General features: G+C 43.9%; 1 protein-coding gene and 1 long non-coding RNA gene across 2 annotated transcripts; one reads left to right on the top strand and one right to left on the bottom strand.

The window, feature by feature from the left end:
- Positions 1 to 4,020: 4,020 nt before the first annotated feature.
- Positions 4,021 to 50,273, bottom strand: LOC109283885 (uncharacterized). The gene is made up of 4 exons (XR_002091195.1): positions 50,176 to 50,273; positions 49,900 to 50,043; positions 5,441 to 5,511; positions 4,021 to 4,632 (listed from the first exon to the last, which is right to left on the bottom strand). It is a non-coding gene; the product is annotated as an uncharacterized LOC109283885 (long non-coding RNA).
- Positions 7,089 to 24,396, top strand: DIPK1C (divergent protein kinase domain 1C). Its single transcript, XM_006266826.4, has 4 exons — positions 7,089 to 7,487; positions 14,436 to 15,113; positions 17,507 to 17,671; positions 19,639 to 24,396. The coding sequence occupies exons 1-4, from the start codon at positions 7,317 to 7,319 to the stop codon at positions 19,858 to 19,860; spliced, it is 1,236 nt and encodes a 411-aa protein (XP_006266888.1). The 5' UTR covers positions 7,089 to 7,316; the 3' UTR covers positions 19,861 to 24,396.
- Positions 50,274 to 51,699: the final 1,426 nt, after the last annotated feature.

Here is a 51,699-nt window from a genome sequence, read left to right as displayed (position 1 = left end):
TATGTAAAGGCTTTAAGCAGATTCACTGATGTCAGTTCTCAAGGTCCGCATAAGAAATGATGTAGAGATATATAAAATTGTCTATAAAACCTGACAGGCAAAGCTTTATTCTAGATTTTTTGAGGCAATCCTGAATTCTGGGGTTGTGTCCTAGTGTTTGTTCCCAAGGACTCCCTAAAATCAGACTTTTGTCCCAAATTGTAGAAATTTGTCATGAATTGGCACCACACAGTAGTCTACTGTATCTGCTGATAGGACATGTTAGGACACTGCCCAGTGCCATATGAACACAGCTGTGCTGCTTCTGGTTTGGGAAATACATGAGGCCTACATTCCAGCCCAAAAGTAGTACAGTATATCCATATTCACATGGCCCTTTTCCTACAGCAGTTAGTTCTGCCTCTCAGCAGAGCTAATTTGCCAGTGCACAGCGATTCAGAAATGTACCTGGGTGGGTATAACAGTACTAATTAGCTTTTCTGGGAGACTGTACTAATTAGTCTAATTACTGCACTGAACTAAAGTAGTTGCACTAACTTGAACAGGGAGTGGCGTAGACTATTTCTTGTTCTGCAAGTCCGAGGAACCTCCAGAACTGTGTCCTGCAGTTTGTTCCACAAAATGAGGTCACTTCACTGTCTTTAAGAACTTAAAATGCTCTCCTTACCAGCATAAGTGGAGATTTAGGGCCTCCTACACTACTTCCCTATAATCTGGGGGTCCATAACTACACAAGGCCCTCTGGGGAAGCTTCTATGGAGCATGGGAAGAAGAAAGAAGTGTGTGACACTGAAGTTGCAGGGTTCCTTCCCATACACTTCAGCCTGGAACCACCCCTGCAGGCTCTCTCCACCAGAGGAAACAGTGGCGAATGCAAGGACCGTAACACTAATGGACATTTAACTTATATAGCATTATAAATATGCAAGCAGTGGAATTGGCTACCAAGCCCTAAACAAATGTAATACAATATTAGATTACCACAATACATTATCCTGAAGAAACCTAATTAATTGTAAAGCTTAATCTAAAATCGAAACTCACTCAAATCACTATGCATTTTTCCCTCTGACCAGTTATTCATAATTCATATGGAGACTACAAAGAACAGCTTCAAGGAAGTAACTAAAATGATTTAGTTGCAAGGAACTGATATTAAAAGTGATTCACAATCCTGGTTACCCCTAGCAATACTCTGCTAATGTTCTGCTCTTGGTACGCAACTATACAATTGGTCCAATACAAGATATCATCCAAAAAATCCCTTTCACTTTTCCTATGCATTAGAATTGGGCTTGTAGGAAAGTAAATAACCCAAGAAATGGATGTGTGTTCTTGTAGAATTAATTGGTCACACACTATGAATACTTTGAAGGAGTGGAATACCAGAATACACAGCCCTTGAAAGAGTCTCATAATTTAAATTTTGATTCATTCATAAGTGAAGAATACAGCAGGTTCTTCCCAAAAAGTGCATCTCCAGTTTATGGTCTCTCCTAGTGTGTAATATTGAAAACATCCACTTGATGGTGTCGTGTGCCTCCAACAAAAGTGCCTTTTTTCCATATTCAAAGTGTAATATTTGTTTTCCATTTCTCTCATAGTAACCGAAAACATCCAGAACTCTGGAAGCACCTGCACTGGATTCTTTGCATTTTCAACATTATGATATGATGAGATGCAAGTTTTAAGCCTTGTCAATGTTATGCATCTGTATAATGATATGGGTCTAAAACCAGTCTGTTTACCCTGGTGATAATGTCTAATATAAATACACACAAACTGGTCTGCACCCTTGGACAGAGACCAATTATAACTTAAGATCACTACTGCAACTTTTCAAACAGAACCTAAGCCTTAGAATCTTCCTCTTTATATACACATTGGTCATACATTGGTAAGGAAAAAGTGAAGTTTACCTTGTTTTCTTATTTGATGTATTGCACATCTAAAAGTTTGCTGCTGCCTGCAGATATCTACATATCTATAAAAAAAACCCCTGACTATTTCGATGGGGCATAACAACATAAAGGTAAGAGGGTATAGATAATCAGACTAGGATTTTTTAATATGTTATGATACAGTGTCGTGTGTAATCTGTGTGCATTAAACATTTATATGATATTTTAGTATTGTTTATTTAACTATTTCAGAACTTCTCATGAAAGAGATCACAAAGGAACAGATGTAGTATGAGTGTGAAATGGTTGTATGAACAGGCTGAATTTTACCTATAAAACAAAAAATTGTTCAGACAAAGTATAGGAAGGAGTTGCAGAATTTTACTTTGTGAGGTATGCCTTTCACTCCTCAGGGACAGGAATATGTGCCACACCCACAACTGCATTATATAATTCTGTTAATAAACTGACGAATCTTCATCTTAATGTTAGACTTTTTTTCTCCATGCCCCAAGGCTTTTTGTCTTTTAAATGATAGGGAACGTGAGCTGACAGAGAATACCAAAGAGATTATGTGCTCTTTTGGCAATATTATGATGCAAGACATTTTAGAGCAGTGGAATAACATTTCAGAATCTTGGGAAGTCCTGGTTATTCTGTCTAATCCAATTTAATGCGTCCAAGCATTCATACCGTAGACAGTGCCAGGATTTCTTATCTTTTGATGATGATGTTCTCAGGTGAGAGGGAAAATTTGGTACAGGGGCAAATAAGACATCGACTCCAGGTTTATAGCTAAAAAGTCGAGCAAACCAAAGTGTACTTAAAATTAGGCAGGAAAAATTTCACAAAGAAGTAAAAGTAAAGAGGAAAATAAAATATGTTTGGCCGAAACAGGCAGATGTCCATAAGGAACATCTGCAGCAGTGAAAAACAAGTGGAATAGGCCAAGAAAGAGTAAAAATTCCACCATCCTTCTATAAAAGTATAACGAAGACTTTCCATTCATACACTTCGTCTTGTTCAAAAGAATGAATTAATTCAGGCTTCCCACCAGACCTCCATATATATATATACTTTCTGAAGTGAATGCTTTATATCACCCAGTCTATCTCGCATTAGTCTGCAGCATGAACCAAACAGCAGTGTTCACCACAATACTGTAATATTTTTGCTGACAGTCCACAACATTTTTCTTTTGATTAATGGCACGAAGGAGAAAGTACACTCTGATTTCACTGGTAGACTTGGCTCTCAGCAGGAACGTTTCAGGGCCTGAATGATACATTCACATGCATGTGAAACCTTGTGATGTTTCCAAATTACTCAACTTTACCCCAGGAAATCAGAAAGAAATATTTATATGTTAAAATGTATTTTTAAAGTCCATTCCAGTGGGCTTTGAATGTTTCCTGAGCTTCCAGCAGAAACAGGAAATTCATTTGTGCAAGTGAAAGATAACAGGAATATATCACATTTTCAAAGACAAAGTCCTAAAACCTCAAGCTAATGACATTTAGAAATAAAGCAGATGATGAGATCAATCAGCTTTCATTCCTAATGAACTTTGCATTCCATTAATGTGGGAGTGATGGTGAATCTGCTAGATTTATTTATTTTCCATTTATAATTAGCTCAGCATTGACAGGGCTAAATGGGAAGAAGTCAATGGGGAAGAGTACCAATATGGAGTTCTTGTAATGGTCCTGACACAAGCTGGACAGTGTGGATAGGCACCATGCCATACTACTACACACAATTCAGCCAAGGTGCCTAACTTATAAGGCTCAAAATCCCTGGCTATTCCAGTGCTGTACTGTGCCAAGTGGTGTGATAGTTTTATGATGTTCCCACAGAGGTATGTAAATGAGACCAAGCACACTCTCCTAAGCAGTAATTCAACCTGTCAACAATGTTTCTGGATATTAATTAATAGAATTATTCCAGGTTAATTTATCCTCCTCTGTATATCTTATACCTTCACTTGACTCCTACTATTTACATCATGTTTATATCCCAATAAACATGAAATAGAAAATATTGCTGCTTCTAGGAATATATTCCAGGCAAGGTTTGCAATATGAAATAATCATATTTTAATATATACTGTAAACAAAAGTGCTCTGCTGCAGAGAGATGCTTCAAGAAAATTGCGATGGGACATGGATACAAATTGATTTGCATCACTCTTCAAAGAATTGCTTGAATCAAATATTGCCAGTTTGAAAAGCCTAGCAATTTGGGAAAGTCTGAATCTACATCTGACATTTGCAGTTGGATTCTGACCCCTTTCATCCAAACACCCATGAATTTAGGAATGTTTCAATCCATGCTTGAACCAAAACTTTTTGGTTCAGATCCCATTCCCAACAAAAATGCACTTTTTAACTACAATATAATATAACTACTTTTATTCTTTTTCTGCGCTTTCCTCAGTTCTCAAGTCTTGCTGTATTTTGATGCACATAACTCCCACTAGCATTACTGGGATTTTTATTTCTGAAAGGACTGCAAAATCTGGGCAAAATCCTCCCCATTGCCTGATTGATGCATAGAAATGATCTGGAAGGGATCCTCATAGACTTGTGTTCTCTGTCTCCTGTGGGATTATCCAGAAGAGGAAGAGGGCAGTCTGGTACCAACTGTGTAATATATAACTTGAATTAAGTATGGTCTCCTTGAGATTTTTGGCAGGACTACTACTCTTGAAGATGCTTCCAGCCCTATGGTTCTGTGAAAATGTTAAAAAAAATAGAAAATTGACATTAAGTTTAGCAGAATATTAGGTGCACACATTTTCTGCAGTTCATTTGTTTGTTTTGAAACTTTCCTCCTGCTTTAAAAGAGGAGTGCATTAGGAATGCCTGGGTGCATCTACATGGGGTGCACCTACATGAGATGCTTCAAGCGCAGTAGACTAATTCTATTGCACGTTAGCATGGCAGGCAAAACCCGTGCTAATGCACAGTAGAATTAGTTTACTGTGCATTGGCTTCACCAAAGAAGTGTGCGCTGGTGCTAATACGCAGCAGCGCCAATTATGGCACATTAAAGTACTACCTGTAATTACAGGTATTAAACTTAATGTGCTGACGAGCCCTCTAATACTTTTTTCCAAGTCACAGATACCATGACAGGAGTAACTAATATGTGGTTCTCACAACCATAGCTCATTGGAAATGATGTTTGTACAAGGTTTTTCAGGCATCAAATAATTATGTTCCTCAGATGTATTATATGTTACTACCTTCATTTTACAAATGGGAATACTGACCTTCAAAGAGATTAAGTTTCAATATAAAAAAGTAGCCTCTAATTTTTTGGGGAGCTTAAATTCTGAACTCCCAATTTGAGACAGCTGGCAATATGGAGGTGGCCATACAAAAACCTGGCACTCAGAGGCAGCTTCCAAAAATATGTCTCTCAATGACAGCAAGGATCAACAGTCAAAAGTTACTGGCTTCCAGTCCTTTGCTCAGATCACCGACTAATTTTCTTACAATCATACTGTGCTACCAGTATTTAAAATGAAGGCTTACCTTGAGGTATGATGACAAGAGATATGACAATATTGTGGTGTGGTGCAGGGTCAGCACATAGATGTAAAGGACTGGGAGGAACAGAGAGAAAAAACGGTCAGTAAGGCACACTAAAAATAGAAACCGTGGCTAGTGGTAATGTTTTAACCTCTGGCTCCAGTGAGGCAAAATAGAGCTTTTGTTTTCTTTCTTATTTTTCCCTTTCCCCTGCCAGTCTAAAGAAGCCTTGAGGGCTAGCTAGGTAACTTTTTTATCTTATGTCTGTCACACATTTAAAAAAAATTACTTCAAGCCCTGTTCCATCATGAAGGTGGGACTCTGCTGAGCATGCAAACGCTGTGGGGGTTTTATCCCTGCAGCATGGGAATTCCAGTGCTGTTTTGAGAGGTAAAATCCAATTGTGTCAGTAGTCACATCTTTCTTTTTAATGACTTGGACAAAAAGAAATCTCTCCTAATAAGGCTGGGCATGATGCTGCTGTACATATATATCTGTAGCCAGCTATCCAACACTGACCTCCGCCTGATTAAATTAAATTCACTTATCAAGGCAGCTCACTCCCAGGGCAACTTACATAGTGTATAATTAGAATGAGCTTATGGCATGATTTTTCATGGGTCACCCTCGTCCTCTGTTACTACTTCTGCATCCAGGGCCCAGCTCCTGTTAGCCTCACGAATGCTGAGAGCACTTATTCTGTAGGTGGGACTCCAGGGTGTTTTACTGTGGTGGGACTGTTGTGGTACTGAGGTGCTTGTCCACATGAGTGAAGGGGGAAGAACTTGGCTTTTTTATTATTATTATTGATGTATCTTGCAGGAGGCACTGCAAGAGTGCACTCATGGGCACCTCACGCCACGAGTGAGGCATTGAATAGATGGGCCTGTTCCCAGCTTACCACAATTCTTGTGGGGGGGGAAAGGGAAGGACAGTGTTCTGAGGGACAGACTCCTAGCTACCACCTGCAGAAGACACAGGGCTTCGGTGACTTGTGCCTCCTGAGACTGGAGGGGGGCACAGTTTGTGGGTGGCAGCATCGGTGGTAGGATGATGAGTGGTGACTGCACGCAGAAGTTGGCAGCAGCCAATCTCAGGGGGGTCATGTGCCCCCCCCTGCACCTCCCTACCAGTCACCTATGGCACAGGGAGATGCTGCAAAGATCCAACCGTGCCCAAGAGCAATCACTATGAGTCCTCGCTGCCTTTGAGTGACATGAGCTTCTCCATAGCACAAGGCTCATGGTACACAGGGATCCTCCTTGCCTGTCCAAGTGGCTTGCTGGAGGATCCTCCAGAGATCCTCCACATTGAGGATGCATCTGGGAGGGGCTGGGTGTTTAAGGACCTAGCTGGGGTTTAGGCTCCTTGGGGCAGGGGCCTGCCTGGTTGGATCATCATGGGCCAGCAGCGGGCACTCAGCAACCTATTGCTGTGGAGAGTAAAGCAGCCTCAGGCATCCCAGAATAATCAACTTTTGCCTCTGGCGGAGGCAGAGCAGCTGGGCACAGAGGGGGCCACCCTCTTCTGGGCTCTCTCTTCAGCCGGCCACCTCCAGTACCCCCAGCCCCCTTTCATCCTCCTGTGTGAAAACTTGGAGGGCGGGCGGGCGGGCGGGGGGAGCGGGGCACACGCCGCCCGGGATCTCAGGGAGGAGGCTGCTTGACACAGGAGACAGCAGACAAAAGAAGGCGGAACTACGTGGCTTCCATTCAAAAAAAACAACAACCCCGAAACCCGGGGGGAGCCGCGTCCCTCCAGCACCAGGAGCTGCGCGGGGGCCCGCGGGGCAGCACGCACCGGGCGGCGCGCGGCTGCGGGCCATGGAGCTGCCCTGCCGCCCGCTCGGGCTGAGGAAGCGCGGAGCCGCCGCCCGGCCATGAGGGGCACGGCCGGCTGGGCGCGGGGGTGGCGGAGGCGCAGCCTCCTGCTGCTCGCCTCCTGGGCCGCCGGCTGGCTGCTGCTCGGCACGCTGCTCTTCCTCGGCCACCCCAGCGTCTTCTCCGAGCGCTGCACGGACGAGCGGAGCCGGCGGATCCTGGCCAGGCTGGTACGTGGGGCGAGGGGATGCCCGAGGGCTGGGAAGTGCCCGGAGAGGCGGGCGGCGTGGGGATGCAGGTGGCGAGGAGCGCGGGGGGCTCCAATGGCCCGTCCTCGTGGGCTGCGAGCCGCGCTTGGGGTGGGGAGCCTGCCCGGGAACGGAGGGCGCGGGCAGCGGGGCGGAGAGCGAGCTAGGGAGTGCGGACGGGGGGGGGACAGTGCGCGGGCCGTGGAACGTAGAACGCGCGCACTACAACGCAGAACGCGGGCAGTGGAATATAGAACGCGGGCAGTGGAACGCAGAACGCGGGCAGTGGAATATAGAACGCGGGCAGTGGAACGCAGAACGCGGGCAGTGGAATATAGAACGCGGGCAGTGGAACGCAGAACGCGGGCAGTGGAACGCAGAACGCGGGCAGTGGAATATAGAACGCGGGCAGTGGAACGCAGAACGCGGGCAGTGGAATATAGAACGCGGGCAGTGGAACGCAGAACGCGGGCAGTGGAATATAGAACGCGGGCAGTGGAACGCAGAACTCGGGCAGTGGAATATAGAACGCGGGCAGTGGAACGCAGAACGCTGGCAGTGGAATATAGAACGCGGGCAGTGGAACGCGGAGCGCGCGCAGCGGAACGCAGTGCGCGGGCAATGGGACATAAAGCGCGGCTGCGGTAGCATGAGGTCTGCGCGCGCGGGCGTCCCTGGGACAGGGGCCGGAGCGGTGTCCGCGGATGGATGCGGGGTCTACGGGAACCGCACTGCAAGGGGAGCTGCCTCCCGCTCGGCGGGGCTGCGCAGCGCGGGCTGCATCTGATCCCCGCGGCAACCGCAGCTCAGGTCTGTCGCACGCGCCAGCCGGGGCTTCAGTGCGGGGGACTCGTACAGCCTCGGCTGGTTTTTCAAGAGAGGGGCGAAAAGGTTGGGCGAGCGCAAGCCTCTGCAGTGCTGGGCTGCAGCACGCTCAACAGTGGCATCCGTCCCCTGAGCGAGAGGGTTTGATTGCGGGAGTCGGGGCAGGCGGGATGCTATTGTTTGAGACCCCGACAAAAGATCGCGCTGCCCTGGGCACAGGCGCTGCTGACATGTTTTGTTTGCAGAGGACTGGCTGAACATCCCAGGTCCTTCCTCCCACAACTTTTAGTCCAGAGGAACTAAAAAATTCTCTCTAAGATCCAGCCCCCAGCACATTTATGCCTCCTCGGGGAGGGGGGAGGCAAGTGACCTGTCAAATGTCTCTTAAAATAAAAGAAGGCACTTGGGAATGTTGAGTGCAAACTTCCCGTGCCGTTCTTTGAAATTCCCTAGAAAGAATCAATCAGTGTTTTACAGAGGGGGAACAGGGTGGGCTGCAATTAAATCTGGGCTCATTTTTTTTAATAACTTTTGTCAAGCAGAGGGGGAAAAAAGATCTTACTGGCAATTAAATAATCTGTTGCAGTGGGGAAATTTATCATCATTGGTGGCTTGCTAAGTTCTGTTTAATAAAAGAAGACCAATGCTGCAGCAGCCTGGACAACTTACTTCAGTGACAGAAGGACTGAATTCCTTTCCCTTAACTGGCAGCCAGGGAGCAGGATGCAGCAGCCACGCTGAATCATAGGATCATAGAAAATTGGGGTTGGAAGGGACCTCAGGAAGTCATCTAGTTCAACTCTCTGCTCAAAACAGGACCAGCCCCAATGATCTCATCCCAGCCAAGGCTTTGTCTACCCTGGTCTTAAAAACCTCCAAAGATGGAGAGTCCACAACTACTCTGGGTAACCTGTTCCAGTGCTTTTCTCCTCCTAGTGAGAAAGTTTTTCCTAAACTTCCCTTGCTGCAACTTGAGACCATTGCTCCTCGTTCTGTCATCTGCCACCACTTAGATAACAGAACAAAGAGCAATAGTCTCAAGTTTCTCCGGCTGGGTAGCCGTTTCCTCTTTTCTAAGATTTGGGTGGTGTAAGATCAGTGGTTCTCAACCTTTTTTGTACCAGGACCCATTTGTAAACATCAATGGTAGTCCCAACCCAGTGCCCCTCACTCCTGACCCACTGCCCCCCCCCCCAGGCCCTCAGTGTGTGGGGCAGGAGCTGGGTATGTGGGATGGGGGGCCCCAAGCAGCCCCTCACAAGCTGGAACTCTGCCAGCCTGCAAGTGAAAAGCTACCATTTCTCATGTTTTTCTTCTTTAAAGGAGAATCCATTTTTTAAGTTTGTTTGCAACCTTTCATATATTCTTGCAATCCACTTTTGGGTCACAAACCACGGGTGGAGAGATGTTGGGTTAGACAACTTCAAAAGAGAGAGGTAGTTAGTCACAGTAGTCGGAGAAGGCAGGTGGTGTTGCACCTCTAGGCTAAGTGAATAAGGATGTGAGCTGCTGCTACAAGAGCTTGTGCACTTGAGAAGGTACAATGCTACCCTGCCTTCTACATAACTTGAAAAGTTATATTGCAATTTTACCCCCATTAGCCTGAGCCCTGAATGAGATTTCGGGGATGAGTCATTTGGATACATCTGTGGCAATGTATGGCCAGACACCAAAGTGGACTTTAATGACTACCCAACAAAGGGGCATCCCCACTCCAGTGGCCAAATGTACGTGTGTATCTGCAGTTGAAACATTTAGTAATTACATAATTGTTCACAAGCAATAGTTCTACCAAACAAGTTGAAAAGAAGCATCCTCCTAGTGGAGCTAAGAAGAACTGAGCTCAGCTTCTCTTAGCAGAAAGTTTCTCTCCCAAAGACAGGACTTCTGTATTATGTCTTCTATAAATTTGATCACTATTGCATTTCCACCAAAGCAGCATATAAGGAAGACAGTAGCTATGCGCAGGTCTATTGTATACACAATGTAGCATGGTATTACTGAAGGTGTGACTTTACGGTAGTCTATTTAAACTGGCCAAAGCTGTCTACTGACATTCATATTAATTTAAATCTGGCTTGCTGGTCTGTCTTGCATTGGTAAATTAACTAGTGCTAGTTAAACTGATATAACCAACCTTAAACAGATAGAAACCATAAAGTGAGTCCAGTCCACACGTAGATATCAAATTCACCCAAGGAACCTTGTCTGCCTATGTCCTTAGACCAACATGGCTACAACCTACAGCCCTCCAGTCCACATGGGCATTTACACTTCTTTATAGTATATTATATTTATCTCAGGTATTTAAACTTTGTAGTAGATCTTCATTTAAAAACAAACAAACACCCCCCCCCCCCAAAAAAAACCCCAAACAAAACAACTTGTGCTATACAGAATTAACAGGGTTCCCATTAGATAAACTAAAACCGGCTCACTGACATCAGTGAGCAGGGGCATTTCTACCAGAATCCTCTTGGGAGTGAACGTTCTTTTTATCTACCATCTACATGACAGTATCAAGTTTTTGCTAGTAAAATTTTCAGATGACACAAAGATTAGTGGAGTAATAAATAAAGAGGAAGCTAGAATTTAGAGAATAGACTGAATCACCTCATTAGGTGGTCACAATTCAACAGAATGTATTTTAATATTGTAAATGGAAGATATGGTAATATATCTGGGAACAAAAAATGGAAACTGCACTTAAAGAATGGGAGACTTTGTCTTGGAAAGCAGTGACTCAAAGGACTTTGGGATCATTGTAGTTAATTGCCTCAATATGAACTGTCAGTAATGCTGAAGCTGAAACGGCTATTACTATCCTTTAAAATAGTTTAATTCTTCTTTAAGGAATGTTTTCAGTGCTTTATAGTTTTTTAAAATCTAACTGCAGTCCTTGGATCATCAGTGGACTGAGGAGCTACTAATGACACTGTAGTGAAATACAGGTCATGCTTCAAGCAGCAACCCTTCATACTACACTAGACATAGTCCAAGAGCTGCTTAGGATTTCTAAAAACTGTCCCATCCTGAGTGGTGCCGAGTCAGGGGTCAATCTCAGGTTGGGTATGTGCCCCCCCCATGCCCCCCCACCTCCCATTTCCTCCTACCAGTTGTCTGGGGCTGCCGCTGCAGTTGCATCCCCATGGCAGTCCATTTGAACGGGGTACAGGTTAGGTATCACAGCTCTTTGATCAATCTTAGTTCTCCTCATGGATTCAACAATTTATGGATTTAAGAAGATTCCACACTGCTGTTGTAACCTGAAGTCCTAAACTGGCAACATTAGTAGTCTACCGCTATTCCTTGGGCCTTTTGTTAATTGGGGTTTGCAAATGCAAGAAAAATAAAATATCAATTTGGGTCATTGTTACAAAAAAGCTTTTTTATATTTTAACTTTCCACATTATTTAGCATTGGAGCATGTCCCCTGGTAATAGACTATTTTAACAAAATAACATTACTTGAATTTTATGATTGTGTTTCTTACACATAAAGCAGTTAGTCACAAATTAGGCTGGAGTGAGAGAGCCTTTACAAGCCTTACATGTACAACGGGAGCTGCCAACTTGCTTAAGTAAGAGTACATATGCCAGAAAGCAATGGAGGATGCTGACATTGTCAAGCTACCTCCCAGCTGTTTGGAACTGTTTAGCTCTCTACATCACCATGGACTATTCCCCCTCCACCACACATCTCTGATCAGCTCTTCCACTCATCTGCCCATAACAGTCTCTGCAGCTGCACTTCTGGAAGGTCTGAATATACACAGAAGTATATATACACTTATAGAAGTGAGAGAATGGAAATAATTATAAGCAGAAGAAAGGACTGACGGGGGGAATCCTTTTAATTCTTTGAGGCATTTGCAATGGCCACCCACCTGTCAAATAGCAATTTACATAGTTCTTTAATCAAGGGTTGAAGTTATGCCATCTGCATTAAAATTACCTACGCTCATCTGCTATGTACAAATGTCCACACACACACACACACACACACACACACATGCTAACTGTGTTAATATTTGCACCTGGTACTCATTAACTTCTCTAAAGAAACAATGTATGCATTTATATATTTTATAAACCCTGAATACTCTGGATTCAGTAGATTGGAAACTGAAGCTGTTACAATATCATGGAATTATGGTGAGGACAGATTGCAAAAACTTTATTCAGGGCCAGCTGGTTGTGGGACCACCATGCACAGTGTAGAGAGTCTTTGGGCAATGCTACCACCTGCAGGAAGCTGACAGTGGACTGCTGTAACTTAAACAGGGATGGCTAACTTATGTGCATTGTCCCCCCAGACCTATCCAGAACCATGAGTATCCAGAGGTGACTTAGTATACAGAGTATCCACACTCTGCTTGGGCTGCGAGATCTCTTCTATGCTTTTTAGTGATGCAGCCCTTGTGAAAGCACCTTGCCCTATGTGAAAAAATGTATCTGAAATTAGAGATGACCAATGCCTACTGTTGGAAGTCACCTGGGTGACAGTAATGTCATAAAATCACTCTATGAAAGTGATCACTCATGGTGCTCTGGCCTGGTGCCAGAGGACTGGAAAAGGGCCAATGTGGTTCCCATTTTCAAAAAAGGGAGGGAGGACCCAGGAAACTATAGGCCAGTCAGTCTTACCTTGATCCTGGGTAAGCTTTTTGAGAGAATTATCCTAGCGCATGTCTGTGAGGGGATATTATGCTTAGGGGCAACCAACACAGGTTCATTAGAGGCAAGTCCTGTCAGACCAACCTGGTGGCCTTCTATGACCAGGTCACAAAATCCTTAGACACAGGGGTAGCAGTGGACGTAGTCTTTCTGGAGTTTAGGAAGGCCTTCGCCACTGTCTCTCACCCCATTCTCATTAAAAACTAGGAGACTGTGGCATCGACACCTACACAGTCAGATGGGTCACTAGTTGCCTGGAGGGCTGCACCCAGAGAGTGGTGGTGGACGGGTCTTATTCGATCTGGAGGGATGTGGGCAGTGGGGTTCTGCAGGGCTCGGTCCTCGGGCCTGCACTGTTCAACATCTTCATCAGCGACTTGGACGAGGGGGTAAAAAGCGCCCTGTTCAAATTTGCAGACAACACTAAGATGTGGGGAGAAGTGGGCACACTAGAAGAGAGGAATAGGCTGCAATCGGACCTGGACAGGTTACAGGGGTGGGCAGATGAGAACAGGATGGGTTTCAACACTGACAAGTGCAAGGTGCTGCACCTGGGGAGGAAGAACCAGCAGGCTGGAGAACTCCCTTCTCGTCAGTGCAGAGGCAGAAAAGGATCTTGGAGTCATTATTGATGCCAAAACAAACATGGGCCATCAGTGTGGGGATGCGGTCAGGAAGGCCAACCGCACCTTGTCATGCATCCACAGATGCATCTCGAGCAGGTCCAAGGAGGTGATCCTCCCCCTCTATGCAGAATTGGTCAGGCCGCAGTAGGAGTACTGCATCCAGTTCTGGGAGCCGCACTTCAGGAGGGATGTGGACAACATGGAGAGGGTCCAGAGGAGGGCCACTCGCATGATCAGGGGTCAGTAGGACAGGCCCTATGAGGAGAGGCTAAGGGACCTGAACCTGTTCAGCCTCCACAAGAGAAGGCTGAGGGGGGATCTAGTGGCCATTTACAAACTAGTCAGGGGGGAACAGCAGGCATTGGGGGAGTCCCTGTTCCCCTGAGCACTAGCAAGAGTGACTAGAAATAATGGTCACAAGCTGGCAGAGGGTAGATTTAGACTAGACATCAGGAGGCGCTACTTCACTGTCAGGGTGGCTAGGATCTGGAACCAACTTCCAAGAGAAGTGGTGCTGGCTCCTACCCTGGGGGTCTTTAAGAGGAGGCTGGATGAACACCTTGCCGGGGTCATTTGACCCCAGTACTCTTTCCTGCCATGGCAGGGGGTCAGACTTGATGATCTGCTCAGGTCCCTTCCAACCCTACTAACTATGAAACTATGAATTTCTGAGAAGTCAGAGCATTATGAGAGTTGTTGTGCAATAGCTGAGATGACCCTTGAGCAGTACTATTGTACCTTCTCCCCCTGAAATACTTAGCTTATATTCTTCTGCTATGAACTGATTTGTTCCTTTGCCCTAGTGTCTTGACTACAGCAAAGGAGCCTTGACTGGTGACCTGTGTGAAGACTTGTGTATAGCACAGAAGCTGGTGTACAAACACTGTCTTTATTATGACAGAGGTAAGAAAGTGATCCAAGCTGAGTGGAGAGGCCAGCCAGTCATCCTAAAATCCAAAAAGGAAATTTTTTCCAGTTATCAGCGCCTCAGTTTGCTAGAGGAAATGGAAGCACAGGATGTCCCTGAAGCAGAGCTTTTGCTCGTGGTTGCCTTGGAGGTCAAAAGTGTCTTGGGTCTGGAATTTTCCAACAGCAGCATAGGACCTTTGTGGACTAGAAGGAGAGGGCTTCATTGGAAAGCACAAGTGGCCAGCATGTGGTCCTTGCTTCAGCAGGAAGAATATATCTATTTCAGTCTACTACAAGACTTCAGCAAACATGTCCTACGGGTCCTTGGCTCCTGTGGCCATTTCTATGCAGTGGAGTATCTCACTGCTGGACATGCCTGGCACAAAACACTTTTCCCTCTGGAGGATGCAGTTGGCCCCTCCTTCAGTGGCACTAAAAGCAAAGTGAAAGCAATCATTGACATTGCACTCAGTTTCCTGGATATGGTTCATCATTTTGATAATGACTTTTCTCACCGGCTTCACCTGTGTGATATCAAACCAGAAAACTTTGCTATCAGAAACGATCTCACGGTAAGTGTGTGCTTCGGTAGTGTTGTCACAATTTAAGGCTAGGTTCTACTCTGAAAAGGAAATGTGTTAAAATGACACCTTCTCGTTGGAATTTCTCCTTTAGCGACAAAAGTATCATTTTACTGTTTTCTCATTTTGTAATATTTGAAGACACAAAGCATCAAAGAAAGAGAGAGGAGGAATTGGAGTGTCCTCTTTCTTTTGCATTATGAGCAGAATTCTGTACTTGGTTCCAATTTAGTTACACCCAGGCACATGCATAAAGACACTTGAAATGTCAGGAGCACTCAATCAATAAGTTTGCAGAGCTATAGGAAGGTCATAATTTGATTCCAAAAAATTATTTCTAGTGGTGACTCTCAAGAAGGAAAGAACTCAATTTAAATGTCAAAGCTCATGCTGAGTTTGCAGGACTGATATTAAACACAAAACAAACAACTCCCTCCCCCCTGCCACACACACACACACACACACACATTTTTATTTCAGGCACATCACAATACTAAGAGTTCAGCTATTTTATCAGAAAGCTAAGGCAGTCATTTTTTTGCCAACCCTTTGGTGTGAAAAACATATTGTAGGGGTAGGAAGAGGCATGGCTGGAGTCTGCTCTATTCCAGTGATGCCTAGTACCGCATTGGCACCTAGAGACAACTACAAGTTGCCGTAACTTACAGCAACAATGAGGCAGTTTTATTTATGTTAGGATCCAAAGTGGCTCCTGGCTGCCTTCAAGATTTATCACTACCTTCATCATCACCACCACAGCTAATCTCAGAAGGACATAGCCTCTCTGCAGATGAAATGCCACCCAGATTGGTCTCTAGCTGCCCCCTGAAACAGTCTAAATGAATGTTCAGTCTAGGTCTGTCATTAATGGCAACGTTGTGGTACCACCCAAGCTTATGGCACCCTCATTCTTAGCAACCATGCCCACCATGTATGAGAACAATTGACCAGATCATTGCAGATGGTTGACTTCATTTGAAATGACATGTAATGTGAATGTACCAACTGCAGAAGACTGTCTTCATGACTAGGAAAGGGCAAAGCCACCTTTGCCTTCTCATTGTCATGAGTCCTGCATCAGCCACAGTTTGACCAGATGTGAGGATCTGGCCCAATCTCATTTTCTCCAAAGTTATCCATGTAACTACTGAAGGCACAAAGCACTAAAGAATCTAAAAGACTACACATATTTCCGATACCTGCTTGCATGAACTTGTGAAATTCCCCAGGGTACGTCACACTTATCAAGCTTCCCAAGGAGCTTAAAAATATTTGGAATTATAATCTCTGTCTACTTTCTTCCAGGTTTGAGCTCTTTTCACCAGAAAAAAAAATTAAAAAATTAGAATCTGTCCTTTACTTTAGTTTGGAGGTTCCCTCCAGTCTTTGGCCAAGTGCCTACACCCAAAATTGCTGGGGGCAAGCCAGCTGCCACTCAATCACACAGTTCAGCTTTTTTTAACCTTCAGCAGGGCAGTGGCATTTTGTCCACTTTGCTCCCTTTTGTCCATTTTCAAAACCTTTCTGGCCAAGCACATTTACTTCAGATATAATCTCTGAGTGAAGGCTCAGGTTGTTAAATATTGAGTTTGAAAGTCAGTTGCTGTATTCAGGGCACAGAGGTGAGATTTGTTTCCCCTCACTTCCTACATAGTACATGCCATCCCAAGAAGCTGTCATCACATAGCTCTTTCCTTCTCTCACTGTTTATTTTTGCAGTTTTTAAGTGAAAGCAATGCATGTGAGATGTGTTATATTGACAGCCAGAGAGTTTATAGTGCTTTCACAGAAGTTATGAATGAAATATCTGCACCAGCAGTGCAGACCTAGTTCTACTTCTCATTGAACATTTCTTTAGCCTGAACTGAAGGGAGACATCGAGAAAGGGTAAAAGACAATTCAGGCTCCATGTTCATTCAGTCCTTGATATATCTGCTGAAACTGACTGGACATGATGCTGGCAAAGCAAAAAAAGAGGTACGAACACTACTTCAGAAAACAAAGCCACTGTGAACTGAAAAGGGAAAAATCCACACTCCAAGTTCACAGCCTTAGGGGTTATTATCTGAAGCTGACTGAATATGGTCCCACTGGATAGGAGGAGCAGGATTTGAAGGGTCAATGGAAGGTGCATACAGCCCTGCACATATACAATTGGTTATTATTATTAAATTTAAAACAATTGTATTTGCAATAATCTTGCTACCCACCGAGGCAGCAGAATATCCTCCCATTATACCCTCTTCTAGCTTCCTCCTTTAAGGACATTGGAATCAATTGGTCAACACCTACAGCATCTTAAGAGAATCATGGCAGCAAAAGGACACTTGCCTGATGACTTTGCATAGGTTGTGTGTAAATCTGATGTTTTGCTTTAATCACAGGTAGTTGCAATTGATGTGGATATGGCCTTTTTTGAACCTAAAATGAGGGACATCCTTGAACAGAACTGCACAGGAGATGAAGACTGTAATTTTTTTGATTGCTTTTCAAAGTGTGACTTGAAAATCAGAAAGTGTGGAGCACAGAGGGCCAACAACAACCTGCAGGTGAGTAGATTCAGTTGTATTGCACATGGGTTTCATTTAAATTACCTGGCACCGGCTGGTAAATATTACATGTATGGCAGCCCTAGTACCACGTCAGATGAAGAAATTTGTGTTTATTGGCAATGTGTAGGGGGTGAATATGGGTGAATGTACACCCCCTGAGATTGGCTGTGCACCCCCTGGAAATGCCAGCCGCGAAACCGGAAATGCTGGTAGAAGTGCATTTCTGGTTTCGCTGCTGGTGATTTCGGGCTTGGTGATGAGCTGCTAGGGGACTCCCACCCTGGTCAGTGTTCGGTCACTGGGGGACCTCCCCTTGCCCCCGGTCAGTGATCTGGTGCACTCCCAGACTCAGGAGGCACCAGTCGCCCATGCTTGTGTTTGAAGTTCATTCATCAAACCTGGCTTTCAAAAGTGACCACCCAAGTGAGGGGCAAAAACCTATCTTGTTATACACAAAGATGACCCTTATTTTCACTGCTACCTATTTTTTGTGCTTCCATTCCTACATGCATGCACATAATGTGGAGTTCATGGCCCCAATTCTTTGCTGCGTCTCAAATGTGCACAAACATAGATGGGACACAACAGCACACCGATTCCATGATAAAGGGGGACCTGTTCTGATTTACTTTCCCAGTAATAATGGCCTAAGGTCCCTTATGCAGTAGCATAGCTGAGTGTGTGTGCTACACTTCTCCAGGCTAGGTACTGACATTCGAAGAGCAAGAGGCAGAATTGATCAAATCTACACAGGTTTCTCTAAGCTGCACAGATTGGATCAGGAGCAAACAGAAAACATGTTCATCCTGTAGTGGGGAAGGTTGGGCATCCAGATGCCTGCACTGGCTGAAGCCAGGAGGCAATGGGTGCACCTGCACACCTTCTAGCACAGCCTCTCTCCCCAGCCCCTCCCCTTGAAGTCCGCCATCAGTGGCAGTGGTTCCCCCACCCCAGGTGTGCTTGCTCAGGTCTGGGATGGCTGGGACTGGGCCCACACAGTGGGGGTCCTCTCCTCCCAAGACCCAAGCTCTCCCACCCCTGCCTCAGCACTTCCTGGCTTGGCTGACAGCCCTGCACAGCTCTCAGCCCTGGCTCTTGCCATCTCTGTGATAGCCGAGCTGGGCAGAGGTAGGGGAGGGAGCAGAGGACCACTGCTGTGTGCCCCCTACCCAACTGTGCTTGCTTAGGTCTGGGGGGACTGGGCCCACAGGGAAAGGGCTGTGGCATCTGCTCTCCCTCACCTACCTCCACTGCTACTTGGCTTGCCTGACACGGCAATGTGTAATGTCTGTATCTAGCCGCAGCTTGCTTCTCCTTTGCTATAGCAGAAGTGTCAGAGTGGATGGTGAAACTCTGTTGGGAATCTCTGGCTAGTTTAGAGACACCTTACTCTCTCCTTTACTCTCAGTCTTGATCTCCACCTAAGACAACTGTTTTGGAAAACAAAGCCAATGGTCAGCTGTCAAAAATGTCTGAATACACAGTTTATTTTTAAAGAGAAGGTGAGTGGGGATGGGCTCTTAAAATGATTTTCTTAAGGCTCACTCTTCTTTTACGCATGTCATTTTGTCATCATTAATTATGAGGCTCTGATGTTATACAAGATACAGAGATGCTCACTCGTCCACAGCTTTTAGCAGGGTAAGTTCAATCTGTTGATAGGTCATAAATAAATCTGGCATCCTCCATGTATTTCTTAGCAGGCACATGTCTGTGTGTCATCACAAGACTGCCAGACAACTCAGCTCAACTAGAGGCCTTTTCTGGGCTGCCCAATGCTGGCAAAAGATCTGTGCAATGCCTGAGGAGTGCAGCACAGTCTACAGTAGATTGTTGATTGTCTTGTGCTCATCAATGCAAGAGGCATTTTGTACTTGGTTAGAACATATATTTTATATCCCTAATGAAGTAGCAGTTAATACTAGCAGCTCCTGACAGATATTGTGCTCCTTTTTATTTCACAGGTCATTTGTGACAAAATATTCCGTCACTGGTTTTCTTCAAATCTCAGGGGACCCGCAGTTCCCTTCCCCTTCCAGTCGCGGTTGCAGAAGGCTGTGCACAGGTGTGCTGAACCAGGGTCTAAGGATTTTACTTCATACCAGAGAACTTCTCTGAACTCCCTCTCTGAGTTGTACCAACTACTCCGAGCCAGTCAAAAAGAACTGCAAATGGCGGATGGGTAGCCCCACCACAAGCATAGTAAACAGAGTCTGTATGAAAAATGGCCTGCATTTTCTCTCTCTCCCCCACCTTCTCTAACCCTTTGTATTAATTTTTACAGAATATAGATTGGTCTTCTGCTATGCAAATGAAAGTCACAATTGAAGATGCAGCAAATACTATGAATACCCTTTGGAGTGTGAAATTGTTTTACGTTACATGGCAATGTACAGTATAGATGGACTCTATTCTCATTTGTTTTTCTGAGTGCATACTGGTTCAGCCCATTGACATTCTGCGCTGTTGTTTGCACAAGGAATTGTAACTCCTGCTCAAATAACATCTGTCTGAATGCTGGGCCAAGAGTGATAATACATTTAGACACAGATGCTGCTTTGAAGGTGAGAAGTGTAATTGCTTAGCAGAACTAAAATTAATAAGTTAAAATAGGTGCACAAGGTTTCTCTTTTTTTTCACCCCAGAACCAGGTTCTGAAAAACAGTTTAGTGCAGAGTACTCCCTACCAACAGGCAGCCTCTACCAGGAGGAAAATGGATTGGCACAGCAGCAAAGGGCTGCTTTGATACAAATTTTTTATTCTGATTCTGATATTCTCTAAAACATAGTTTCTTTGTATCTGATGAGTTGACAGTCCAGGAAGATATTATAGCATGATAAGCAGCATAATTGTAATTGCATACCGCTGCTAGAATTATATATGGGATAAACCCCCTACTGGGCAAACACTTATTCTGCAATGTGGTCTTACAATGGCATAGCTATATTTGTATAATTATGTTGGTGAACTTCACATATAGACAAGCCCTTGGATACCTCTGTAAGAAGGTACTTTACTGGGAGACTGTAGCTTACCATCACCTGGAATATGAGGCCAATCACTCTCAGTCCCTTCCCCATAAGCGGGAAGGATCAGGGAGTACTGCTGGCACCTTCACTCTACATCATTAGTGCTCAACCTTTTGGCCCCACAGGTCAGGTGAATGGTGCAAAGCCCAGCTGCAGGCTGGATTGGGCTGTCTGTAGGGGCTGGACTGGCAGGCTGGATTGGTCCCAGGGGCTGGCACCTCCCTTCCCTCCCCCTTGTGTGTTGGGATTGGGGGCAAAATTGAGGCCTGGGGCTCTCCACAGGTCTGGACATTTTGCAGCAGGGGAGCAGCGCCACCACTTTCTCACTGCCAAATTTTAGGACCATGGGGAGTTTTGCAGGCTGGATGACACAGTGCTACAGGCTAGATCTGGCCCATGGACTGGAGACTGAGCACCCCCACTCTACACAAAACCCTGCCATAGCCCAGGTTTTGATTTTTGGTGATTTTAGCCTGTTTTGTTTTGTTTTTTTAATGAATTTTGCATGAAAATTTGTCATCTGCATTCAGTAAGACCAGTGACATGAATAAGGATTGCTGGATCAGGGCATCTTCAACTCTCTAACTGTGGCTAACAGGTGAAAACAGATGGGTGAAAACAGTTACAGTTTTGTTTGGATCTTTGTTCATATTGTGCCTGTTTGCCACTGCTGCCAAGTTCAGGTACTGGGAAAACAAAGCACGGACCTTTGGCAACACAGCGTTTATCAGATATAAGTTCTTCAGATGGGCAATGCTGGGTTGGGAGGAGGGAGGGCATAATACAGCACCTAGTCTTCATTTGTTGTCTTCAATTTGCCTTTCAAGCATTAGGCTATGCAACAACATTAAGGCATCCAAGCAGTGCTTTTACCTGTGGGCTTTATCTAAACTAAGATAAGAATGTATGATTTTAAAACACATGATTTTAAACCACTGCTAAGCATGTAAAAATGTGCTAGCTAGTTGGGAGTATTCTAGGAACAACCAAGACTAGGTAAACATTAGGCTAAGTGGTATTCTTTTTCCTAGACAAGAAAAGCACAAAGAAAGAATGAAATCAAATTACTTGTCGAGGGTCATACAGGAAACCAAGTGCCCAAGCTAGGATTAGAACTACAAGAGATGCTTTACTGCAAAATAGCATAGTTTACTAAACAGTAAGCACATGTACGTGCTTACTGCACAGCAAACCTCGCTAATCATGAATAAATTTGCTACCTGCAAATGCAAGTAGCAAATTTTCTCATGATTAGTAACAGCTCAGTAGTGCTCATGTAGATGCTTGACCAGGAGCAAATCTGCTCCTGGCCATCCATCCACTGGGGGGTGGGAGATGGCTCCCTGCCCCCAAGAGCTGCCTGCTGCTGGGGCGGGCTGCACCATCAGAGCCCAAGCGGGTACTATGTCCCCCTGCCCCAGCAGCAGGGAGCTCCAAGCCTTGCACTCCAAGATCGCAATCGGGTTGTGGGGTCTGAGAGATCATTATCTTCCAGCCCCCACCTTGCCATCATAACCAGGGGACAGGAGGCTGGGAGATCCTTATCTCCCAGCCTAAGCTCTGCATAAGGATCTCCCAGTGCCAGCCCCGCTGTCTCCTGTGACTGCAGAGCTGGCTCTGGGAGCTCCCTGCTGGCAGGGCCTGGAGAGCCTGCTCTCTGCCCAGCTCCATGCTCACTGAGCTAAGCAGAAACAGGCCCCCCAGCCTCTGTCTCACAGTCATGCAGCAGGGGCTGGGAACTGTCCTGGTCAGAAGCAGGTCCCAGCCCCATGCCCCAATCAGGTGGTTGAGGCACAGGGCTTGGAAAGAACTGCAGGGGTGGGATAGGTCCCAGCTCCCTGCTCCAATGTGTTGGTGGGGCAGCTAGCAGCGAGATATCTGCTAGCTGCCCCACCGGTGGATCAGGGAAGGCAGCTGGGACCTATCCCTCCCCTGCAACTCTTTCCAATTCCCCTGCCCCTGATCAGGAAGCCAGGGCCAGGAGCTCTTGGCTGCTGGGTCAGGGAGACATTGTCCTCACTCTGGTAGCAAGCAGCCCCTGGGGGCAGGATGTAATGTCCCAGCCCCATCCAGGAAACAGCTGTCTCCTGGCCCTGTGCTCCCTGCCAGCCCCTGGGCTAGCAGCCAAGGGGAGCCTAGAGCTCCTCCTGCTGGCAGCAGGGGCCATTGCAGGGCCCCAGGAAGTGGAAGCTGTTTGCTGCCATTATCATCAAATCTGCTCCCACTTCCCTGCATGTGCAGATGCCTGCCTGTGAGCACTTGCTCATGAGTAGTTTACTCACAAGTAAACTGATCCTGGATCAAATAAATGTGTAGAAGGGCCCCAGGAGTACCTAGTGGTTGGTAAAGTGCCCTATTTATTAGATAAGATGCACAGACTGGACACAGACAACAGTGTATTATGATCTTCTTCTAAAGTAGAAAACAAACCCCCAAAATCCAAACCTCATTACCAAGGTGTCACTTAAAAAGTTAGTGAAACTCATGGAAGAGAGACACTGTAGAGTTAGTCTGCAGTCACTGAACTGAATCAAAAGCCTACAAGATTACATGAAAAGTTTTATGCAAAAGGGGACCTGAGCCATGTCCCCACATGCAGGTGTGTGGTTTGTGGTGCCACAAGCCTCTTTGTGGTGCCACAAACTGCACGTGTGGAATGTTAAAACAGCGTGGGGGCAAAATTTGCAATGAGGATTTCCCAGTAGCAAAAGCAAAAACTCCAGAAAAAAAAAGCAGCGTGGCATACGCTACAATAGCGTGCACCAGAACCAGTGGAGGCTAGGTCCTTCAGGAGGGTGCTGCTCTGGCTGCCGGCTAGAATGTCTCCACTCCTCCATTTGTGCCGCAGCTGCTTCAGTGCTCTGGGAGCTGGGTGGAGCTGGGCAAGGGCAGTTTGCCCAAAGCGGGACACAGTGTTCTATAACAAAGTACCTGTGCAGGGGCATGCAATGCAGCACAAAGTAGTGGCACAGATGTGTGCCACTGCAGGTGCATGCCTCTGCACATCTGGATGTGGCCATACAGTACCATAAATGGATACAAGGGGCAAAAGAAAAGGGAAAAAATAGGCAAAATGGGCTCAACTACTGAACAGCTCTGGGTATTGCCCTTGAATAACCTAGTCAAGGTAAGATAAAAACTTTCCTTCTTGACTCACCTATAGCTCAGATCAAATGGTAAAAGTCTGTGGGATTTCCTGAAGCAAGAAGATGCAGAGCTCTGTTAACCAGGCTGAACATATATGTGCATAGACTGAGTTATAGGTGTTAAGTTAGATGTAGCTTTTTAAAAAGAAAACACTAACAAGTGTGTGTGTTCAATAAAGAGAAGTAATGACAGATTTAGAAAGGTCATTAGTAGCTCTCTGTGCATACCCTACATACATATACTACAGGAGAACCCAAGTATAGCTTAGATCATCTGGCAGCCAGTCTGTGGGGCCATCACCATTTGTTTCTTCCTTTTGGGGCCCAGAAAACACCACAGGGAATCAACAGCAACTCTTTAAATATACTCTTCATACTTTGTGCTAATATTGCACTGCACCATTTTCCTAGCCTTTGGTTTGCATTTTGTGCACTTGAGTGAAACATCTGTTGACATGGTTGTTTAAATCTTAAACTACAAGGGGATAAAAAGTCATCATAAAACAAAACATGGTAACAAGATCTTGAATAAACTGTCGTACCTTCCCCAGGAGAACATCTCTCCTTGACAGCGTTTAATAAGTGAAATCGCCTATGACAAATTTCTGCAGCTCCCTAGAGACTATAGGCTACCTTCACTTGACCTAGAGCTCAGTTCCACTGACCACATTCTTTCCCAGCTCATTAAGTTTCATTTCATCTTTTCCGATTACAAAGACCAGTCTTCATGAGCAATGCCTCAGATTGGTAGCAAATCAAATAGATTATTTGTACTTGGTTGGATTGTAAAATTTCATATAACTTCAGCTGCAGGCTCCTGCCAGTCACGGTGCACCTTTGCGAGTGACTGGAAAAGGAAGGAACATCTAATGCTCGATGGACACAAAGGATGCTTTTACATGTGCTCCGAGAGCCGCTCTTATTAAAGTGCCGGGAGCGTCTTGTGCATCAGTGTCCCAGTGTTTCAAAATAGCAAAAGGTGCACTTTAGCTAAAGTTCATCAAACAAGCTTTAGTTAAAGTGCCCCACGAGCATTTTGAAGCATGGGGATGCTGATACAGGAGACGCGGAGGCTGGCTGGAGCGCAGCAGTTACCACACGTAATTATAGCATGTCAGAGCAGCTTCCTGGTTTGAGTATAGGCACCCAAAGGACTTGATTCTCCACTGCCTTTCACTTTGAAGTCCTTGAAATCTTGACCCAGGGACAGAAAAAAACAAGTCAGGATGTTGAAATGGCTGTAAGATTAGCCATCAGCCTCTCTTATTTCTAAGCATTTTTATGTACCTACGCCATTGGCATCTAAGTTTGGTATTCACTATACTGCAACACCGTGGAAGTACAGAATGCACAAGTACCTACCCTGCAGTCTTTGTTCATTTATTTCAAATATATATCCACTGATAACTCACTGACTACATGGATTTGTTGCATCAGAAGCAGCCATTTGGCCCAACACACTTGTTTCTGCTAAACTGATCTTAACTCTACTTTGCTTTGTTGCCATATTCCTTAAGTCTCGGCTTCCTATAAAAATGGTCCTACCTCTTGATTTCTACCATTTGCTATCTCAGTGCCTTACTCAGCAGCTTCTTTCATATATGCATTACTCTCTGTGAAAAAGGAGTACAAGTCACTGTTTATTCCTTGTCCACAACATCCCCATTATATTGTACAGAGTTAAAGTGCATATACTATTGAAACAGATAATTGGCTCCTATGTTCTATAAAACACATAAGTAAAACAATGCTCCTCCCCCCCCCAAAAAAAACCCCAAAACAAAAAGAACAAGTCAAAAGCTCCAACTGTGTTTAATGACTTACTAAGGGCCAGCATGGTTAAAGCACATCTATTTTTATTCCAGCAGTACATGAGGGATCAATGCGTGTATCATTGTGTCTTGCCACCTCTCACTCCCAGCTTGAATGACCCATTTGCAGCTTACTTGAATGGGTGCAGCCATAGCATCCTGTTGCGTTTTTTGGCTCAGTAGATCTTGTGACCTTTTTTTGGTCCCAGTCTTGGGTGGCAGTATTGGCCATGGGTGTTTTTACCAACTGGTTATACATCTTGACAATCACAATGAAGAAAACCAGGGGTTAGATTACATTAATGTCCTCGCTGTGGGTGGTGTCTGTGGATCCACTTGTGGTAGAGCAAAAATAGCAGATTTTTCAAAATCCTGAAATCCCTAATGATGAAAGAAGCCCAAGGGATGGTTTATAAAGAATGTGAGACACTGGATAAGCAAGAAGTGGCTATAAGCCCTTTTCTCTGGGGGCCTCAACCAAAATCCACTAATATCTATGGAAAAGAGTTAGCAGAAGAGATGAACAATAAGGAAAATGACTTGGAATGCAGAGGAGAGCTTTTAGGAGAACCTCTACTCAGAAGCCAGGGGAAAAGGAGGATGGATTTGCTTGGAAAGAGTAAACATTCCTGCCATTTATACCTTCCTCAAAGAAGAGACATCAATATTCATTCGCATTGTAGATTTTAATTGTACCAAGAAAGGCACCCAGGTACTCCAGTGATGTGTGCAGCCTAAGGACACAGATAGGACAACATAACAAACATTTTAGAGCACTTTCTTAATAGGATGACTAGAGCTGCCGCAGTCAAGTGAAAATCTGTGTTTTAGGAAGAGGAATCAGAAAGGGCTAAATGTTTTTATGTTTTTTACATAAAAAACATTGTTTTTGTGTAGCATGAAAATTTGTTAAAATGTCTGGAAGCCATATGATACACAATCTTGTATGTTTTAAGCTTTGATGCATTGTAATCTTATCCAGGCTCAGACCCCTGAACAGCAGAGTGCTTGCTCAGCTCCTTTTAATCTCAGAAGTTATTTTCTTCTTCAAGCTTCTTGTTCTGTAATTTGAAAAGATTTTTTTTGTCTTTAAAGAGCAAATGTGCCTAAGTGGTGAAGGCAGCCAGAATGATGTGCATATGATCCACTGTATAATCACTTCCACAAGCATTTGCTGCTAGTGCTTTCAAGATGCATGTAATCCAAGCTGGAACCTACTGGGAATACCTCTCATTTTCCTCTGCTGCTTTCTTATGACATAGAAACTACCCACTTCCCAGTGCTGCTCGAATAGGTCATGATATTTCCATGGAGAATTCTACAGCAAGAAAGGACTAGGCTACATGTACATATATATGAAAGAAGATCTGTATCTCTATGTCTCAAGGAGCTTACACTGTAAGTAAAACATCGGTGGAACATTTCAGCCAGACTGCCAAGTGTCATGATTTAACTGGAGAAACACGGACTCTCTCTCTCTAGCTCTCTTATTTCCCCTTAAACTCACTTTGCTATGCCCCTCACATAAATGAAAACAGCTTCTTTGTATAACACATATCAGTAGCGTCTACGTTACAAAAAAGAGAGAGGTTTTCTTTTTTTTCAGGGGGTATCTTGGCTGGATTCAGATGGCTGAAAAGAGTCCTTGTCAGGCATTCCACATACACTCTTATCTATTTTCCATTTTTGTTGCATATATTTTAAAAGCAGCGCTGTGCAGCTTCCCTGTTCAAAGAGGGAAAAGCTGTTCACTGCCCCAAGACTGAATGTACAAGTCACTTGCGTTACCATTTCTAAGTAGATTTTATTTTGGGGCATTTTAGCTGGTGCTGTGGAAAAAATGGCAGGCTGTGCTGAATTCTACACTCCACTTTTTTATCAGTCACTTTGTTGCAGAAACTGGTTTTGAAATCTTTTCACTGCCTACTAATTTTGGAAAAATTCGGCTATATGTATGTGTGTGTGTGTGTAAGCAGACATTTTCCACAATGCCAACCAAATGCATGTGAATGCATACATGTACACCCTAGAGTATCTGCTTGAAAATGTAGGGTAGAGGTTATTCTATAAGGTTACAATACTTTTATTTTCCTTATTACATTCAATGGCCACTTAGAAAAATAAGATTTATAATTGCCATATATGAATGAATACAAACTAATGGGAAGTGAATACTAATGAAATCAACTTAACTACATTCTGCTTTTTCACCTAATAATTTTCACAGGTATTAAAGCGTTAAAATTTGTTGGATCATATTCCATTCTCCAACCATTTCTAAAATATCAAATGAACTCTATTTAATTAGCTTAAGTAATATTGCTGAAGAAGCATTATGTGATGCAACTAAATTGTGTGTACTTTTAGTGCCCGTTAAGTAGATCTCCCTCAAAACCAAAGAAATGAAGCCAAGATTCAGACACTACAGTGATAAGTATTTTAATAAAGTCTGAAAAATGGAATTTCCATTAGATAGCGTGGGGCAGATCTAAAGACCACTTCCTCTTATTTATACCTGGGTTTTTTTACATTTTAAGCTTGATTCTGGTCATACCCCATGTGGATGTACTCAATTTCAGTTGATATGCATATAAAGGTGGAGTCAAGCTGTACTTAGAAAGTACAATAAAGGCAAAGACATAGTTCTACTCATTCTGTTCACCCAGCTCAGAGTATGGAAGCAAATACTGGATGCACAGCTATTTTATCTTCCCTGATCCTGAAGCAATGATATGGTAAGTTCACCCAGAGGCTGGGAGCATAGCTCTTGATGCCTCTATATGGGCACTAGTTCAGACCATCATCTGCCCCTAAGTGACAACAGAAAATGTGTTGGTGTAACATTTTAAGAGTTATTAGTAATTCAGGTGTCTGCCTAAGGCACCTGGCTTTTGTGAAAGCAGGTACTCAGCAATGTCTGACTATTGAGCCTCTATGACATTTCCAGTTGGGCACCAAATATTGTGACACCTATGAGCATTAGCTGGTCTTGAAACACAAATCAGTGTATCAGGGAAATGCGAGTGAAATTATGGAATCAAAAGGATTTGAACTAGAGAGAAATTTAAGCAAGAAAGCTAAATAATCACAGACTTGGCAGTGATCCTTGGAACTTGTTACTGCTAGACCTTTGGTTCAAATTCACTACAGCTAAGAGTCACTATCCAAGAGCTTTTCAGGAGATTAAATGGATGATGGGAATCTCAGTACAGTTCTCACTGGAAAGCTACAGAAGTAACTGTGACAAATAGACACTTTGTAAGTGTAGTCCAAGAAGGCAGCAATTGCAATGATGAGTCTCCACACTACTAGAGGTGCCAAGTCAAGGCACAATGACAGGGTGCTCTGTGGGGAAGCTTGCACTGTCACTCTCTGGTCTATTAGTTGTATAGTGATAAAAAGATCATTGTGCTCTGTCTGGCTCCGTTGAGAGGAACTAAGTTGGCAGGAAGCAGGACAATAAAACAACTAGATTCAGTGAAGTTGACATTTTTGTTGGATTAGTTTCTCTCTATTCCAATAGCTTTGGGACGTTGACAGCCTTACACAATCTTAGATGAAAGAAGAACTCAAAATTTTGAACTCAAAAGAAAAACACAGAGGTTAACACCACCTGCTTTCAGATGGTGGGGTGACCAGAATTTGCACTGAACCAAACACTGCAGCTTCTCTGGAAAATATAAAGAAAGGGAGACAAGAGGTTGTGTAGAGCTTTGTCAGATTTTCAATTATGTCAGTGCAGAATGTCATGGTAAAGCACACTCAGGTTATGTTTACACCTGAGTCCAGAGGTGCAATTGTAACTCAGGTAGCTTTGATCTAGCTGACCCAGGTACTGACAGCAGTGTAGCTTTACTAGCAGAGAGTCCAATACAGACTGCAGAACCTCACCAGGAGCCTGGGTAAATATTTGGCAGCTGAAATTCAAGCCATTGCACCACCACTGCTATTGGTATGTCCACTAGCCTTTGGGTGCACCTAATGGGTACACCTCTGCAATGCAGTGCAAAGGAAGAGTAATTCCAAACCCTTCGGCCTGGGGTTTTTAAGGGCTTTGTGCTGTTTTCTCCTAACAATTCTCCTTGCACTGTGAAACACTGTGAAGGCCAAGAATCATGTGCACCCGTACAAAAGAGAAGAGATATAGAAACTTGTGTGTTGCAAAAAAGAAAAAAAAGATCAGTTTTCACATAAGGAGAGATTGTTCCTCACAGAGCCTGTGCGCAGAAGGTTTTGAGGTTTTTTTCAGTTGCCATAACTACATTTTCGATGACCTGATTAAAGACTCATCCAGGAAGGAAATGGAAAAAGGAGGTTCCAAGGCAGGGGTGGAGTGGAGACCATTGTGGTGGGCCACACATGAACCAGACCCTGCAGTTTAGAATAAAAACATACATAAGAACACAAGAACTGCCATAGGTCCTTCTTGCCCAGTATTGTATTACACAATGGCAAAGAGTGGATACTGAAAGGGAGAATGAACCAGATATGACCAGGGTTTTCCTCCTGTTCCTCTCCCACTTGCAGCCTCCATCATTTAAGAACCAGGAAGTTCTCATTCAGAGGCTGTAGTCCTAACTCTGATGTTCAATAGCTACTGATGCACCTTTCCTCCAAGCACTTGTCCAATCCCTTTTGGAATTTGGTTAAACGGTCAGCTTTCACAACATCCTGTGGCAACAAGTTCCACACTTCAATGAAATCTTATGTGAAAAAGAACTTTATTTTGTTAGTTTTAAACTTACTACCTAGCAGTTTAATTTCATGGCCCCTACGTCTTGCATCGAGAGAGATAAATGATGAAACCCTGTTTACTTTCTCTTCACCATTCAGTATTTTGTAAACCCTTATTAGGCATGTCCCCCCTCTCCCCTCCTCTCCAGCCTCTCTTTTCTAAACTGAATAGGCATAGCTCTTTATCTCTCTTCATATGGGAAACCTTTCATACCACTTATTAACCTTGTTGCCCTTCTCTGGACCTTCTCTAGTTCTTCTGTATCCTTTCTGAGCTGTGGGGACCAAAACTGGGTGCAGTATTCAAAATGTGGATGAACCATGGATTGATAAAGGGGCAAAATTTATACTTTGTTTTGTTCACAATTCCCTCCTTAATAATTCCTGACACTTTGCTTGCTTTTTTTGATGGCTACTGAGCACTGATGTTTTTAGAGAACTGTTCACAATGACTTCCAGATCTCTTTCCTGTGTAGTAACAGCTACTGTAGAGCCCCATCGTAGTATAGGTACAGTTTGGGTTATTTTTGCCCAAGTGCATCACTTTCCACTTATCTACATTGAATTTCATCTGCCATTTAGTTGGCCATTCACTCAACAGTATAGTTTCTCACAGTCCACTTTGGTCTTTAGCACTCTACATAATTTTGTGTCATCTGCAAATTTGGCTACCTCGCTGCTCTCCCCCTTTTCCAGATCAGATTATTATTCGTTTTTATATTGTCATAGCATTATGTTTTTGCATTGTCACCTAAATGCTCAGGTCATAAACCAAAACCCCATGCGGTAGACCTGTACCACAGGTCTACCTGTGCTGGTGTACATACCCAGAACAAAAATGTGATTCCTCTTCCAAAGGGTTTACAACTGAACTAGGAGACAAGAGACAATAGATGGATACACAGGGAGAGGAGTAAAGGAAATTAAGGATGCATTATTGTTTGATTGTGACTGCTTTACATTGTGAAAGGGAGTAATCCCTTGTGTAGGATTAAGCGATTTGCCCTCTTCTCTGCTTTCAGCTTTTATCTTCTACATATCTTGGTGGAACCAGGATACCATATTGTGAAGCTGCACCTAGATCAAGTCCATGTTGCTGCATTTCTATTGGTATGATCAGCTCCACTAAGCTGAGGAGGGGATTTTTCTCTAAAGAGAGAATATTGTTTTAGCTGTTACCAATTGTGAATTCCAGTGGTTTCAGGTGTTGCCAACAAGTTTGTCTGTGTATTAATATAGCACTGTGATCAGAGGCAGTAGTACAAAATAAATACTATGAGCATAAGATTAAAAAAAGTTTAACTCAATAGATCTTGATAAAATGAACAGAAATAAAAGAAAAGATCATCCCTTGATTACAAATCCAAAGATAATTAAAAAACATAAAAAATTAAAATATCTAGGAATATGTTATTTCATTTAGGTCATAAAGGTCCTCTCTTTCACATCATTTTTTGCTTTCATGGCCAACCAGGGAAATAGGGTGAAATCCCAGATAATTGAAACGGTTGCAGTACATAACACATATTTTAGTTTTTGTGCTGGTACAGTGATAATTATCTGGTTAACTATCTACTACTGGGATGATACAACAGGTTACACAAAAGGTAGATAAGTGTGGTAGATTTTTAACCTGGCTAGACTTTCATGGGCAAAATAGTCTTGATACCAGCATCTCTCTTTTGCAAATATGTTGACTACATAATTTAAAAAAAAATCAGAGAGCATAGAGACCCCTTTAAACATACTATTATTCAAAATACCCAAATATTTCTTGTAACTATGGATATGAGGGAGCCAAAGGGACATATTTTTAGTGCAGACAACTGTTATAACCAGTTGCTTGCAAATATCTCCTTTTCTCAGCTTAAACAAGGATTTCATACTCCTGCCTGGAGCCTTAGCCAAGTTAAGCCTTGAGAAACCCCTTCAAGGCATGGAGAGAACAACAGATTTGCAAAAAAGCCAGGAGAACTCTAAGGTTATACTGGCAGCAGGATTAATCTCCTGGAAAATTCTTGTACCTCAAGCTTTAATTTCCATCTGAACATTTAAACCACATGATCATTTAAAAAATATGTAGTTGCTATTTATACTAAGCCAATTAATAAAGGCTCCATTGTGCTAGGGGCTGTACAAGTTTATAGTAATAAACAGTGCCATCTGGAAAGAGCACGCACTCTAAATTTGGGATCAGATGTGCATTTCTGTCCTGAAAAGTAGCAACAACAGTCCAAATGGTACTTCATGCTCAATCGGCTTGCTAGCTGTGTGTGGATATACTAAGGCATACAGACTGATTTAATGACTCTAAGCTATTTGCTACTACTTATTCCTGCTAGCTCTGTGGTACTAGTACAGCCAAGAGAGAATGAACGAGATTTTTTGGCATGTACCCCAGAATCATTCACAAAATTCCTGTGCCATCACCTTTATCTTTGTGCCTTCACCTAATGCATGAGCGGGGAAGAACTCAGTTTGACTTTCAGACTCTAAATTGTGAGGTTATTATAATGGCAAGTGGGAAAAAGAGCTATCAGTAAATGAACTGATTTAATCTTGAAACCATTGCAAGTGTGTGGCCTGGATTCTCATTCACACTCAGGTTTCTTTACACTGCTCTTTAAAATAAATATAATTTATACGCACCCTAAAGTCCACAGTGTAAAGGGCTCAGTGAACATAGTATTGCACAATGCTTTTGTACAGTTCCTTTGCAATAGCAGTGACATTTGGAAAACACTTCTGTTTTCCTTTATACTGTTACCCCAGACACAAGCTGCATGTCAAATATTGCAGGGAGAATTTTTTGAAAGGCAATTGTTATCTACAGTAAATAGGAGAGAAATGTGAGAAGAAGGTCTGTTCAGTAATAGAACAATATTGTGCTCCCTTCTAAGTGATCTTCACCAAAGAATTTCTCATTCATTCAGCTATATAGGAAATTGAATTGTTCTAAATTGTTTAAATCACCATTATTAGAGACCTAAATATGACTGCTTTTTTAACCCCAAATGAAAAAAGTGCATGTGGCAGATACAGAAATTTTGTTTAAACATTTATGCCAAGTTGCTGTTTTCAAACACATGTCAAAGCTGAGAAGAAATGGGAATGTTTCCATCTTGCCTTCATGCCAAGCCATTTAACCAGAACTGGGAATACTGACAAACTTTCTCAGTCTTTCTCTATCCTACATAATCGCATGAAGTAACCCTTTGCAGCCATCTGAGAGGAAGGAGAAAGCTGTGAAATGGCCATTAAAATATTCTGTTGAGCAAATTTGTTCATAATATTGATCATCATTTTCAATGTAATAATGACAAAAGTTAACGGGTGACTGGAAAACATGTAGTCACAGTCATAACAAGATGGTTCAGTGCCATTGTGCAGATCAATAGCTGGCTAGATGCCATTGGTTTCTGAATGGAGACTTCCTTTTTATTAAAACATATAGAGAGAGTCCAACTCATAGCAGTTGAACACCAAAGCTAAATCACCAGGGTAGTTATTAGAAGGAATCAAGTCCAACAATATATGTCATAGAGCCCCTGATGAGCAGCTCTGCACATGGCTGCTTCTTGTAATCACGAGTGGAATTTAAAGAGACACCTGCAATGTAGACAGGGCCAAATTCCAACATAAATCACACTGAGGGTTCAACAGCCTCTTCTTTTTAAAAATACTCTTTAGTAAACCGCAAACCACACAGAGTATATTGCACCACTTAATGTGCCCCATCATTTTACAATTCCATGTTTCCATATTCCCCCAACAGATGGCCTACAAAAACACTGGTAGTTAATTCAGAAGCTAGTAAGAGATCCTAACTGACACAGTCCTAAAACAAAGAAGGGCAGTTATTTTTAGTAAATGTTGTGCTTGATTTTTCCTTTTTAAATTTATATCATTTTTATAAGTGAATTAGCCAACAGCATTGGTAGATGCTGACTCTTGATGTAACAAAGGAATTAACCCTTTGCAAGTCTGACTCAAGTGAGTGAGGCCAAGAAATAAAGCTCAACAGTGTGAACTGGAAGAGCAACCAGCCTAGTAGACTCAGGACTATGAGTGCCTATAGATGGTTAGGGACCCTGCTCTAACTCATGGTGCTTTGCACAAAGGGCCATGAGTTACAGCCCTTCCCCCACCAACAAACGTTCACCTGTTGGTTTGAGGGGGGGTGCCACTGAAGCCTGCCTGCACTGACCCGGGGCAGCAGGCAGGGGTGCTCCAGCAGCCTCCAAGAAGGAAAGCCTAGCCAGCAGCTGCCTGCTGCTCCCTATACAACCTGCCCCATCTCCCGCAGCCCCGCAAAGCATGAAAAATTAACTCTTGAGGGAACACAAGTTCCCTAAGGTGCTTTACTTTAGAGTGAATTCATACTTAATACCTGATTTGACAAGGGTTAATTTTTCACACAATTGTTCATTTTAAAAGTGTTCTGCAGCCATGCATGTGTATTATGTCATGGCTGTAGAGCACTTTCAGGGGCCGGATGGCATGAAAAATGTTATTTGTCTAAGCACCCTAATATGGCATGATGCCTTTTTTCATCCACCTCTATAGGAACAATACATTCCTGGCATGCCTATTAAGCCCATAGGTGAGGATAAATACGTAGAGACCATGAGGCACTCACGGATGTACTGGGGGCTGTAAAACAACTTAAGTTAGCTAGTAACTATAAGCAGTTTCCCAAATGTCTGTCCACAAACATCTGTTCCTCCTTGCCCTACTTCCCACAGCAGAAACACGTTCCAAAAGGGTCAGTGAGTCTTTCCTGTGTTCAAGGTGAAAGACATCCTCTCTTCTTTGCTTGCACCTTTATGTTTTCTCTGGAGATGCTTCTTCCAATTTAGACTACTGGTGGATTGGTTACTCAAGTAGCTCCATATTCACTGCTTCTCCTCCAAGTATACCCCTGCTAGTATAGGTAGCTGATATCACCCAAGACTCAGTCTACCTTTGCAAGCTGAATGACCTGCCACTCTATGAACAGCAGTTCCATTAACTTTAATAGTGTCCCACTCCAGAGTTAACCCTCACATTGGCCTCTTGATCTGCTGTTGAGTAAGCCTGTCTAGCTGGCTTCCTGAGGGATAGCTCTCCCTTGGAATTACCATCATCATTTTCTTTCTGAAATTTTTGAGCTAGACATAGATGCACCAAGGCTAGATACAGACATTACACATAAACTGGTATAAGTGATGGGAAACTGGTCTAAACCTGTAACAGAACAGAAGTTCAGCACACATAGACTGGTTAAAAAATGGCTGAACCCAGTCTAAGATAGACCTGGATGGCTGTAATATCAGATTTAATTGTTTTAGGTTTGATGAACCTAAACTTCTGTTGAACTTCTGTGCCAGATCCAAGTGAAGCCTACAGCCTAAACTATGCAAACCAGACTAGGCGCCAGATTGAGACTAATGAATTTCAGGCAAATTTGTATTACTGTGACAGCACACTGAGGCCAGGACTTCCCTGAGCAAGTCCTGACCATCATGTTCTCTGAAATGCTTTCCAGAGTCCTCTTTATAGCAGGGCTGTCCAACTTGTGGCTTGTGGGTCAGAGCAGCTAACACGTGGCCTTTGGGCTCTGCTCAGCCACCATTCCTCCCATTGTTCCTGCTCCTGTTTCAGTGGCAGCACCACGAGAGGGGGGAAAGTTTGTGCTGCTCACGTGGTAGCAGTGAGGGGGTGGGCTTGTGCTGCCTGCTTGTAGCAAGGGGAGGGGAGGCTCACAAGTGGGGGTGGGCATGCTCTTTTCACACAGTTTGTGGCAGGGAAAGGTGTGTTGGCTGCATAGCAGGGTTCTTGGGGAGTTCATGTGGCGGGCAGCCTGGGGGCCTGTTACTGGTGTGGCATGTATCCTCCGGCTATTCAGAAGTTGGACAGCCCCGCTGTACAGGGAACCAAGATCCTTAATCTGGTTTCACTCAGTCTCCACAGGTCAGGTGCCTACCGGTAATTCTGAAGCATGATGAAGCTTACATGTGAGACACCCAAGAAGTCCATCTGGATTTTGCCTTAGATGATCATTACAATCTTTTGGGCTTTGGGCCTGTGAATGTGTTCCCAGTCTTTTGAGAATGACATGGAGCCTAGTCTGTGGTAGTATCCTCTCTCCAACCACTGTCTGAGGCTTTTTGCATCTCTCCTTTAGCAGGAAATTGGGCAGTCTGGGACACCGCCTACCACTACTTTACAGTGGCTATCCAGTTGAATACAATTAGCTAGACCCTGGAGATTACCATTTCAGCTTAGACTTTCAAGGAGTCTTGAAGGTTGTTACAGATAATAAACAGTAATTTCTGAATGCAATGTCCTTTCTACATTTGTGTAATGCAGATTTTATTAGTGATTAGAAGAAGGTGTGAAATGTCCTTTGCAGCACTTTGGAAACATTAAATACAGCAGTTCTTAAATAAGAGCTCCTTTGAAACACATAAATTCACAAAGAAATAAAAAAAAGTTGTTGCTAAGAATCATGAATATTGTCAGCTACTGGGTGAGAAGCTGAAAATCACTAACATGATTCCCTGTATCTCTAATCTGATCCAGGCTTTATTATCTGGGAGCAGCATATGTTATTGCCTCAGCAAAGAATTTTGTCAGACTTATCTATGTGATCTGTTTGCTAGATACATCTGAAGCTGCACAGGAAATGGACTGCATTATTTTGTAACCATTGACTACAGCATGTGGCCAGATGTTTAAACATCTGGGATGAATATTTGAGGAATCTTATTCTAATTTTGTCATAACATGAAATATCTGACACTTACTTTAAGAATTTTCCTGGAACAGCGTGCCTTGAACATTATAACGCATGTTATACAATTTAATCTGTGCCAGTACTGATGCACTACTGCTACAGAAGGGAAGCTGAAAGGTAGATTAGTAGCATTAGCCAGTACAAATATATTTCATAGCAGCATGAAAAAAATGTGGGCTTCATTCTGCTTTGCTTTTGTTTTTAAATACTGTATAACGTGTGTATCAGTTTCATGTCCCTTCAAGCCTCAGGCCCCCTTCCCCTGCATGCACAGTAGTCTTGTCAAATTCAGTATGTCAGACTGTCAGCTACCCTAAACAGACACTTCTCTGCTGAAATTAATGGAGTTGTAGCTATTTACACTCTTTGAGGATCTAGCCCCCAGCATTTAAAGTGGGGAATGTAGCACCATGCTTTGTTAAAAAGGATGATCAAGTAAGAGTTTGTTACTTGATAATCCCTCCTTGAAAGACTGCACTTTCAAAACAGACTCTCAGAAAGAGGCTGGGGTACTCTTGGCAAGTATTTTTCTGCAACCAGATTTTGAAAAATGGATAGTCCTTTCAACATTTTTGTTGGAATTTTCTCCTGTCAAAAAACACAGAAAACCCCCCAAACTAACAAAATCATTTTTTTGTAGAAAAACAAATTTTAGTTGAGGCTTCAGAGGAGAAAGACTTTTAAAAATGATCTGTACCATTTGGAGAGAGGAACTGAGTCTCCAATTTTCACATGGTGTAACCTGGTATTATTTCATTTATTTTAATGGTGCTATAGTGACTTACACCAGCTGAGGTTCTGTGGGCATTTCTACAAGCGCAGTTAAAGCACATGAATAATGTGCACCTTATTGTTCTGGAGTTTATTCATGCACAGCATGTTGAGCCAGGTCAGAGCAGCCCCAGCTAGCAGGGAGCTAGGGAGTTAGCCTGCCAGCCTGGAGCTGCTCCCTCCACCTCAAGTGCTGCAGAGGGGCTAGTTGGGGCACAAGGGTGCTTCAGTGTACAGCTAGATGGCAGGCAGCCCCTGCATTAAAGCACCCCTGTGCCCCAGCCAGCCAGGGCAACATCTATACATGCATTGCTGTGGAGTTTTTTACTTCATAGTAGGATAGTATTTGTATTTACAAGTTCTATCCTGCTGCGGAGTAAATTAGTTTACTCAGGCCTAATAGAGGTGCACATTTTGACACAAAACTGTGGGGAGAAGTGGACACGCCGGAGGGCAGGGAACAGCTACAAGCAGACCTGGGCAGGTTGGACAAATGGGCAGAAAACAACAGAATGCAGTTCAACAAGGAGAAATGCAAAGTGCTGCACCTAGGGAGGAAAAATGTCCAGCATACCTACAGCCTAGGGAATGACCTGCTGGGTGGCACGGAAGCGGAAAGGGATCTTGGAGTCCTAGTGGACTCCAAGGTGAACATGAGTTGGCAGTGTGACAAAGCCATCAGAAAAGCTAATGGTACTTTATTGTGCATCAACAGATGCATGACGAATAGATCCAAGGAGGTGATACTTCCCCTCTATAGGGCGCTGGTCAGACCGCAGTTGGAGTACTGCGTGCAATTCTGGGCGCCGCACTTCAAGATGGATGTGGATAACCTGGAGAGGGTCCAGAGAAGGGCCACTCGTATGGTCAAGGGCTTGCAGGCCAAGCCCTGTGAGATGAGACTGGGGCACCTGGACCTTTTCAGCCTCCGCAAGAGAAGGTTGAGAGGCGACCTTGTGGCCGCCTATAAGTTCATCACGGGGGCACAGAAGGGAATTGGTGAGTATTTATTCACCAAGGCGCCCCCAGGGGTTACAAGAAATAATGGCCACAAGCTAGCAGAGAGCAGATTTAGACTAGACATTAGGAAGAACTTCTTCACAGTTAGAGTGGCCAAGGTCTGGAATGGGCTCCCAAGGGAGGTGGTGCTGTCCCCTACCCTGGGGGTCTTCAAGAGGAGGTTAGATAGGCATCTAGCTGGGGTCATCTAAACCCAGCACTCTTTCCTGCCTATGCAGGGGGTCGGACTCGATGATCTATTGAAGTCCCTTCCGACCCTAACATCTATGAATCTATGAATCTATAAATCTATGTACACACACACACACACACACACACACACACACACTGTTTGCTGTGCAAGTAATTAGTCAACTGTGTAGTAAATGTCTTGTGTGGATGTGCCCCATATATAAACTATTGTGCTCTGCTGCAAATGTGCCACAAACTCCAGGCAGCTGAAAATGGAAAGAATTCAGGATTGCCGATTTGTGATAATTCTTTTGTGGCTGCCTTTAGAGGAACTTGATTTGAATAACCGGATATGAGCAAGCACCTTTTCCACTATCATAGAATCATAGAGCAGTAGGGCTGGAAGAGGCCTCCAGAGGTCATCTAGTCCCACCCCCAGCCTAAGGCAGGATCATCCCTACCTAAACCATCCCATACAACCATAATCTAAACTACATAAGACTACCCTCAACCCTGACACAACACAGTTAGTTCCCGGCAGCCAACGTCCTGCTTCTATGAAATGTCAAGATATGCTCAAGAGATCCCAGGTAGAGGGCCGCACCCCACACTACAGAGGAAGGCAAAAACCCCTGCAGTCCATACCAATCATTTACCATGGAGTAAAATTCTGTCTTGATCCCAAATATGGCAATTAGTCTGACCCTGAGCAGAGAAACAAGACCCTCTACCCAGGAACCTCTGGCTCTGGTCCCAGCAGGAGCATTGGCATAGGTCAGTCAAAGTCCCTAATGTTAGCTGTAGCTAACACCCAATGCCTCTGAGGAAGGCTTTGAAAAACCCTGACACATGTAGCAGAAAAGTGGGTGGGGAAGCAGGGGCAACCAGCAAAGTGCAGAAGCACAGGAAATCCCCATGGCAGAACACAGGCATACTATGCCTAGATCATCCCCAACCAGTGGCTGTCCAACCTCTTGAACTCCTCCAGTGATGGAGAGTTCACTACTTGCCTAGATAGTCTATTCCACTGCCTCACTATTCTCAGTGAAGAAGTTTTTTTGAATTTTCAATCTAAACTTATTTTGCTGCAACTTCAAGCTATTGGTCCATATCCTTCTCTCTGCAGTAAGAGAGAAAAAGTGCTTTTCCTCTTCTTTAGGACAGCCCTTCAAGTATTTGAAGCCTGCTGTCCTGTCCTCTCTTAAGTGCCTTTCACAAGCTGAACATGCCTAGCTCTTTCAGTCTCTCATATGACTTGCCTTCCAAGCCCTTTATCATCTTTGTTGCCTACCTCTAGACCCTCTGTAACTTCTCCATATCCTTTTGAAAATGTGGAGCCCAGAACTGCTCACAGTACTCAAGAGGAGGCCTAACCAGTAAAGGCACTATCACCTCCCATGTCTTGCACCTTCTACTGATGCATCCTAAAACTGCATTCACCTTTTGGGTGGCTGCACCACACTACAGGCTCATACTGAATCTGTGGTCTCCCAAGACTACCAAGTCCTTTCCATAGTGCTGCCATCCATTTTATATTTGGGTATCAGGTGTCACCCATTTTACATTTGGGTTTTTGATTATTCTGCCAGAGGTGTAGCACCTTGCATTTGTCTGCATTGAACTTCATCCTGTTAGCCCTAGTCAAAATTACCAATCCTTCGAGATCCTTCTGAATTGTTCCCGCATCCTCCAACATGCTACAAACCCAGTTTCATGCCATCTGCAGACTTGCTCAAGAAACTTTCTGTGCTAGCAACCAAATCATAAATAAGCACATGAAGCAGCACTGGGCCCAGGACAGTCTCCTGTGGGACTTCACTCAAAACCTCTTGCCATTCTGACATGGACCTATTAATAATTAGTTTACCCTTTTCTTGCAGCTATTAAGCCAGTTATCTATCCACCTTGTATTAGTTTTATCTAGCCCACATTTCTCCAATTTGTTTATGAGAAGGTCATGCAAGACCTTGTCAAAAACCTTGCCAAAATCCAGATACACAATATCCACAGCATTCCCTTCATCCACCCAAGCAGTTACTTTGATAAAGAAAGAGATCAAGTTGGACACAATTTGCTTTCCATAAATCCATGAGGGCTGCTTGTGACCAGCCTTTCCTCCTCCAGATGCTTGCAAATAGCCTTCCTTATGATATACTCCACTAACTTCCCAGGTGAGGCTAACTAGTCTGTAGTTTCCCAGATCCTCCTTTATTTAAAGAAGTCAAAGAGGAGCACTGAGTTGGCCCTTTTCTAGACCTCTCATACCTGGCCTATCTACCACAACTTTGTGACAATCACTGCCAAGGGCTCCGAGAGCTCCTTTGCCAATTTCTTCAGGACTTTGGGATGAAGTTCACCTAGCCCTACTGATTTGAATTTATTCAGATCCACAAAAGCTCTCTGACCATCTCTTTTGTTATCTCCTCCCTCAGCTTAACCCCTTTCTTATCCAGATAATCCTTACTAGGAGTCTGGCTGCAGCTTAATTTTTCATGAAGGCTGAAGCAATGCAGCTGTTGAGTAGTTCTGCCTTTCTTGCATCTTCAGTTAGGAGTTCCCCTTGGCTTGTTAACAGAAGACCCACAGCTTCCTTGCCTCCTTCTTTTATGGCCAACACACTTACAGAATCTCTTCTTGTTGTCCTTAAACTCCTTTGCCAGGTGCAGCTCATTCTTTATCTTTGCCTTCCTTTACAGGTATGCGTTCTTGGTACCTGCCCATTCCTCCATTGCTTATAGATTCATAGATTCCTAGAGTCGGAAGGGACCTCAGTGGGCCATCTAGTCCGACCCCCTGCCCCTGGCAGGCAAGAAAAGAAACACCAACCCTGGGGTCATGTGATCCCAGCCAGGTGCCTGTCCAGTCTCTTCTTGAAGACCCCCAAGGATGGGGCAAGCATCACCTCCCTTGGGAGCCCATTCCAGATTCTGGCAACCCTGACTGTGAAGAACTTTTTCCTATTGTCCAGCCTGAACCTTCTCTCTAGTAGCTTATGGCCACTGTTCCTTGTCGTTCCAGGGGGTGCCCTAGTGAACAGATCGTCACCTACTTCATGTTGCTCTTCCCTTATGAATTTGTACGCCGCCACAAAGTCCCCTCTCAGCCTTCTCTTGGTGAGCTGAAGAGGTTAAGGTCCCTTAGCCTTTCCTTCTGGGGCCTTCCCTGCAGGCCTCTAATCAGGTGAGTGGCTCTTCTTTAGACCCTCTCCAGGTTGTCTGCATTCTGCTTGAACTATGGCATCCAGAACTGGACACAGTACTCCAGCTGTGGTCTGACCAGTGCCGCATGGAGGGGGAGAATCACCTCCCTGGACCCGTTTGTGAAGCACCTACAGATGCACAACTAGGTGCGTTTGGCTCTGCCAACTGCTTCATCACATTGGCAACTCATGTTCATCCTGGAGTCAACAGACTCCAAGATCTTTTTCTGCCTCAGTGGAGTTGAGAAGGCTGCTCCGCAGCCTGTAAGTATGACGGCAGTTCTTCCTCTCTAGATGCAGCACCTTGCACTTGTCCTTATTGAATTGTATTCTTTCCTGTTGCCTTAGAGACAGTTTGGAAGTTCTGTATGCAGCTACATTTGCCATGTATCATGGTGTCTCTTCCTGTAGCAGGGTGTCTCTCCAGGGGTGGCTGTGAAGCCCCTGGAACTCCTTCTACCCTTGTGCACTCTGCTCACTGTGGGCAGTCATCCCTTCTTTTGCCCACCATGGCTTTGTGTAATTACTTTTATAGGAAGGAGGCTGCCCCAGGGTTCTCAATCTTCTCTCACTAATAATTACCAGGTGCCTGTGGTCACTGCTTTAAGGGCTAATTGCTCCAATCCATCCCTGCACCATGCCCCATGCCTTGCAGGTGTTATCACTCTTTGATGTTCACCTGATTTCACTCAGCCCTTCCTTCTGGGCTTCTGGACCCTCTTTGGGCTCAAAACCTCAGCCCATCTCTGGGCCTTGGACTCCTCACTGTGTTCCCATGAACCTCTTCCACCTCTTAGTTCTTTCTCAAGCCTCCAGATTACTGGCTGTACTCTCCCTGCTGACTTTCAGGACTTGCAGCCATCTTGCTGAACCAGTGTTCCCTCAGAAACTCCAAGATCTTCCTGCCTGCTCATTCTAGGGCTGGGGCTTATATCCTTCTCTCATTACCTATCTCACAACCTGCAGGCTGCTTTTCAGGCTGTCTTTCCTTTCAAAGTAGCAGGCACCCTAAGCACCCTGCCACACTGACATTGTGTCAGGATAGTTCCTTGTTGGACTTCCAATTCTGTGCCCCTTAAAACCTCCTAGTTCTCCTGGGCACCTTTATCCTTCAATCTAAAACACCTTGTCTATTAGCTCCTTGAGTTGGATAAAATCTGCCCTTTTGAAATCTAGCATCTTAATTTTGTTGACCTCATCCTTTCCCTGTCGCAGGATCTGGAATTATATTGTATTGTGACCACTTCCTCCCAAGATAGGTATCACCTTTTCATCCTCCACCAATTCTTCCCTGTTGATCAGGACAAGATCAAAGATAGATGATCTCCTAGTTGTATCCTCTACTTTCTGGAACAGAAAGTTGTCCTCTGCACAAGGTAGGAACTGGCTTGACATTTTAAGTTTGGCTGCATTGCTCTTCGAGTAGATGTCTGGAAAATTGAAGTCTCCCATCAGTACCATTCCACAGCTTTTGGACAGACTTGTCACCTGCTTGAAGAGAGCTTCATCCATCTCCTCTTCTTGATAACTGCTCCATAATACATGCCCCATCATTATATCAGTGCCACATCTTTCACCTTCACCTGTTTTGCTGTCTTTCTCCTCCTGAACCAGGGAACAAGTGTATGTGTTTTTGACATATAAGGAAACACCACCACCTGTAACAGAACCCCCATCCCCAGGGGTAGCTGTGACACCCCTTGGCAGCCACATGGTTCCTGCCCAGATCAGTCTGTAAGATACCCTTCCTTTTCTTCTTTCCATAATCCTGTTCTTATTAAGACATTGAAACTGGAGGCTGCCTATGGGTCTTAGAGAGAGCCTTGGTCATTTCTCACCAGCAGATCCCTTCTCTCTCTGATCCCTTCTCTTTGCTGATCATGCCAGTCTCTCCTGTTAGATGGGCCCACACATGCCCCAAGACATCTATCACCTTAGGGGCAAATCACAGCCTCTGGACCTCTGCTACAGCCATGCACATGCCCCCCCCGCAAGTGTTTTACATCAACCCTCCAGTGGGATACTTGTCCCCAAAGCTCCAGGCCACCTCAGCCCTTTACTTCTTTGTTGGGCTTTGGCTTTGCGGGCTTCCACACCTCTACTCTAACTGGTCCTTTAGCCAAGGACCTCTGTCCCATACCTGGCTTCTGAGATCCAGCCCTTTATCTTGCCTTCTGGGGCTTTTATCTCTGCCCCATATGTGCTTCAGGCTCTCTGGCCCCAAGCCTGGCCTCTGATGGGGCTCAAGACTATCATATTTCGCTTACTTAGCAAAACTGGCTAACTGCAGCCTCAGCCTCACCACGATCCGCTGGCTGGGGAACTGGCTCCGTGGTAGGACCCAGAGGGTGGTGGTTGATGGAAGTCAATCATTGTGGTGCCCTGTGACCAGTGGTCCCCCTTTCCTGCTTTACCTTTTGTTTTTCCTTTTTTACCTATTTTATATTTTCACTACATCCTCTCACACTTTGAGCTTCTCTCATTCCTGTTTTCCTGATGTCTAACTATTTCCTTTTTCACAGAACGCCTCTTTTCTACCTCGTATGCTATCACTGTAATGTCTCCCTTTAGCATTTTCCTCCTGCTTTCTTCTCCCTCCCCTCTCTGCTTTACCTTTTGTCTTTCTAATTTCTACCTATTTACATTCTCACTGACATCCTGCCACACTTTTAGCTTCTCTCATTCCTTGGAGTCTAGGAACAGCAGAGACTCCCTCTGCCTGAAGAAGGGTGACTGCGCTTGGAAGCTTGCCAAGAACTTTTTTTCAACTACTCAGTTAGTCTAATAAAAAATCTCATCTACTCAAAGAACCTTGTCAGATATATTTTGCATTTTGACCTCCTTGTTATACTTTTGCATCACTTGTTTCAGTTCAAGGTCTCTGGCCTTTTCCCAGAGTTGAATTGCTTCTTCAAGTCCTTTCTCCTCTGGACTGTGTGATCTGTTGCTGGGTAGTTATGATCACTATTCCCCATACAGCCTAGTTTACAGCCCTCCTTACTAGGTTGGCCAAACAGAATACATACTTCATTTAATATCAGACTGTTTGGGGTTTGATCTTTCTTAAATTATAAGAGAGCACAAACCTCAGCCTTTCCCCTCTCAAGCCCTGTCATTAATCGGTTTTCTTGGGTTATCTCTATATTTCCATTCCTCGTTGCTACTCATTCCCAACTGTCTTTATGTGCTGGTGAGTCAACCAGCCACATTTACCACAGTGAAATCAGTAGAGGTTACACAATAGCTTTGTAAAAGAGCCACAAGGAATTGTAGATTGGGTCCCCACTTACCGGGGGGAACAATGATTCCTAGTGTTAGATTTATAAAAACTGAAGAAAACAAGCAATTTATAAACTAAAAGTTGGCTGGCTGGTTATTTTTTAAAATAATTGAAGTGTGTGATATTTGGCTGTTTTTATATCTAATTCTCTGTCCTGCTTATCTTCTTATCTGTTAGGGTCCGACAGAGTTCCTTCTGCCAGTAGCTGTCAAACATTAAAAACACAAAATACCACCAGACTTTCTCAATGCCTGAAGAAGGCATTTGTACCTGAAAGCTTAAAAAGAACAATTTTTCCAACTATTTAGTTGGTCTAATAAAAGATATCACATTTACCCAAATAACCTTGTCTGACAAACAGTAATGCATTTGTCCTCACAGTACCTCCATCACATATGGCATTATTGTTACCCCCTCCGACCCTTACCCACTATTTTGAGGCTTTAAAAGACTAAAGGTCAGATTTTATTTTTTAAAGATATTTAGGCACTTAAAGAAGATACCTAGCATGATTTAAAAAAAAAAAATCCTATTCTTCCCTGGAATTACTAGAAGTTGGATGGGCTTTTGAAAATCCTACTAGCTGCCTATATCCTTAAGCCCTTAAATATTTTTAAAATCTAGTATGAAGCGACTTGTTCAAGGTCCCAGTGGAGGTTGGGATCCCAGGACCCCGGCAAAGCTGGGAATTAGACTCACATCTACCTCTTTGTTCCAAGGAACTGTCCTAACCACAGCACTATCCTGCCCAGCTGCCTGGCTTGCATTATGTTGTTGTTGTGGTGGTAGTGGTGGCAGCGGCGGCGTTCACCCTGCACAGCACATTAGATTACCATTTACTGCTCAGCTCTGTGGCTCTAAAATTATGCCTTTGATATGGTGTGCTAAATGGAGTATTTTCAGGATCAGACGGTGAGGAACTGGGAAGGGAATGAGTTTCCATGATTTTTTTTTCTGCAAACTGCTCAACAAAATGAAAATTTTACAGGAGGAATGCTCCTGGCTAACTTACTTGCAACGAGGAGTGGTGAGATGGCATGTGTAGATGAAACAGGGGCCCTAAATTGAAGCGGTGGGTTTTAAAAATCACCACTTCAATTTAGGGCTGATCAAACCCCCGTGTTGTGCACACACTTCGCTGACTTACCTGCCTCTGAGGCGGGGAGGGGAGGGCGAGCTGCCAGGGGGCAGAGTGTGTTCCTGGGCTGCAGCGGGGAGGGCTGGTGCTTCCCTCTGTGGCAGCAGCGCCCCCCTCCCAGGTGGCCCCCACCCACAGGCACCTGGCTCAGCACCACAACCATGGAGGGAAGTACCAGCCCCCCATGCAGCTCAGGCAGGCAGGCTTGGTGGGGCTGGGGTGGGAAAGATCAGGCTCACCACTTTTCTTGGGTGGAGCCTGCCTTCCTGGGCTGCTGCCAGCTGTCTGCAAAGGCTTCCTGCAGAGCCATGGAGCCCGGTGCTTGACTCCATGGCTGTAGGGGCAGCAAAGTAAAACTCCCCGAAGGAGTTTTAGTTTGCTGTGCCCCAAGTCATTTAAGACACATTACAATGCTGAATTTCCTACAGTGGCTCGAATTAATGTGCAATATACCACTGAGGCATGCAAACACCGACAGTATTAAAAGAGTGCAAAAACATTTAGCCCACTTTAAAGTGTCGTGCGCACGCCTCTCGTTTTGTCTACACACAGCCCAAAGTGCCTATGTGGTAGACTGCACTGAAATGCAGGAATACCCAAGCTAGTTTTAAGTAACGTAATTCAGATACCAGAAGCAGACTAGCCATGACAGCACAAAGCTGTGCTGAATAATTTATCTTGTGTCTTGGATTTATAAATGGGAGGTGATATTGGCTTAGTGTTCCACATAAATACAGTGATCTTCGGCAAGGCCAAGAAGTGGTGAAAGGGAGATGCAGTTTTAGAAGAATGAGACAGACACTGAACACGAGTTTAGAGGGAATGAACACACTCTCCCCTCTGCAGAATCATGGCAAGGAGCCCCGCACAAATCCCATTAGGAAACACAGGATACCTAAGACAGTGCACGAAGAATTTGAAACTTCACACAGGCGATTTGTTTAATATGAAACCAGTGAGCGAATTCTCAGAATGAATCACCCAAAGGCATGGAACACAGCCAGAGAAAACAGACAATGATCTAGCAGGAATTAGAGAAGCATTTAGAGGAGTAATTGCTTCAACAAGTTCAGTGCTCCTCTAATACTGGACTCAGGAGTACATAGAGCAGTGGCTTCAAAATCACTCATACCTCTCCTCTCCTATGGGCTGGATCTGGACTGTAAAGCTGTATGGGGGCCTGATCTGAATCCACCAACAGCAGCAGTGGAGGAAGCAGCATTAGGGAGCTTTGGGGGTTAATGCTGTTGTTATGTCCTGTCACAATATGTCCCAAGAGGGCTCCATACCCTGGATATGTGTGGTGGGCCTCTCTTTCTCCCCTCATCCCCCAATTTCCTGGCCCCTCTAGGAGCCCTGCCAGCCAGATGACATAGATCATCAGGCCAGATCTAGTTCCTGGGCCACATTTGACTTCCCTGACTTAAGTTTTATTTGCATTTACAGGTCTGCACACTAGAGCTTGGTTGGGATGTGTCCAACAACAGTTTTGTGGTGGTGGTGGTTGCTGGAAAAAGTCATTTTCTCAAAACAAACAAAAAAATACCACAAAATCCTCTCAGTTTGGAGGAACAGCTACTGTTCCTTCAAAACACGGCTAGCTTCCCTGGCAAGTCACTTGGTGAGGTGCTTTGGTCTGCTTCTCTGGGGCAAAATTAGGGCTTTTTGCATAAAACCAGGATCCCGGAGATCCCACGAGCCCACAGCTCTACCAGTCTCTAGACTTGTGGCAGGGAACTCACTTGAAATGATCCCTGGCAGATCTCAGTTCTGGAGGGCTCCCCAGGAAGCTGCCAACTTCCTACAACAGTGGCTTTCAACCTGTGGTCCATGGGCCCCTGGGGGTCTGCAGACTATGTCTAAGGGGTTCGTGAAAAATGACTATCTTCATTGATCAATCAAAAGTATATAAATACCTACACATACAATTCAAAGGGGTCTGCACTTCCATTTGAAATTTCCAAAGGGGACCACACCTCCATTCCAATTTTTTTAGGGATATGCTAATGAAAAAAAGGTTGAAAACCACGGGTCTAGAAGCAGTCTGAGATATTCCCTGAAGTTTGGATCAATCTACAAGGAATCATGAGGAACTGGGGTAGTAGGAGGGTCCCCAGCAAGGGAGCACTTAGTTACTCTGTCCTTTTCTAGAAAAAATTAAAGTGAAATGCTACAGTTTTTCTTAAACTACATTTCAGCACTTTTTTGAAACATCAGAATTTTCTAAGGGGCAGACATTTCATGTTGCATGTAACTCTTCTACACACTACAGTGCAAATGGCTGGACACAGAATCTCATAGGCAGCATTAGAGGGTGCTCTTTTGCCGCAGTATATACCCGTAGAAGGATAATGAACTCACATAAACATGTTCTTTATAGTACAATACCTGTGGCTTATTCAGCTAGGGTAGTATAATATTAATAGCTTTTCCTTGAGAGATGTTTAGCAATTAACAACATATTACTTCTATTAATACAATGCTACTATTAGGGTGAAAGAGAGGGAGACATTCTTTAGAAGTTATTATTGTACTATTATGCATGTAAAAAGGGATTTTTACTTGATTTATGCATAATTCTTTTTAAAAATCTGGAGGGCATTATGGTAAATTTGTTTACAACTAAAATACACATTAAGATAAAGTGACTTTGGATAAGTCATTATGTATAATTTGTAATTCAGTATTGTTTGTTCTGCTTAATTGATTCATAAGTGCACACCTGGTTTGGAAGATACAGAGAATGACAAGTCATAACAAATTAGATTGCTAGTAATAATTTCATGGCACACCATCATTAGAAGAGCCAGAGAGAAGCGACTGCAGTGCAGTAATAAGATTATACTACAGAATAATATTCACCCAGTTCAGGGAACCAAGTTGAAGAGCTGCATAGCTAGTCTCCATGCAACCATGTCAAACTTGATTGAAATCAGTGGGTGTTGGGGTCTGCTTATGCTGAGCTGGTTATTGAACTGGAACCTAAACATGTGCTGGTGCCTGGCCTCTCATCATTTTATGGGGCTCCATGGCAGGCACATCACAACCATATCCCTTCTCCCCCAAATAGAACCCAGGAGACTGTTAAGACAGAATAGCACAAAGTCATAAGCTTTTTCAAAATACAAGCAAGAAAGAAGCTTTTACCTCTCTCTCCTCATTTGCTGCTCTTTTCCTCCTCACAGCTGACCTTTTTGGGTTCTTCTTTTCTCTCCCAGTACTTAGATGGCTGTTGTCCTCATAGGTGCTGAGCACTTGACACACTCCCATGGGCTCTAATACCACAGCACCCTGTAGTGCAGTAAGGAAGTGTTATTCCTGTGCTACAAATTGTAGAACTAGGCAAGAGGGGCAATTATCATTGCCCATGATCATTCAGGAAATATGCAGCTGAGCCAAAAACGGAACCCAGGTGACATTTACCTAGATAGGCTTCCCAACCTTTCTAGCATCCATCTCCAAGTGAGTGGACACTTCCATTTGTCTGTGACCCCACTGAAAGCAGAAGGGCGCTGCATGTTCACCTGCACAGTCAATATACAGGAGGAAGCAAAACTAAGACAGTGAATGGTTTAATGTTAGGGGGTGTTTAACTGGGTAGTTCAAAGTGTCATGTCTCACAGGGAGCAGTGAGAGGAGAAATTACTACAGGGTCTGCCACAGTGTGAAGGTATTGGTGTGTAGAGCAACGAACAGCCCCCACACAAATTCCTAGGGTTTCTCAGTCAGGGAAACACATTTGAAAAAGATAATTTATTGTCTGAGCACATCTTAGGTTGAAACAAAAATTGCTATGGCATTGCTTCTTGGGAACATTGTTGGAAAATGCCTATAGACATTAAAAAAGGAAGTTTGTAAAATTGTCTTGAAAGTGACTATATTGCAAAGTGCTCAAATATTGCTGCAGTCTAGGCTAAGCACATGCTTAAATGCTTTGCTGAGTAGGAGTGGAAGTATTCATGTATTTAAAATTTAGCCTTGGCCATGATTTGCCAATTAGGAGACTATTTCTTTCACAAAAGGCCAAACCCAAAGTCCATAAGAGCCAATGGGAGGGTTTCCAATGATTTCAGTGGGCTTTGAACTGGATCCACTGAAACTGATTGACCTATATGAGGATGCATGCAGGTACTTTTGCTGAATATGGTCTTTAATCCATATTTGAGGCTGCACAACTCAGATGGGCACAGTGGGAGGTAGGAAGTTGTTGGCTTGAATTTAGGGGGCTGGTAAGAGAAATATGTTTTGTTCTACATTTGCAAAGAAAACTGATTAATCTATTCTGTATTCCCTTTACTTGTAATGGGCAAAAAGGTATGAAAAGATAGGCTCATCTTTTCAAAAAAGTAAAATATTTAAGGACTTCCACAAACTCTTTTCTACCAACTTGAATTATTGTATTTCAGGCAGGTCAGAAGAGCTGTTTCAGAAATTAGTTATTTAAAGCAAGCTGCTGCATACTGATAATGAAGGAAAAATCTCATTGCAACTTAGGACATGGCAATTCACTAAGCCAACAAACAGAATTTGTAAAAGAAAATGTTATTGCCAGAATGATATTGGTAAATTATGTTATGTACCTATTGATTTTTTTTTACAAGAGAAATATCATAAAAATGCCTTGAAATAGCTGCAGACAGTTTGGGACATTTAAAAAATAATAAGTTTATTTTCAGGGGGGAAAAAACTACAAAATGCTTCTTGTTTTAATTATTATTCTTTTATTAGCTGAGGGCTGCAGAAGAGACACGATAATATACGCACTTTAAATCCAGAGTGTTTATGGGCTTTGCGCTTACTAACAAAACTAAGAACACAGCATCATGATTAATGCATATTTTTTGTGCCTATAATGCTTGTGGCAGTGCCTTTCAGTGCAATTTAGAATATAGCTTGTCTTGTTGGTTTTCAGAATTTAGGACTGTGTGAATATTATATCATAAATAT

This window comes from Alligator mississippiensis, chromosome 3, assembly GCF_030867095.1.
Source record: "Alligator mississippiensis isolate rAllMis1 chromosome 3, rAllMis1, whole genome shotgun sequence".
Classification (NCBI taxonomy): Eukaryota; Metazoa; Chordata; order Crocodylia; family Alligatoridae; genus Alligator; species Alligator mississippiensis.
The sequence above is the reverse complement of the archived record's forward strand: the minus strand, read 5'-3'. Positions and strand labels throughout refer to the sequence as shown.

Bases quoted from the DNA above. Each gene is read 5' to 3' on its own strand.
- DIPK1C (XM_006266826.4), top strand. From the start codon at position 7,317: ATGAGGGGCACGGCCGGCTGGGCGCGGGGGTGGCGGAGGCGCAGCCTC. The intron at 7,488-14,435 runs GTACGTGGGGCG...CCTTTGCCCTAG, and splicing joins GGCGGATCCTGGCCAGGCTG to TGTCTTGACTACAGCAAAGG. The intron at 17,672-19,638 runs GTGAGTAGATTC...TTTATTTCACAG, and splicing joins GGGCCAACAACAACCTGCAG to GTCATTTGTGACAAAATATT.